Here is a 72,089-nt window from a genome sequence, read left to right as displayed (position 1 = left end):
TCTGGTTAAGATCAGTACAACCCAGTATGTGTATATGACCTGGGACGTAATAACCAGGTACCTAGTTATCCAGAATTATCCATTTCGTTGTAAGATATCAACATTGTTTAGAGCATGTGTTATTTGTGGACGCCTTGGTTAACATCAAGTATATTCGCAAATAAACAGTAAGCCAACTGGTGATGGCTGTAAACCAACTAATATTGTGAAGTTATGTGTGCAATTGTGCATTAGTCCACAGTCGAAAATAATGTAACAAAAAAAGGAAACATTATTTTTTTTAAATAATGTGTTTATAATAAGATTATGTATCAGTGAAATGCTTTTTTATAAATGTAATCATTGATAATGCAATACGACTACGTCCAATCTGTGATCAAGTTCGAAATACAATACAATATTTTGTTTGAATATTCGACAACATTTAATTCAAATGCTTATAGGTTATACTTTGTATGTTCGATGAATACCATCGAAATTGTTTCATTTAGAACAACGTTATGTGAGTCTTTAGCAAGCTGGGTCAGCTGATACACTAGACATTGACTCAAGTAGAATCCAATATATATATTATATTATGCGTTATACTGAGAAATTATCAAAGCAATATGTTTTAACTAGTGTGTACATAATTTCAAGGTAGATTTAATACCACTTTGTAAATAATAAGTTTAGAAATGTTTCGTTCAATATTGCAATTATAATGAGTCAAAATAATTTATTGATACTTGTTCTTTTCAATTATTTGGTTGTGTTTGTCTAATGCCAATGACGCTGACCTAAGATCCATTTGCTGTATATTGTTACCTGCATAACAAAAAACATCAGTCGTCGGATGCGAAAGCAGAAACCTGTGCTCCATGACCAATTATTTCATTTTACAAAGCCATAATGAATTCACGTGTTATATTTAATATAATAGGAAATGTACAATTCACACACAAACAAGAGACTGTTAAATTATGCTATATTTGTATGGAACTAACCTCCTTGATAAATGATGGTAATAGCCCTTTTATTGACGTTATTGCAGGCGAAACCATGGATTTACGTTTTTATGTCGTAATCGTCAATACAATAGAGTGAGTGTGATTGTATACACACACGTAGACAAGAGACTTGTAATAAATTATGCGCTATTTGTATGTAACATATACACAGAAGATTGTGCACAGCATGACAATTGAACGTCAATATTCCAAGTACATGGATGATTTACAACATCCATTGTACTGTGAAATGATGTTAAAAGTTCAATCTATTGTAGGGTCTATGGTTCATTCAGATTAGTATTGTATGTGCTTTGTGATGGATATTACACTCGTCAATAACCCGTATACTATATATGGCAGGGGTGATTATAATCCGTCAATAATCGATGTATTTGTGACAGTGATAACTGACACATCCAATTGGAATTCCTGCCGTGAAAGAACAACTGTCGTAAGTCACAGTTATAAGTAACGCATTTCATTTCTTCATCTTTTGATAGATGTGCGATGAAAGCGGGATGCAGAGGTCATGACCAAAATGTATACATCCATCAGCCTCCTCTTTTTGTGACGTTCGTATATTGATTTAATTTTGACTCGTATTTAGAAGAATATATCCTTGATTACTACACGTCGATGTAATAAAATTAGCGAAATTCTGGACGCTGATAAAATTACTGGTCAGCAATTGACTCACCGCAACGATTGTGCCCTACCATATCGAGTAAAGATATAGAAGAAAAACGTTACCTTTCTATCAAAGATCGCAATGAACGGCTGATTTGGTAAGGAAGTTATATGTAATCTATAGAATGTTATATGTAGTATAACACACAGGAAAACTTCTATGTTCTCTGTCTAGCGTCGTGTCTATATTGTTCCGCGTGTACAAGTTATATAAAAAAATGTATATGTGCCCTAAAAATTAGATGACCCTCGTTGTGTATGCAGCCAAGAGCATTAAAAAAATTGCTTCGTTGTTTATTGGGTAGAATTCGCTCATAATGAACCTAGTACATAATATTCTCCATACAGCCTACTTAATGGAACTAAATGGCGTCGTATATAATTCAGTTTGTTCTCTTCAGTCTCATATTGCAGTGAACTGCATCCTCATCAATGCAAACCCCACTCTCGCAACTCCCGCTTGATATCTCTTAATCATTTGATGCATTAAAAGCCTCTATCCTTTAACTCATCAATGGGAAGGCACGTCTGCTAACGCAATCTTACTCGCTGCTGTACGCTTTCATCCAACACAATTATAAACCCTCGTCTTGTTAATGGACAACGCAGCTGCATTTGGGTATCCAATGTAGTAATCCATACTTCGGTGCATGGAATGGACTAATTCACGCCCATAGCACTGTATTTTATTCGTCTTTAATCCTTTTGCAGGATTGAATTTCACCTTGCCTGATTTCTGCACACACGGCTTGTCTGCGCAGTAGATACTGGAGAGACAAAGTGATCAATGTTAGCAATGACATCGCCATGGGAATATCATATTATAGAGTGAAGACATATGGGAATGAGTTGAGACTCATGTGTTTGCGGTAATCACAGAGAATGATACACACTCTTGCAGATACTTCGATTCTCAAATCATGTGGATTATGTGAACACATCGACTTTACGTCTATCACATTATCACGTTCTATATTTCGACGTGTTTTCGAGTGATAGCTATTTCATTTAGTGCGGTGCTGAATAATCGTGTTATTTTTATAATATCAACGTCAACATTGCACTGTGCAGTCATGTTAGCTTTGAGATCTCGCATGGCGAGGCGCAATCAAGAACGACGTCGGAGTTCAGTTTGTGGCAATGACACGGCAGGTACTGGAGAAAGACGTCGGTCGTCTGTAACACCGTATAATCAGGACGGGACTACCACGCTGCTTCCAAGCCCGCTGTCATCGTCTCAGTACACCGAACATTGTTTGCGGAGGCATTCTTCGACGAGCAGTACACCAGATAGCTGTCCTAGCGAACATACATTATTCCAATTTCCATCCAGTAACCTGAAATGTAATAGAAAGGGACGGAATCACTCGAGGGCATTGAGTGATGATGATATCGCCATGGCATCCAGCCTATCTACCATATTGTTTGTCGTCATGTTGATTATCGCGATTGTGTTCTCCGTTCTTGCAGTTTCCTACCTATTAAAATCCTAGTGCCGAGAGAACATCTTTTGTAATTTTAATTCGCATTTCTCTTTCTCCTCCAAGACAAGATTTAATTGATTGGTTGGACAACAAATTTATGTTCAGAAAATTCCAACACGTGTTACACAATAACTAGCATCGTTACTATTTACGCAATCTAACAATATGTCGTCACCTCGATGTCACAATTGACGATGGAGTCTACACGCCAACGTGGCGAGTAATAAATACATTAATTCAAGGCTTTTCCCAGCACGAATGTTGAGTTATTTATATTGTCGGATTAATTATAAATATCGGGTTTGGACAAAATGTATGAGAAATAAGCAAGCTTCATTTGGAGCAGTTCCACTACTACGTGCGATTTAATGATGTAATATGTACTCATGCATACATGGACACTATGTATCAAATCAGATATTGCACTCCAGTTTATATATTAAAAAAATTGTGCAATCTATGTAAACTACTTATTCACCTCGTGGCGTAATTTGTATAAATGAATATTATGATTGAATTTGTTTCAAAATTAGTATATAATTCATAATTTGGGTACAGGTCACCAAGGTTTGTATTTTCGAGCATGAAGTGTGTTTTTTGGAGAAAAGATGTTTGAAAATATTTGAAAATAAAAAGTTTTCTCATGAATCAAGGTTAATTTCATATATATATATTATTCAGAATTTTCTAGTAATGTATGACTATAAGTAACCATCTTACAAACGCATAACATTTTACCATGATATATTTCTAAAGAATATTGTTAGATATGATTTATATTATGTGAACTTTGACTTGAAAAATAAATTAAAACCGCGCTGTAAAAGGTAAAGTCATACGATGATCCGTGTTGATGATATCCAACTACTATAAATAACATATTATATACATTTTGTATTTTCCCGATTAATGAATTCATTGTTTTTCCACGCTTCGCATTAAATCTCTTAAAGGCTTTATAATAATAAGCCTAGTTATTCTGAAATTAAAATTGCGTTTGCTTTATTGACGACACGTCCTTCTAAGAATGTCACCAGCGAAACTGCGATTTGAGTGTGTTTCCGTTGTTTTCGGGCGTAAATGTACTATACTTGTATGCGCTAACAGTGTCACACCAACGTGGCACCATGTTCATGTTTATATAAAAAGTCTAATTACAAACTATCATATAAAAATAAAATATCATTATTATTTATTTGTTAATACACGCCATTAGGCCGGCAGCAACACACAAGATTAGTTGCCATGGTATTATTTTGACCTATTGCTAAAGACAGTCACGCGTAAACAGCGGTTTATAAGTTATTGCTTGCGTTCGTTCGTTCACTACTTGGGGCCAAACAATGACGCAAAGCGGATATTTCTTGCGTCAATGTCGTATGCGTGGAGGCATGTTGTTAATGTAATATGTCAATGTGTTTTTGTATACGTCTTTCTCATGTCTTTGATTGTATTCAAAAATGTTCACGTCTTGGACTTGAAATAAACGACAACCACAGACAATGAAATAAACAAAATATTTACCACTTTGAAGTGGAAGCAACATACCAACCGTAGAGTTTAGCAACATATTCACATAGGAAATGAAAGAACACAAAACAAATCACTGACAAGAATCGACAAATGTGTCGCCCGTTATATATAATTCTAAGTCATATTCCAATAGTTCCTGAATAAAATCTGATTGTCTAAATGTCTACATAATGTAGTACAGGTCCTGGCATAGCGAATAAGCTGAAAAATGTATACCTCATAAGTAGGTGAGAATGAAATATCTGTGTTGTATACATTCTGTGAATACTGATTAGTTGGTTACTATTGTATCACAAATTAAATGTCCACTTCAATATGTTGAGTATATGTTATTTATCCATGTCCCTCTATCATCAGTTTGGAAAAGATGTCATTCTATTGTACAATATACAGTATATAAATGGTATTGGTGGGCGTTGTGATGAAATTGACTCTCGATACCTTTCTATAATAATAGTCGTGCACATAATTCAAGTTTTACGCACGCGCATGCGTGTGAGTTGTCAGACACAAGTACAGTTTGTTTTTGGCCAAGTTGATAAAGAAGTTTTCGTTTCATATATTGATGGGTAATTTGTTGAAATGTGAAATTCCGCCACAACCAAAATAAACACAAATATTTATATAATTACATGTTCTAGTTGCTTTCTTAAACCTTTCCTGTATTGGTCATGTGATTATTTACTGGTTTAATTTCGGAAGCGCACAGTTGTCTATAATTTCCAGTGAATCGGTATGTTGAAGTCTGTTTCGGCCCGTTTCATTTGTTTTCAAATAATGTTCCGATTTGCGGAAATTTAGACATTCGCCTCTTTTCCGAATTATTGTAAAATACTTTACCTTTGCTTGCAATAAATTTTCGCTATTTTCGCTGACGGAATGATTCAGTGAAAATAAAATCCAGCGAACATACCTTTCTTCTTATATTTTACATTCAACTTGTCAAAAATCAAAAAATGCCCAAAATGTCTTTTAGCGAAAATTAACTCCAGCTAAAATAAACTATTCTACAGTATTTGATATTTCTAATCCGCAAATTCACACATATTCAAATCATAAATTAGTGCAGAACACGTCATCATACATAATACGATTTCCCCATCGCAATGTACAACCCTACAAAACAGTATGAGACTGAGAGAAACTATATATGCTGCATCTAACAAAGAAAACACAGTGGTGGCTGTAGCGGTGGGATTGTACTGCAGACAATTCTCACTATGGGAAGGCCAGTGAAGACATGCAATGCCAAGAATCATTGTGTATGATCCATTCACGTGTAAATATGGTGGAGAAAGGGTACAACAACCGTTTCTTAGAATACTATCACAGCACCTAATATATCTAAGAGTGAATTTCAACATGAGACTGAATCATCAATATCACTTACAAAATGTACGTAAACTGTGCAATTATTTAAACATAAATATGTCACTGGCATTTGAGAGAAATATATTCCTACTGTAAAATGCAAAACTTTGTTTAGATAAGCTGGATGCACATATTAACAGATTAGGCAAGGTATGAATTCATATGATTAAATATGGATAGTTGTATATTGCATCGTTATACCGTTAATACATCGCCAAAACAACCTCCCTTTGGATATAAGGAATTAGTCCAAACAGTTATTTGGAACGTCTTTCCTGTGTGAAAAACGTGCAATTTGGGCTCATTAATGATTTCCCATACGTAAATGTTATGTAAATTATATGTAACTGATATGTAAATAGCGGAGAATAAATAGTAAATATGATTAATAAGAGGAATATAATTTGTCTTATTTTATCGTTGTATTATATACATATTTACAAATTGTTGGGTGTCTTACCATGATATATATTGAATATAGATGATATGTGTGTGTTCAAATCTGTCATGTCGGTAAGGTAGGAAACAACTCTTAATGCAAATGATATTTTAGTTTTGCATATGAAGTTGTTATCGATTTTTGAAAAAAGTTTCAAAATATGTTACTGTAACACACAAAAGAATGCTATTTCATGATGCCATGGGACAATAGCTCAATGATTTTACATAATAAACCAATGAAGATGTTCATATATTATGAGTAGGCATTTAGTCGTGATACATTCATAAAACGGGCATTATCTCCGTCCCTACGAACAAAGGGACATCTGGGCTTATTTTTAAAGCTTTGCATTCTCGGACAATGACATCCGAAAGGTGAAATACTAAACGGGATTGAATATACGGCAATAATAATATGAATAATATGAAAATAAAACATGCTATATACACGCTTGGACGCAATTTTGTTAATAAACAATTGACAAACATAGTGCGAACGTTTCACTTGAAATACATTTGAATGTCCCGGGCAAACGGAAAAAGACGAGTGGAGATAATGGATAATTTGCATATTCACATTTTTGCTAATGTTTGTAAAACCATTTGTTAATTCTGCTCATAAATTATTGATGTTATCATTGTGACTGATAAACATGAAATGTAGTTTAGTGTTAAGAAGAATTTGAGTTTCAATATTTTATTATTTTGATAAATTACTCACAACTATTGTATAGTGAATGAGCTATGTCAAATGGTGTTTTTTTACTTATTATCTCCGCCGAAGCAGTGTTTTACCGTCGTGTGTTTATTCATTTATCAGTCTCTTAGTGAGCACAATAACTCAGATGGGTTCTCAAGAAAATATCAAAGGTTGCCTCCGGATGACGAACCAACTTACATATTGGTACATAGGGGTCTAGTTGTCATTAAACAGCAATTTCAGGAACGATTTTTTGAATGAATTAAACGGTTTTTGAATGGTTCTCGTGAAATTTGCAGGAAGGGGTTGCCCTTGAGAGACCCATGCATGATTAGACATTGAATGGGATGTGCCTAAGGTTGCCATGGAGAAAGGCAATAAAATAATAATTGGCGAATTGCGATGACAGGGACGTTGTCCATAAAAATAACCATTGGCGTTCAGTTGAGATGTGCATCAAGAATGATCTGGAAGCAAGAATGTTTTTTGGAGCGGTTGTCCTTCAGACATAAATCAAGCGATTAGATTTAGGGAAAGATATAGTCTGAGTTTCTATAAAGATTGCAATTTTTCTTTGAAGGATTCTTTACTATTACTTAGATAAGATTACGTAGTTATTTTTGTATACGTTGAGTTAGCAAACTATTCATTCAAGACTCAATTATAAGCTTATCTCAATATGATAAATATTATGGTAGGATTATTAGTGTGGATAATTAATTTGTATATGCGGTTCAGATGGTAAAAAATATAAAAGTAATTAAAATATGTGACATTTTATACAGCAACAATGGATAAGTTAAATGCACGAGTCGTTAAATATAAACGCAGTGTTAACAGGCAGCTACGAATCAAATTACAAACTTTTCTATAATGGCAATACAAAATATTATGTTAAAATATAACTGGCGAAATGCTTCACTGATAGTATATTACCACGTTATTATTAGTCCCCGTTCGGACGAAGTCCGAAAACGGGGACTTATAATTCGGTCTCCGTCCGTCCGTGCGTCTGTGCGTCCGTGCGTCCGTGCGTCTGTGCGTCCGTGTGTCCGTCCGGAGTCATATCTCAGAATCCCTTGAACCGATTCCGTTCATTCTTTGCATGTGCCTAGTACTTTATGTGAGACATATGCACTTGCAGTGGTTTAGCGATTCGATTCAAAATGGCCGACTGGCAGCCATCTTGTTTTTTGAAAATGTTGTATTTTGGACATGCTTTGTCAGTTTTCATTCAAACTTGGTACATAGATTATACATGTTAGGATACAGGTCCATGATGATTTATTTCACAATTGGATCAAAGATGGCCGACTGGCAGCCATCTTGTTTTTTTGAAAATGTCGTATTTTGGACATGCTTTGTCAGTTTTTATTCAAATTTAGTACATAGATCATACATGTTACGATACATATCCCCGACCGTCCGTGAGTTACCGAGTCTGTCCGTCCGACCGTCCGTGTGTCCGTCTGTCCGTGCGTCAGTCTGTCCAATGTCATAATTCAGAATTCTGTGGACCGATTCCGTTCATTATTTGCATGTGCCTAGTACCTTATGTGGGACATATGCATATGCAGTGGTTTAGCGATTCGATTCAAAATGGCCGACTGGCAGCCATCTTTTTTTTTGAAAATGTTGTATTTTGGACTTGCTTTGTCAGTTTTCATTCAAACTTGGTACATAGATTATACATGTTAGGATACATGTCCATGATGATTTATTTCACAATTGGATCAAAGATGGTCGACTGGCAGGCATCTTGTTTTTTGTTTTTTGTATGCGGTATCTTGGACGTGCTCTGTCAGTTTTCATTCAAATTTGGTACATACATGTACTTTATACATTTTAGGATGCATGTCCATGACAATTTGTTTCAAACTCTGGTCAAGGATAGCCGATTGACAGCCATCTGACTTTTTGGCCTTACTACTATATTTCCACAATTTATGTACCATTTTCATTCGTATTTGGCACATACATCATACATATCAGTGTGTTTCATAATCAGATCAAACATGGCCGAATAATGGCTGTTTTTATTTTGGCCATATTACTATGACACGAAACACGTGTTTTGATGTAAATAAACAATCTGTTGTGTACGCCACTTTTAAGGACACTCTCGCGACAACCCCTCCGCTTTAATATGACGAGCACAAAGAGAACTTAACGGGGACTGTGTCATTTTACTTGGCCGGGAGCAGTAGAGCTTTTCTCCTAAATTTTTTAATTTGACTTGACTTGTTATATTTAAATTGCACACTGTTAAATCAATTCCCTTCACTGTTCTAGTCTAGAATATATTTTGTCGCCCGTCTTTGAACACTTTCAAGGCGAAACAAACAGACTGTGAATAGAGCAGAACTGACCACACGTTCTATGAATAAGAACCAACAATGCGATTGGAACTATATTATTTGCATATACATATACTTGGTTATTAGTGAGATGTGTAATGTGTGAGATGTAATGAGATTAAGGCAAACAAATCTCTGAAAACCCGTTGAAAGTTTGTTCTATTAAAACATCTTCTAATTTGTGTCTTATAGTTTCCGACTATTGCTCACTAGATGCGAAACTAGTTATAATAAAATGTTACTCAAGAAACAGTCTGGTTAAGACCCTCAAATTATTTTTCTTAATACTATAAACATATATGACTTGTCTGTCAGACATTGGTATGGGAGACAGCATTCCTAATTACGACTCTAACAGATCACTTATGCCTTGCCATGATTATATCTTTGTTTCTTGGCATTTATTACAATATACGACCAATCAAGATGGGCGTGGTTAGTCAGCTGTGACGTCAGTTGATGGTAGACATTTCTCAACTTTGTTAACAGTGTTCTATGTCTCGCGGTGCTAACTACTTTACTTTGCTTTGTATGGCGTCGATCACTCTCCCTGTTATAGTATTCATATTCATATGTTTTACTGTATATGCCTTAATTATCCAATAGGTTTTATTTTCGCTTATTTCGCTTACAGATAAGTCCGCCAAATTAAAACTCAGTGAATCTTCAAATTTAACAATTGAATATATTCTTCCGTCACAGACCAATGAATTTAAAACCCGGTGATGTCACGGCTACATCAAATCTGCTAAAATTAAACCCTGTGAATATTTTGCTTTCTACAGACATAATAATACTTATATCACGTTCGTGCCAATCATCAGCTACTCCGCCTCGATTTACTAATTGACTCTTTCGAGCATTGTATGTGATAACCAGAGCGAACAATATAATAAATAGCTTGTAGCAGGTGCAGAGAGCAACACTAATGTCACAGAATGTGCCTGATAAGCATGCGGTATTGTATATCAAAATGCTAATTGGTGTATGACAGTCGTAGGTTGCACAGGAGTAAAACTGTGGGGTTATTAACTGTATTTAAATCTACTCTATATCATATTCAGCAATATAGATCGTCTATAGTTCGTGTAATCGTGTACCACTGAAGAAATTTTCCTAAAATCAAATTTTTCAAAATGACCCATGACTACTAAATCGCGCCCTCTAGCAGGGAACCGACATTATGGCGGAGTAGAGTCGTTTTTTGCAAGGAATGTCGCTGACGTTCACAGTGTTCGGCTATGTAGTAAGTTTAGGGCTCATACTACTAATTGAAACTCCATAGACGACAATGTTAACATATGACGATATTGCTATATGAAAATTATAAAAAAGTTGAAAAAACTGCTATAAAATGGGAAATCAACTGACAGTAATCAACCACATGAAAAAAAATAACATGTTGGCCAGCTCAAACTCTTGCAAATCTCAGGTAAACAAGACACACCTACTGTATTTGGATTGCACCAAGAGAAATCACTGGAAAACACCAAGATTAGAATATCCATTAACACACAGAATAAACCCACAGGTACACAGCCGCTAAGTAGTAAACAAAAGATCACATGTTAGTCTCACCTTTGACCCAGGTGATCCGCCCTCAAACATGGTGCACCTGAGAAAAAACATATTTAAAAAATGTCTTTCGTTCTTGCAGGGCATTTTAAATTGGCTACGAACGGTCATTGGTTGATTAGTGGCATGAGATCTTTAGAATACATCAACGCAGTATGTCGCGGCAACAGATCAAAACAAACGCGATATGCTGGGCAAATATTTTGAAAGGAAATCGCTTCCGGTATATATGGAATCGATAAAAAAAATGCCCCACATGTATTATCAAAATATAATTTCACTAAATTCGTCAAACATTGCATCAAACGAAGACTTGATGAAAATCTTCCTAAAATTGTTAATGAAACTCAGTCAGCCTTTATTAAGGGTAGATCAATTGGGGACTGTGTACGCCTGCCCTTGTCGAATCAATTATGCATTACACCAAAGATACTAATCAACCAGGAATACTTATAGCCATTGATTTTCAAAAGGCGTTTGATAGCTTGGAATGGGATTTTATTTTCCACTCCCTTAACAGTTATAATTTTGGCCCTTTCCTTATTAACTGGATCAAATTATTTTACAATAACCCCTCCAGCTGTGTGATGAACCGAGGTCTAAGCACTGGTTATTTTGATATAAGAAGGGGAGTTAGACAGGGTGACCCGGTTTCGCCCGCCCTCTTTATTTTGTCACTTGAATTAGCTTTGAATTCACTGCGATGTGATGACTCTATTCATGGAATTCATATCCAGGGCAAGGGGGTTAAGTATTCTGCATTTGCTGACGATCTAACCTGCTTTCTCTCGGACAAACTTTCCTGCATTAATTTGTTCTCCCTTCTTAACAAGTTTAAGACATATTCAGGGTTACACGTAAATTATGACAAAACAGAGGCAATGTGGCTTGGGTGCTGGAGGTCTCGTACGGATAAACCATTTGGGGTTCTCTGGCCATCAACTCCAATCAAAATTGTTGGTATATATTTTTCTTACAGGTACGAGAGTGCCTATCTACTAAATATGGAAGCTCCAATTGACTCTCTTAATAAATGTTTGTATATTTGGTCCTCGCGTAGTCTGAATCTTATTGGCAAAATTCAAATTATTAAATCACTGGTTATTCCAAAATTTCTCTATATATTTAATCTCATAATTGTCAAAATGGCGGATATTAAAAAAATAAATAATAAACTTCATAAATTTATTTGGAAAGGCCCAGACAGAATTGCACGTAACACTTTGATTGGGGATGTTGGCCGGGTAGGTCTAAATATGCTGGACATTTTTGCTCTTTATCACGCTTTCAGAGATAAATGGGTTCAGCGCTTTCTAAATCCAAAAATTAATCATCCCTGGAAACTTCTTTTATCACACTATCTGCTTCCCCTTGGTGGTTCCTTAATTTGTAGATGTAATTATAAAATTGAGCTATTACCTGTTACTCTACCCCCTTTCTATCACAGTCTATTGTGCAGTTGGTGGAAATTACATTGCCAGCAACCAGTTCAAACAGTTGCTAACAATATAATTTGGAATAACGCCAACATTCTCATTGATAACAAGAGTGTGTGTTATCTAGATTTCATTTTAAAGGGCATTGTCTATATCTCGGACCTTTATATTTCAAATGGAAAAATAAAAAAAATGGACACAACTACAAGAAATTGGGTTTACTCCTAGACAATATCTCCTTTGGCACGGCATAATTTCCGCTATACCACCAGAATGGAGAGGCTGTACTTCCTTTTTTGTTAGACCAGAATTGCCCATTGGTTTGTACATTAACAACATATTTTGTCCATTGAATATGGTAATATGTAAAGTAATACGGAATGCTCTTTCATCTCTTTATTTTATTCCACCAAAATGTAAAACTTATTTTCAGCAGTTGTTTCAATTAAATGAAATTAATTGGGAAATTATTTTCAAGTTACCATTTAGAGTTACCATTGAAACAAAACTCCAAGAATTCCAGTGGAAACTAAATCATAATGTTTTATTTACGAATACTATGCTTCACCGTATGAGACCTCCTCTCGTCACCTCTAGCCTTTGTTCTTTTTGTCATAATAGCGATGAAACTCTAACACATTTATTCGTTACATGCAAGTATGTTACTTCCCTTTGGACATCAATATGTAATAGATGGGGTGAATTTTTAAATACCCCAGACACCTTCACAGATATTCAAATTTTACTGGGCGATGATCAGTTCTCAAGTTTATTGAACCATATCATTATTATAACTAAACAAATTATTTATTCCTGTAAATTAAATGGCACTTCACCTTCATTTCGTCTGGTAGAAAAAAAAGTAATGGAAACAAAAGAAATGGAATATTGTATATGTAGTAAAAATAGCACTATCGAATTGTTTCAGGTGAAGTGGGGTAATTTTACCTAATGTTGGTTTGTGCATCTTTCAATTTTCCACAATTTTTTTCAATACAATTGGAGTTACATGGTAATCTGTCTTCATTATTTGTTGGTTTTGTTTTGTTTTCCTATTTGTTTTGTTTATTACTGTATTTACTGTATTTATTAAAGTCCTGTAATTTTTTTTTGTTATGGGTAATGAAAAATATTTATCAAAAAAAAAAAAAAAAAAAAAAAACATTGCAGTTTGATTCGAATTAAATCGTCTTCTTCTAGTATACGGTTTGCGGTACACGACGTCGGAATAATTTGTATCGTGTTCTCCAACATATATAGGCTTATGTGTATAAGAGCTTCGTCAAATCATGACGTGTGAAACTATACCCTCTATGTACTCAGGTGATCGCTACAGACTCATCCACGCTCTTCTTGATTCTAAAATAAGTACAATAATTATAGGAGGCAAAGATATATGTTCCAATCAATCATTCATGTATTGACAAGGATATATCTAACGGATTATGTACACAATCTGTGAAACATCAATTTTCAATTATCCTCACAATAATTATTGTATTATGTTTATAATATACTACAAAAGTATCAATATTGGTTCACATAATTAAGTATATAAATTGTTATTTCTGTCATACCACAGTGATGTCGCTGTTCACTAGCTGTGTAATGATTTGTTGCGTGTAGAGGATCTGGTCGCGTTTAATGTAATTGGGAACCCTCCGTTCATAACAGTGGTGCCCACTAGAAACGTTTATGACGTATATATTTATAAGAACCGTTCACAATGTCGACATTGACCGGTGGTAATTAAAACATTCAGAAATGAGCTATATTCTGAATGGCGAACGACTTCACGATCAAACTGTTTACGCAAACCTACGTCACGAAATCACGTTGTCGCTAGAGGGCGCATTTTTTTAGAAAAGTGTATTGGAGATGACGCTATCTCCAACAACGTTCAGATATCCTTTCCTTCTCTTGACTCGAACGTTAATAACTAATGGGCGACTATGTTACTGCTGTACCAAAAACATGTGCGTGGGCGACTATGTATAATTACATTATGGATGAATTCGAAAATGTCACCTAAAGTACGTCACAGAAACACATAGCTCAACGTCAAGTTCAAGCTATCTAATATTTCCCACGTCACAGTGTTAAATAAAAAAAAAATTTATAACTCACAAAATAAAAACAATAATAACAATAATAATCTCTGAGTTATTTTATTAGTAGACCAATTAAACGCAACACGTAATGTTGAGAAAATGAGCGTAATTTCACTTATTACTGTAGAAGAATATTCTAGATGCAAAAGAAAAGTCACCGTCACAAATCAATCCTATTAAAGTCTCATCGTGTAAACAGGCCTTCAGGTATGCTCGAAATAGAAATTAAATCTCATCTATCCGCTTATTGCGGTATATTCAAATTCAGTACCCAGTGCATTGAAAATGTTAAGAATACCCCCACAACATATAGTCGAATTTATGCATCTTTCAATATGTATCAGCTATTGCAGTATTCAGTCAAATTGGATTGATGCACACCGTTGACAAGTGTGCTACAGATGCCGTGAATATATAAAAATGTTTTAATTACTAATCAATGTATTTACTATGTCAATAATTTGAGGCATGCTGTATACTACTCTAAATATGTAATTATAACAATGTATATATTATATGTATTTCAAAAAGACGGCTGTTAAAAACAAGACTTTACACATTTAGTATCTCTGTTTATTTGAAGTGTAGGTCAAGGTGACTTTTAAACATGTCCTGAATTGGCCCTTGGAGGCCGTTCATGGAGATAAGAAACAACGAACAATAGCTACGAATTAACGTTCTCGTACTAACATACTGCATCCGGGCATTTTCTGTGACGTTTCAGGCTAGGTTCATTTGAGGGTCAGTTCATTGAGTACTACAGTGTGTATATTTTCAATTGGCGTTGTTGTTTCTCGCGTTTTTTTTTAGTTCATTTTGGGCATCCATAGTACAGTACTCATTTCGCCTAACCTCCCACTCAGGCTCGCTTCCGCTTTCCAATAGCCTTTTTTTCCGCTCGCTTTGCGAGGTTCACATTGTCTTATAATTGTCTTTCTGGTTTTTATAGATGTTGAACAGCTGACAAAAGTTCAAATACTTTTTGTTTTAACTATATATAATTATATGCACGCAACCTGACCCTTTGACCTCGATTTGGCTTGGACTGAATATTTTATTTTGAACAATATTCTGACGTGAAATACAAAATGTATTTCAACACAAGTACGACATGTTTGTCTGGGGTATCTTCCCTGATTGTTGAGTCTTCGCAATGTGTTTACGATTTGTAAAATTATTGTTGTTTTCCCCAAAGGCGAAACCAAGTTGAAGGACCACGAAGCTAAATGCAGTTCCATGCATGGACTGAGTGAAAGAAAATATTTCTAAGCCTAGAATAAAACCTAATATTACACCTCTTTGGATATTTGTTAATTTTACATGTTTGTCATGACAGTATGTTTGTGAAAATCTCGTCTTTCGTTAATAATTTCGATTGTTTGGAATGTCTGTCGACCGTGTCCCAATAATTTGTTTGGAATATCGATTCCCGTTAGTTTCTCCATACTGAGTTAAGGACGGGCGTCGGTCCGAAACAGGACAAACATTGACCGTAATTCGTGGGAATCATGTCCCGTAATTTGTGGGCTTAGACCCCGAATAATTAAACAAGTATAATTATTATTATATATATATATATTATTTTACATCGCAAAACTACAACAGTGAAACCGCCACCTTGAAGTCGATGCAACTTCAACTAGCCATTTCTTACCTTGAAATCAGAAGAATAAAAATTCGAAGAGCATCGGGGAATATATTAATAACTATTCTTAGCAATCGCTAGATTTATTTTATTCTATTCCATAAAATTCATGAGTTTTTCGACATTTGCTGGCAACTTCCGCTCTAAAAATGGTTGAAAATATGGGTAGGGTTTTCTCGCAAACACCTATTGATAATACGGACAACTATGGTTCTGTGACCCAGGTCGTGCTCTGATCAGGTGACTTTCAGTCAATCAGTGATGTTGTAACAAAGCATGTTTGTTATGCTAATTGAAGGACCGTCATACCATTCAATGCCCGGCGCTGATTCACATACTTTTTTGTGCAGGCTTCAAAATTATTCACTGAAAAACATCGGTATATTTTGACAAACGGGTGGGATTTGACCTCAGTTCAAAAAAAAAAACTAGGCTGAGATACATTAAAGTGCACGGCGAATCAGTTTTCTTTGCATGTTGTGAAATAGGGTAAACCAGAGTAGGGTCGATGATTTTCAGTACCGAAGGACTTCCGTGTGAATCCTGATTTTCGAATTCTTCATCAACTGGTCACCAAATATTTATGACTATAACTAAATTTTACACGTTTTTTTCTGAAGCTCAATAAATTATTCATACATGTCAAGCTCTGTTCGATTTTTTCAGGGCATGTGGCCGTTTTTATTCGAAAATATTTTTTGTGGGAATAATTTACGGTATGTATAGATCGAGCTCATTCACTGATCGTGACTTAATTTTGAAAATTTTACCAGACTGGACCGACGTGGTTTTGGTATCGTTATTTTTGGAATTAATCATTAATATTCTCCTCATTTCCCCGCTCTGTCAAAATGAGTTAGCTATGTTTTTTTTCACGTAACTGTCTCATTAAAATAAAATGAAATATTACATTAAGAACAAGCACCCAAATCACATAACAGGAGGTTACAATTTAGTTGCTTTCTCAAACGATACAAGTGTCATACAACTATAGATTTGAAGTGTCGTTCGGAATTTAATAATAGTTAATACTAGTTGTATTTTCACACTTTGCTATCAAAACCACCATTTCGACCACTCAGGCACCAGTGTTTGGGCGATCGGATGGTGTTTTCAATGAGCGAGCGAGCAAACGAGCGAAAAAAGGGCGATTGAAATGCGGTCGGATTCCGGTCAGACAAGACCGCGCGGTCGGTTAAAAAAGCGGTAAAAGCGGAAGGTTTGGCGAAATGAGAACTGTATTTGCAGACGGCCATCACTCTCTTGAAGGTAGCGCAATGAATTATGACTTTCCAAGTGACTACTTTTCTTTCTCGTTATACATTGTGTAACCCCCCTAGCCTTTGACTTCACAGTGCACAAAAACAATCCTGCTCGCGTCTGACCCAATAGAGGGCGCTTGAAAATACTACTGATATATGGGATCATAACTCTATTATTATTTTTATTTCTTTTGTTCATTATTTAAACAAGTGGCCAACAATATTGACAGGATTGACCTTTCCTTTATTTGAATTTAGGAAGAAGAATAATCGATTTATTATGTCTAATCATTGCGCCATAGTAATATGAAACATCATTTGTTGCTGTGTGATACAGTATTTTTGTTTTGAGAAAATTTGAAAAATATTATTAAGAAATTGTTAAATTTAGAACAGTTCCATGGAACATAATACTAAAGTAAAAATACCATTTTTGTCACTTTCTAAACTCAAGCGTTCGCGAATCATTCATGGTAACAAAATATTATATATACACCATGGCGATATATGGTTGTTTCCCACTATGTCACTTATTCTATGTTTGAGATATCACATAATAATTTCGGCATAGAAACCAATGGTAAAAGTGTTCGAATACAAAATAACTTCCGTCAGCTAATACACAGCAGGTGAAGTGCCGGAAGTACAATTAACTATAAATGGGTAAATTCTGGTACTTTACGACACAACTGAACATACAAAGTGTATTTCACAATTTGAGGCGTTTTCACATTCACATTGCAATTAACATGGCAACAGAGCAATATTTTGTTATTTCTATTATGGCGTCGTTAATATCACAAACAATGTCGAGGAAATTACACACTCCGATTCATTGACCTATGACAATACTATTTCCCTGTTGTTATCAACCTCTTGAAAAACAACGACTCGAAATATGCCTAGTTCTATTTCCCCTGTTGTAACTTTTCCGAACATGCATACGTTGCTGTGGTTGCAAGTTCTGTTAGTTATGGAGAAAGTCTTGGTAAATATGTATATACATCGTTATATATATATATATATATTATTATTGTGGAAGTTATAGCGCCACCAACGATAATAGTGTCAATATCGTTCGTTCAACATCTTTATTTTCTTTCATTTGTTAATTTGTCGGTTCTATTACGATGTCAGTCATTGTTCGAAAATATATTACAATATAACATTGAGGTAACCTATTATATTAAATGATGACATCTCTAGGAAATGCATTAATTGCGGGATAACTAACATGCATATATGGGAATGAAATGCGTAAGAAGTGACGTCATTATAAGATAACCAATTGTCAGGACCTACAGTGAAAATGGAATGAAAATAATTCAATTCATTACTATATTCTAACATCCGTAAACACGCACACTGCATATACGTCGTGAATGGTACATCTTGGATAATTAGAGAGAGAGTGAATGAAATTATTATACATCTGTCACCGTAACGCCACAAGTTACAGCGTGCCGTAATTTTGCGGTATTGCACCATATTAGGGAATGCGAATTCCAAATATAGAACGATTACGCGCGTAACCGTCCTATAACAATAAAAACAAACATGACCTGCAGCCGCCAGAGTTTGACCGGACTCTATGCAAAGAAGTTCGCTCAATCTGTTCTAAACTTTTTTGTATTTCGGCATTCCCATGATGTATCCTTGGGAGGAAAAGATGTATAATAATAAGGTTATTACTAGGTACACGATTGGATCGTGCATACTTTTCGGTATCCTGGTAATAACCTCATATTATTTTAATCACAAAATATAAACAAAGTCATGCGTTAGATGTCACAGAAACAAAATACGTCAAACATTTTAGCGACTAGCACGAAGTTTTTGAAAGTACAGTTGAATTCCAATACGCATAATTACGCATGATAAAACACACATTTGCATAGTATAACATCGTGGCATTTAGCGTATTGTATATTATTTGGCAGATATAGAGGAATTTTCGTCAGTAACCCCGCAATATCAGACTTAGTAAACGAGTGTGGTTAACGAATGAAACTTTCTAAACAAGTTTAATAAACATGAGACTGTAGGTTCATCTGCACGTACGCCATATTATGATTAAGAAGTATATCTTGGAGCAATTACTATATTTGAGGAATCGATTGGTAACAAAATTACTAATTTTGAAGTCATTTCAAACAGTGTCCGATCCACAATTCTTAACGAATCGCCACTAGACATGGATAAAAAGAATTTACGTGCGCGGAAAATAAATTTGATATATCACCTACGTGTTTTAGACGACGCCGGAAACTACAATGTAATACTGTTAGCATGGAGATACATTCATTCTGTAAGTACTGTACAGTTCACAGTTCCTCTATCTATACAGTGGTATTGTCCTGAAAATCAAATACTTGGAGTTGGCAATACAATATCGAAATCACACACTGTGTAATAATAAAAATCTTTATTGCGTTTGTAACCCTATTAGGATTTTGACTAAAATGTAATATAGATGTGAATAAAGACAAACAAACAAATAAAGTGAGAATAAAAATACACACAGGAAAATAAAAAAAAATAAAAAAAAAATAATTAAATAAGTAAAAAAAAAAAAACTAGCAAATAAAAGTAGAATTAAATTAAAGTAAATTGGATTGTTTTCCACATTTGTGTTGGTGAATGTTTAGATTACTATTGCATGTACATGACCTTATCTTGAGATAGTTGACTATAATCATGTTTTCAGTTTTTCCTCTCTTGTTTTGAAGCCGTTCTCTATGTATTTTGCTATTTGTAATATTATTTTCTCATCTTCATTATTTAAAATATATTTTAATTTTTGTTGGGGTGATAACAGCTGATAAAGTTTTTTTCTTCCTCCCGCGTAGAGATCACATGTTAAAAGAAAATGTTCTTCGTCCTCTATGGCGTTATTTTCACAACATAGACATTTTCTGTCAGATATATCTGTGTTGTTATATCTCCCAGTCTCTGTTTGTAGTGTGTGAGCAGTAATCCTCAATTTTGTCATTGATGACCTGTGATGAGTATTTTTGACTACGTGTAAGTAGTTTTCAAAGTTTGTTTTCAGTTCTCTGTAAGTGCGCAATTTATTTTTGTGATTTTTCCCTTTGTTATCATTGTCTAAAATCTGTTGACAATTTTTTTCAAACTTTGTTTTTAGTTTTTCTGATATTATTTTATCTATATTTACATTGTTCGCATTTTGTATATACACGTGTATTGTTCTGACTCGTATTCGATGTTCGTGCACTGTCCCTGAACAGAGGCCGATTAAAACAATCGATGCTACAATGGTGTCAAAGGTAACGGGCATGTGTGTACATGTGTTTGCACATTATGTTATGACCGTGTAAATTATGGTAAAAATAAATCGTTTTTTAAACTGTATTTCCCAGAGTACACCTTTCCTTTTTTGGCCAATGTCCAAATTGATGTGGCGACAATACCAGCAGCAGAAGCAAGATTACGTAATCGCCACAATCCTTTACTAAATATGCAAATTAGTTGCTCTGTCGTAAACCCTTTTCACGCCGATTGCTATGCCGAGGAAAAGCTAGATCATCCATATGAGGAAGACCAAATCAAAAAGTTCAAAACAGTACTTCCAAAGACAGCATTACATATATAACGTTCTAGTATAATATGCAGATAAATCTCGCCACTGGCAGAGTTTTCGTTGAAATCAAATTGAACCGTTGAACTGACCGCCAAGCTGGACACTATATTCAAAAGAAAAAAAGGACGTTTATGACAGACCACAGTCCCTCCACAGGGACTGTCGACAGACGTAAATAATAACGTTTTGACTGTATGAAAACGAAAAACAAACTAACAACTTGGGTTGGTCCTAGTGTCTTAGACACTATAAAATGTGAAACAGGATATACAATGCTTGACAGCAGACTTAAATATGTTTTTGTTGTCAACTTACTGTTGTCCGGCCGCATCAACTTTCATTGCTGATTACAGTACACAGTCTGGCACAGTTAATGGCACAGTCTGGGCGATTAATTTCTTTTTTAACTTAAAATTAAATAAAAAAATATTATTATTATTATTATTATTATTATTATTATTATTATTATTATTATTATTATTATTATTATTATTATTATTATTATTATTATTATCATTTAACTTAAAAAATCATCACAGCTGGGCCAGTCTATTCCATGGTTAGACTAAACCCTGATTTGTTTGACCACATTAAGACTAAACATAAACAAACTGAAGATCTAACACCTCTCAAACAGACTTTCTATTTATTCATTATACACCACCCTGATATACACAAGCCGCAAATTATACAAGCCCGTACTGAGGAGCACGGAGCTCCATTCTCATACCATGGAACTATAAACCCCAGGAAGAACAACGAAACTATTAAAGAGGATTAAAAAAACCTTTGTCTTAGCATGGAACTATAAACCCATAGTTCCATGGTCTTAGTTTATCTTACAGTGCTTTCGCTTTTGTTTCCACAACATTAGTCATACTCCATGTTAGTTGCCGCCGATACGCCCTTATCAACCGCTTTGCTGGAAACGGAAAACTTGAAAAAAAAATTTCATATCTGCGCAGTAAAATATTTCGTTCACTACGCATGCGCAAACATGTCGGTCTGCAGGGTGACCCTCAGTGTACCGGAAATCATGCAACGGGTCGGAGTTTTAGCGAGTTTTCATAATTTTCAATGTCGTTTTCAGATTACTTCTTGTTTTATTCAACCCTCGAAAAACTAAGGTTGCGAAAGTTTGCGAAACATGGGGTTTCGTATGCTGTTTGTTGTCGAGATATCCCGACTTATTCCGTGTTTCCCTTCGATCGCCAGAAGTGGCAATGTGTTTTTTTTTCCCGTTGAATGTCGCTCATTTATCAGTATTTTTGTCTTGGCACCATTGTTTTTTATGCTATAACCGAAACAACTCGATCACGTGATCTCCCGAAGTCGCCCGATTGACTCCGAAAATGACCGATAGTCGGAGATAAACGTTCGTTTGCGTAAATCGGCTTATTTTTTAATGCGACGAAATAGACAGTCAAAATAAACATTTGACATCGCGGCAACTATCATAGTTCAAACGAAAACGAAGTGGTTGTTCTTCCTGGGGTTTATAGTTCCATGCTCGTACTAATGCTGGACCGGGTTATGTACTTTGCATATACCAGAGCCTGGCATATACTTAGCGGTCTATGTACGGGCTATGTACTTTGCATATACCAGAGCCTGGCATATACTTAGCGGTCTATGTACGGGCTCAGCTGTACGGGCTATGTACTTAGCTAAGGCATGGAGCTAAAAAAAGGAGACTGGACTGGTTTTAATCCTACTTGAGTCTTTTGTTTTAAGCTGATTATTCTTTTGTGTTTACGCGCCTTTCATGTCGCTGACTTCTGCCGGCTGCCGTCACACTGATTATTCAGCCGTCACCGCCTTCCTGAGGAGTGACGATCATTTTTGTTCTGCGCAGTTGACGTCAAAGGTCGGTGAACATGCGCGTAGCGGTAATTACGGAAGAATGTCGTCAGTTCTACAGGTCTGCGTTTGAGTCATGGAAATCGGACGGGTTTTCAGCAAGTTATTACAATGTATGTGGTTCTCGTAATGTCAAAAACATTGCTCACAAGAAATTGATTTTAAAATAAAATACTTGGCCGCAGACGATAAAATTACTACCGATATATAGTGTTTTCCATGTACTTTCCAACAAGCTTGAATTGAAGTTCGAGCTCCCATAGCCAAATTCACAATCACGTTTTTCATTTCTGTTCATCTGTCCTACTTCCTGTGTGGGCCCTCATAGACAACACGTGCCTTGGATAAACGACGCGTTAAATTTGAGCTCCGGTAAATTCTATTTTTTTGTAAAATCTTTTCCCGCGGACGCCGAAATTTAGTTAAATAGTAAGCTGACCTATTCTATGCCATGTTAGGGTAGGTGCCAATAGCGGCACATCACGGCCAAACCGGCAATCGCCGATTGAATTTGACATGCGTTGCGTTGCTTTGATTTGTGTTGATAGCTCATATTAAGGGATAGGGGATAGTTATATTGTGGCGGGTTGGAAGTTAACGATACTTTGTTCCCCACTACATTCCATCACAATTACTTGTGTATTACACATCACCAATTTAGAAGTTACATAAACCCGTCAAGTGTTATCTGTTGACCAAATAGTCGGCAGAAGTCATGGTAACAATAGCATCAAAGGGAGTTCACTCTCCTTTTTTTTTTTAGCTCCATGGCTAAGGAGAAAGCTGTGTGTGAACGCTACTAATATTGTTACGTTTTTAACCATAATTTATAATATTTTATAATGGCATCCTAACATATATTTTACAGTTTTTTTTTCTGGTAAAACAAATACGTTTACGTATTTTTCTACTGAGTGCTCATAAATATAAACCCTACATAATACAGATATTGGTGTATACGTAGGTTGTACAAGTAAGGAATTTCAGGGGTTGTTTCAGTGGCTGCTGGCACAGAGGGGAGTAATTAGTAAACGATGGCTACAGTGTTTACCAGTATAACCGTTAACTAACCGTTACTAACCGTGTTTCCAACTAATCTACTGTAAAATGACTAATTTTCACTGGGTTTAAATTTCACTGATTTACCATTTCAGGCATATTCAGTGGGTTTTAAATTCACGGTTTCGTCATTTAGATAATGTGTTCTATGCTAAATTTTACATATTCACTGTGTTTTAATTTAGCGCATTTTTCCAGTCAGCGAAATAAGCTAAATTAAAACCCAGTGAATAATTACCCCCTTTACAGTATATGAAAAGCATTTTAGATTTGGTTCTTGTGAGAATTGAATAGTTTCTTACGTGAGTACCCAAATTCGGGCACTTACGGGTACTGAAGCAATAGTTGTATGCATACAAATATTGACAATGTAACTACTATATTAAAATGTTTTAGCAAAACTTGTTCTATTGCACGTGTTCTATTGAGAGGAAACTGAGATTATCTGTAGCACTGTGCACTAGCACACTGAAGGTCAACTCTGTTGTCATTCTGAATTATTCCATGGAAGGTAATGATTATTCAAATTCCAGTCTTGTTTTCTTTACATAATTCCTACAATAAACAATAGTAGCATCTTTGTTGATTTTAGACTTACAGAAGCCCCCTCCTACACCACGGTTACTGAAAAAGAGTAACCGTGCCTACACCAAAACACTAAACAGTGGTCCACAATGCGCAAATAAACGACATACGACGTTAGATTCTTGCGCTGTTTTGCTAACAAAATAAAAATATCGATATCTGCTCACCATTACAAACTGTTACATATGGACTATTAATTAATATTTCCGACAAAGACACCATAAGTCTCAATAGTGTGTACTAGTATGATAAGTTCGTGTTTGTAGTTCAGAATCTGCGCCCTCAACGGTGTACTTGCACAACCCTGCCAGGATTCAATTGTTTATTTATTAGGCTATTCAGCAAGTAAGTCAAATACTTTAGTTATCTCCTTGTTCGAGCCCGCTGTCATCGTTGTCGCCCTGCATATATTACCTCTATGGCTCGTTGCCAATTAAAATTGATTGATTTGCCAGGAAGGTATGCACGCAAGGGTGTATGGGAAATTAGCTATTGACCGCAAGCAGCCGAGTACATAGGCCGCGTTTCCGATTTCACTACGCATGCGCCGGATCACATGGTTGGTGTTTTGCCGGTTTATGTTACTGCTGTTTCCAGTGAACTTGGCAATTTCAAGGTAAGTTTTCCAACATCTGGGCATTGGGTAATGTTATGTCTCTGATCAAGTTTCTTATATTTCGTATATAGCAAATAAATTGCGAAAACAATGGCATGTTTTCCTCTCCCTGCGACCTTTTTTGTGCATAGTTTCGAATGTTTCCAAACATGATCTATCGTGTACGGGTTACATACGAACTTTCTGGATTTTTAGGTCATGTCGTTTCAGCGTTCCAACATGACAGTGTCACAAAGGGCTGTCACTCTATACCATTCATGTTTTTCGGAGCAGTGGCACTGCGTTGCTAAGCCGCGAGATATGTTCTGAAAGATGAGATGACGATTGAACCGGTCAGTGTTTACGCATGTGACGTACATGAATTATAACCAGTCTGGCTCGTAGTAGGTTAACATTTCATTTGCTAGCACGTCTTTCTTAAATTAATTTCAGTCCTCGATTGGTTCGTGTTTTGTAGTTCTTGTGTTGACATTTTCCCCGGTCGATAGTAATACTGCTGATATAAACGTGACTGTTGACCGAAGTTTGCATCTTAAAATTTCCGTGTGTGTGTTTCGCTTGTGGAAGTTTATTCTGTCAGAGTTCCTGTACCAGGCATGACTGTGATCCAGCGAATGAGCCGATTGTCTATTAATTGTTTATTTGTGACACACACCAACATTCCAATAATTGTTTTAATACCGATGACGAGTTCACGGCAAAGGTCACGTGCCCTTTCGTCTTGTGATGTTGCACGACTTGATGACCCTTCACAATCTGTGGGTGTGTCGGTAGGCAGGTTGACATGGGCAAAGTACATGTTATTGTTAATTTGAATATAAAAATAAGACTAATAAATACACTAACAAGATGATACATAACCTTAATTTTATTATTCAATATTTTTATTTTCAATTTTAAGACTAATTAGCTAACAGTAACATTTTCCAAAAAGAATGATTTGATTTTTTACTTTAGACCAAATAAAACAATTACCTGTTTCCGGCAACAGGTAGGTCAGTACATGTAGGCAGGGTTTTTTGTTTTGTTTATTTTCTCAAATTTAGCTGTATTGTTTTATTTATTTTATATTCAGCCTTATTTTAATATGATCTCATGTTTATAAATATACTGTATTACTGTCTCTTTTTAACTGTCTGGTTGACATGTTGTTAGCACATCACAGCTGTTGAATCTGTACCAGCGAATGTGCTGATATCTAAAGTGTGAAGCTGATGATGTTAGATTCATACCCCAACATACACAAACAATGGTAGTCAAGATGCTTGCCTTGACCTGCACTGCCATGCAATTGTGTCCCTTCTAATTTTCAAGCCTTTTCAGAAGATGCCCCTATGGCACAGTGTGAGACTGTTTATCAGTTTAAAGAGGTAGTTACATATTAGATGATCTATTTGAATATTATGTCACACCTGGCCGAGGTGCTGCTTGGTTACTGGAGTTCAGTCTAGACCAGTGAATCACACTTGCCTAGGTGCTGCTTGGTTACTGGAGTTCAGTGGAGACCAGTGAAGTTAGCCATGTGAGTTGATTCCAATTGAAGCGATAAATTGTCATTGAATTATTAGGATGATCGATACATCATCTGCAGTGTTTTGATCAGGCATGTTATATCTGTACCAGAATTTATATTATTGTTTTTTACTCTACTGCGACAAATTTTAACAAAGTACGAAAATGAAAATTCAATGAGGTCATTGTTTACTAATTAAATGTGAGGTTATACGTGTATGCAGAGGTCGATATGACCTTGTAACCATTGCCAGAACTGAGCAAAATAGTGACAATTATTGGAAATTTTCGCTGTGATAACAACTGACTTCTTCAACATACCGGTACTTCTTAATCGGTTCATGTTTGAATACCCCAAGATACGCCATGCCGATACCCCATGTAATATTTCTAATACTTTTACATGTACAGCATGTTGTAACTTATGGTGATATCAGATAATGTGACAGATGTATAATAATACGACAGTCACATTTCACGTACTGTCACTCACTGGTTTTGTTTAAATTATGTGTATAGGCAGTCATTTTGATTTACATTCCAATTTTTTTGGGGATTACAATGAAGTTTAACTAATGGGTATCTGGTTAATGTCAAGTTAATCAAACGTTTTTCTGACATGTGAGTTGTTGCTGATGTTCATTTCATTTTTGGTTTGAATAAAACTAGACTTCAGCAAAGTTTAATTGCCAAATACAAAATCTATGATGTCATTGACAATAACCTTTTTTGAAAAATGTGACAATTTTGAGTTTATGAAATCACAACATTATGGCATTGTGTTCATTAGGTCTAGAATAGAATGCGTCAATATGTTATGTTTACTGTAAAATACTTTATTTTAGCTGGAATTTATTTTTGCTGAAAATAGCTTTTGGGTGTTTTGTATGGAATTTATTTTCATTGATTTTTGATGCATTGAATATAACATATAGGAAAAAAATATATATTCACTAGATTTTATTTGCATTGAATCATCCCTTTAGCAAAAATTTTTTCCAAGCAGAAATAAAGTATTTTACGGTAGTATAAGGACAACCTGCCTGTAGTGACCACCATTGCGCTGTCCCAATGCAGGCTACCAGTACATTTTTTTTGTATACTCTGGTTTATCACTATGATGTGGTCACTATATTTAGGTTTGACTGCAGTGTGTTGTTTTACGCAAGTTTTACAAGTTTGACTGCAGTTTCCTGAGTAGTTGCTATCCACAAGTTTGACCGGGTCAGTTCCTACAATTTGACTGGTCAGTGGACCTTCTAATTATATGTGAACCATCTACTAGTAATTTACACATGTTGCACACATCGCATGGATTTTTTACCAAACTTCATGCACAGCTTTAGTGCTTTATTTATTTTTTAATCTGACATTGATGTTTTGGCATCTCGTTTTATATTGTTGGATTTATCAATTATAGTTATTCTTTGTAATACACATTGTAACATGTTGGTGTACATGTGTCAGTAAGATGCATGTGAATAAATCTGCATAGTTTATTGAGACAATTATGTCAATGTCACACATATGCTGACAAGGTCGCGCAAGTTACACCTTTTCGTAGTGATCCAAACCCAACACACACGTGACAAAACGATGTATTTTTTCACTTCCCTGACAATCTTTTGTCGATACCAATCAAATTGCAGGAACATCAGATAGTGACAGCCATCAAAGAATAACCATTCACAGCAGAGTTTATTTGTTGACATAATGTGTGATAAGGTGCTGGCTAATTTCTGCCCAATGATTGACGATATTACCATGACCACTAAAATGAGTATTCATTGCAACTCATTGCAAGTAGCGTGAACTTTGCGAATTTGCAGTTTTGGTTTTGCCAACGAGTCATACACTATTCTGTCAGGTCTTAGTGGGGTCTGATGCCATTCGGCCGGCGAGGGGGCCAGTCACTCCCACATGTCAGGCCATGTCACTACAGTGATGGTTTATCAAAATAAACATTTACTGTCTATTTTGTGATCTGATAATTTGATTCCATTTGTGTGGATGAAAATCGCTGAGAAGCACAAATCTTGGCTCTCACAAAATTAACTTCAGTTTACTGTGAGTATTCAAGAAATATTCAGTAAATTCATTAGATTTGATGGTACAGAGATATTCACTAGGTTTCAAATGCTCTGGTTCGCAAATTAAAACAGTACATTATTTTTTCAAATTTGCATATATTTAATTAACCTAGTGCAATTTACATATCAGCAAAAAATAAAAGTGATTTTATTTTGAGGCACAATGATAAAATTGTAGTTTCACTTTCTCTGTGGTAAACTGGCTTTATTGAATAATAAGAGTAGTAAAAAATACATCCACGTCTCCATCCCATTAATTTTTGTGACATTTGATTTATGTAAAAAAAAAAAAAAACCTCTCTTTTCCACTTTTGTGTTTCTGCTGATGAGTGTACAATGTATGTTGTGAGATATTCATTTCAACAGTAGGAATTTTACCTGAAATTCTGTAAAACGCGTCTTTTTCGCGAGCTTGTCTTTTTAGCAAGAGAACTGAATCGCTAATTCAAGATGTCGCTAATGACTTTATTATAAATTCAAAATGGACTAGGCTTAGGGATTTGTATACAGTAACCGGAACATAAAAATCTGGGGCGCTTCCTAATTACACTTGACAGTTTTCAGTTTTTATGGAGGGATAACTGTGCATTTGTTTTGGCATGTGACAGACAAGTATTGTGAAAACAGGAAATCAACAATGACAAGAGAGATTCGCTAAATCAACATTTCTCTATTACTTCATTTTACCACAATTTGCTAAAACTGAATGTCGCTTTTTCAACATGTTTTACAGTAATTATCTGAAGGTACCTTCGAAGCTAACCCCTATATTCCCGAGTGTATTTTTGTCTTGACAGTGGATCTAGACTGTAACTTGTCAGTCATAGATGTCCTTACTCTTTAATGATCAGCTTGTGAAATGCATATTCTGCCATGAAAATGTTAAATGATGTACATAAAGGGTTATTAAGATTCAGACAGGCAGTACTGTCTCGGTTTAATACCATGCTGCATCAAGGACATGCAAGATGAGGATATGCAACTGAGATATCTACATGTACATATGCATCTATGTGATATGTGATAAAAATCTCATTCCCTTGTGCACATCAATCGCTGCATAGCATCACTGAACACAAGGGATGTTTGGAGAATTTGTGTAAGCTGAAATGAGGTTATTGTATTCAAAAACACGTGAAATTTGTCTCACAGCCTCCCTCATGCTCACCATTTCCTTCACAGCCTCACTCATGCTCACCAGTTCTTTCAAAGCCTCACTAATGCTCACCAGTAAGTTCTATCACAGCCTCACTCATGCTCATCAGTTCTTTTACAGCCTCACTCATTGGCATTGATCTTTCTTAAAAAAAGTACAATATACACTTAAATCCACTGATTTTGTGATCATTTCACTCACAGGATTTCAAATCATGATCTTCATTGCATATCAGACAGGTTATTTTATACATCCTTGGCTGCTAATGTTCTATACAAACAACCTTTGACAGGAGCATAATATTTTGTCCTAGTCATTTGACTTTGTAATGAACTATGCTGCTTGTGTTTTGAGCCATGTAAAATTGAATCCTGTTATCAGAAATAACCTTGTCCATGTATAACCTTGAGAACACATGGGGTATTGTGTGAGAGCAAAGTTCTCTGTTTTGTTATGATAAATGGAACATAAACAGTCCAAAGTTCCAGTCCTTGAGAGATAGACTAAAAGTTCATCAATGAATGTACCAGTAAATCTAATGGATTGATTATGAGATACTGTAAAATGACTAATATTCTCTGGGTTTAAATTTCACTGATTTACAATTTCAGGCATATTCAGTGGGTTTTAAATTCACGGTTTCGTCATTTAGATAATGTGTTCTATGCTAAATTTCACATATTCACTGTGTTTTAATTTAGCGCATTTTTCCAGTCAGCGAAATAAGCTAAATTAAAACCTAGTGAATAATTACCCCCTTTACAGTACATCTATCACTATGTACATGTAATTTAGTATCCAAAGTTCATCTGTCTGCCAATCAAAAAAACCAAATGTTCCTTATAATTTCTTACCTATGCAGACCAATAAATTTTTGTTGAATTAATTGCCTGAATGGCCTGATACCCTTCAAATACATTCTTCACAATTTCAGTCAGTCCAATACATTCTTTTTAATTTTGGCCTTGGAGTTTGGTACTTTCAACGGCTAAAGTTCAACCCCTCTTGCACAATGTAAAATACTTTATTTTTACTTGGAATTATTTTCGCTGAAGAAATGATTCAGTAAAAAAATTCAGCAAATATACCCTTTTTTTTCCCATTCAACTCGCCAAAAATCCATATAAATTCCATATATAAAACACCCAACATCTATTAAAATGGGACAATGCAACAGAGGGGGTGTGGGTTCTATAAGAGCATCTACGCTTATGAGAAATAGTTTTCGGTTCTCAGTTGTTCGAAAAGAATTGGTGCAACTTCTATTAGGGATGCGGCTTCTAATACAGATTTTACAATACTGGTAAATATACATGTAAAATATACAGACAATAGTGGTAAAGGTAAACGCAGCTGATACTATTCTTTTTATAGATTTACTGACAGTAATAGATCACCTTTAGAATACTGGTAGTTGAGTTCATTATATGTATCTGTCTATGATAGTATCTGTTCTGTAAGAAGTGCATCGTTAGTCACTATAGCCAGGCTGCTGTTACACATGTACATTATTGTTTCCTTTTTATGTTATCCACAAATTTAATCTTCAATAAAGATTCAAAGTTGTTTGGAAAAAAACGTATATGTACCAGACAAATTGAGATTGACAGCACCACAATATATAAGTATCCAGTACTTGATTTGTTTATAATTGCCAGATCACATAGCTACATTGTACACTTATTGGATATACTTTGTAGTGATTCAAGCCTGCTAGCCACCTGTTTGCTGTTAAATTATAAACTAGATTACTGCTCAATTGGGGGTTAAGTTAGGCGTCTGTCATACTGTGTAGTTTCTGTGTCCATGGCTGCTCGCTTAGCAGTAATTTCAGGTTGGATCATATCGATAGTCTCCAAAAGTGCTTTATGGGAATGGCTTTGCAATGGATTACCCTATTTAAATGATATAGGGCTGATTAAATCTGTCAGCCAGCCAGACTGTCAATCAAATGAGGTTGAAGTTTCCAATGAGTCTGATGCAACATGTGGAAAAGGAGCGAACATGCGGATAAAAAAAAAAAACATTGATTCCATACAAGTACAAAGCGACATTCGTAAAAGGTACACGTTTGCCCAAGCTAAAATGGTAAACAAGTGTCTCCATGGTGATGAGTATGAGGAATGAAAAAAAAGAAAAAAAAATGAAGACGCGCATTCATCACATGGTACTGTAATTATAGTTACCGTAAAATCTGTATTAGAAGCCGCATCCCTAATAGAAGTCGCACCCATTCTTTTTAAACAATTGGGAACCAAAAAATCATCATTTCTCATATGTGTAGATGCTCTAATAGAAGCCGCACCCCCTCTATTGGATTGTACCATTTTAATAGAAGCCGCGGTTTCTAATACAGATTTTACAGTATGTGCAGGTTAAGCATAGTCTGGGGGTGAGGTTCACCAAGTATAACTATCCAGTACTATTTACTTAGGGAATAAATGACGTCAACTCATTGCTCATAGTTGTCTGTTGTACATCACCACTATCAGAATTAGATGTCATGGTTTTACTTATACATGTATCACACAATTATGTTAAGCTTCAAATTTACAAAATTAATTTGGTGGTGATTTGGAACAACAATAATACATGTAAACCCCACACAATGTCATATTAACTTCAAGGAAGGGTCCAGATGGAATGATGTGTTCAGCTTTTCCTTGCACGTTATCTTGCCATAGACCATTTTCCTCATCCAATGTGGGGGATTTTTTATTATTTAAATAACAGGGCTCAGACAGGGATGTGCAATAATGGGAGAGACACAGATTAGACCATTATTAGAGAGAAAATTCCTGTCTGAGCTTTGTTATCACGTAATACTGGGCAGTGTGATGTTTGTGTTGACAAACTATGATTTACCCAGAACCCATTGCACTCATCCTGTGTCACGCATGAATGAAATTATTGATCTGATTGTGATATTGATATGCACTACTGGTAATTACCAACTTTGATTCCTTAAAGTCCTTAGTTGCATTATTATCATCACAAAAATTGCCAACTTAAAATTTGGTAATGCCTTTTGTTTACTAATAATAGGCATTGATTTGTACAAGAGTTAATATGGTACCCTTATTTTTCCCCATGTGTGATATGATGACCACCACACTTTGTTGTCTTGATAATACCATATTCGTTTTATTAAAAGTGTGAATAACATATCACTTATTTCAATCATAGAAACACCTTTGTAATTTACATCACCATATGCGCTACTACATGTAGCAATAGATAAAATATCTTTGTACAATGGCAGCCAGCCATGTTTGAAATTTACTTATTAATGTCGTTATTGTGTAAAGTCATAATATTTGTCACAGCTATGAAAGCAATTGTATTATTATGTACAATATTATTTTGCATGTTCATGTACCTTGGTGATGTTCTTGATTACTTCAATTGTTCATTAGTGTAAATGTACGTGTTGCTAACGCTTTTTAGTCCCCGTTCGGACGCAGTCCGAAAACGGGGACTTATGTTTTGCCCTGTGTGCGTCCGTGCGTCCGTGCGTCCGTGCGTCCGTGATCACCTGTATCTTGAACATGCATGGACCGATTAAGTTCAAACTTCACTCATACATCACACCTTATATGGGACATATGCACATGCATTTTTTTCATGATCCGATTAACGATAGCCGAATAGCGACCATTTTAAGGCCGAAAATGCATCAAAATCGCACATTTTCACCATTCCGGACCCGGATCTCAGTTATGCATGGACGGATTTTGTTCAAATTTGGTACATACATTAAACATAATAGGACCTTGATGCACGTCATTTTTTTTTTTGGATCGGGTTCGAAATGGCCGACTGGCGGCCATTTTGTTTTAAAGAATTCAGTTCTGGATCCGTATCCGAGACATGTCTGGATTGATCAAGTTCAAACTTCACACACACAAGGTACATCATATCACAAATATGTATGTGCATTTGTTTCATGATCTCATTAACGATAGCCAAATAGCGGCCATTTTAAGGCCGAAAATGCATCAAAATCGCACATTTTCACCATTCTGGACCCGGATCTCAGTTATGCATGGACGGATTTTGTTCAAATTTGGTACATACATTAAACATAATAGGACCTTGATGCACGTCATTTTTTTTTTTGGATCGGGTTCGAAATGGCCGACTGGCGGCCATTTTGTTTTAAAGAATTCAGTTCTGGATCCGTATCTGAGACATGCTTGGATTGATCGAGTTCAAACTTCACACACACAAGGTACATCATGTCACAAATATGTATGTGCATTTGTTTCATGATCTCATTAACGATAGCCAAATGGCGGTCGCTTTAAGGCCGAAAATGCATTGAAATCGCACATTTTCACCATTCCGGACCCGGATCTCAGTTATGCATGGACGGATTTCATTCAAATTTGGTACATACATTAAACATAATAGGACCTTGATGCACGTCATTTTTTTTTCGGATCAAGTTCGAAATAGCCGACTGGCGGCCATTTTGTTTTAAAGAATTCAGTTCTGGATCCGTATCCGAGACATGTCTGGATTGATCAAGTTCAAACTTCACACACACAAGGTACATCATGTCACAAATATGTATGTGCATTTGTTTCATGATCTCATTAACGATAGCCAAATGGGGGCCGCTTTAAGGCCGAAAATGCATTGAAATCGCACATTTTCACCATTCCGGACCCGTATCTCAGTTATGCATGGATGGATTTTGTTCAAATTTGGTACATACATTAAACATAATAGGACCTTGATGCACGTCTTTTTTTTTTTTCGGATCAAATTCGAAATGGCCGACTGGCGGCCATTTTGTTAAAGAATTCAGTTCTGGATTGATCAAGTTCAAACTTCACACACACATGGTACATCATGTCACAAATAGATATGTGCATTTGTTTCATGATCTGCTTAACAATAGCGGAATGATGGCCATTTTAAGGCCGAAAATGCATCAAAATCACATATTTTCACAATTCCAGAACCGGATCTCAGTCATGCATGGATGGATTTTGTTCAGATTTAGCACAATGTGTTGTACATATGCAGGTGCATTTCGGTCATGATCTGCTTTGAATGTATATGTCACTCAAATATGAACGGAACGGGGACGTGTCATTGACAATGACTTGTCATTGCATGTTGTTCTGAAGCAAACCAACTGGTACGTGCGTCCATTGCAAAGAGCTCGTTCAGAGTCCATGCGTCTCTTTAACCTTTTACACCACTAAGACTGACCCTGACCTAAATTTAATTTGAATTAAATATTCATTATTGATTTTCATGGTAGTTACATTTTATCCATGTCTGAATATAAATAATTCAGTTTGAAGTGGGACATGAATACATTCATCTTTGTCAAAAAGGAAGAAATGATAGCATATAAATGCACAGAAATTATTTCACAGTAACCACAGTAAAAATTTGAAAACAAAATTAAAAACTGCACGAGAAAAAAGTCTAGCTTCATAATTGTGAGTATCGTAGAAACCAAATATTTGCTTACCCTAAGATCTTCTGATGGAGCCCTTACCATTTTAGAAAGCAACCTAATGTTGTTGTTTTTTAGGGTACAGTCACCCTGCATTTAGATCTTTGGACTTTGTAACCATACCATATTTGACCAATTTAAAGCGAGCAGTGACCTCGCTGCGAAAAAGCATGATTTTTAAGGGGTCAGGTATTCCTCTCAAATAGTTGACATTTTTTGTTCTCCATGTGCTAGGGTTGGAGGAACGATACATATTTCAAGAAACATGAATTTCCACAGCACACATTAACCACTTTTACAATGTATACATGTAACAAACACAACAATATGCAAATTTAATTATAATACATGTATAATTACATTGTGTATATATGTACCATCAGAATTTTGATGTAAATATGATTAGGGTTCAAGGAAGAAGATTTCTACAGTCATATCTTTCCACCACCCCCACCCACTCCTCATATATTAGGAATGTGCCTGTAGCCTTTAAAGGGGAGCCTTCCAAGCCCAGGGATTGCACCAAAGAATCATGGGACACTCTAGTGTATGTTGTTTACAATGTTAATCTATCTTTTGTTATCCATTGTAATTTTAATCTAGAAAGTAAATTTGTTGTGAGATTAGGCTTAACTGGAGGTGCCCTTTTATCAAACTTGCATGCATACATTTTGTAATTAATAAGCTTAAAAACTTTTTCTGTTCTCAAAAAAATTGGTAGGTAAGGTTACCATGGTTACATAAACATGAAGGAGTATACATGCTGCATAATGTTTACCTTTGATGAAAAGAACAGTTTCACATAATCCATGTCATACAGATGACCCCAAAATTTCTATGCAAATCAACTGGTCATTCCACCAAAGTTGCATTTTCTTATTTTCATGTACTTTGTTCCATGTAGTGAATGACTAGCACTTAGTTATATTAAGGATATATATTCTGAAAATAATTTTTGCACATGATTATATTCTCACAGTAATACACAAATCATTATTAGTTTATTAATTATGAATTTAAATATTAAAAAAAATCCCTGCTTACCAATCCAATATTTTATTTTGACTATTACTGGAAATTTGTTTTATTTGACTAGAACCAGGTGAATATTGATTACATCAATTTATCATCTCTATTTCATTTCAGTTGATTGTCTCACAACAGTGAGTTTTACACTGTCTTCCTTGTCGCTGGACTTTGACTGCCTGCTACCAAGATGGCAGAAGCACATGCTGCTGTTGCTTTTCAGTTTACTGTCACCCACGAAGGGATTGATGTCAATGTTAACCATGAAGCTTTGAAAGCTGTCTTTGAAAGTAGTAAAAGATCATGGAAGAAGAGGTGGGCTCGATTCAGGGTAAGTCTTTGCTGTTATGTCTTCCCTTTGGTGTTTCTTTTTTGGTGGTTTCACAGTAAGACCTCTATTATTACAACTCAACATCTCTCTGAACTAATATCTTGGTTCCTTTGGTGTTTCTTTTTTGGTGGTTTCACAGTAAGACCTCTTATTATTAAATCGCAACACCTCTCTGAACTAATATTTTGGTTCCTTTGGTGTTTCTTTTTTGGTCGTTTCACAGTAAGACCTCTATTATTAATTAAAACTCAACATCTCTCTGAACTAGTATCTCAATCCCTTTGGTGTTTCTTTTTTGGTGGTTACACAGTAAGACCTCTATTATTAAAACTCAACACCTCTCTGAACTAATATCTTGGTTCCTTTGGTGTTTCTTTTTTAATGGTTTCACTGTAAAATTTCTATTTTTAAAACTGAACACCTCTCTGAACTAATATCTCAATCCCTTTGGTGTTCTTTTTTCGGTGGTTTCACAGTATGAGCTCCATAAATGTACACATCTCATGGAAGCCATAGCAAACACGGAGCTGAACAATGACTGACTCATTAAAGTGAAAATATTTATTGTTTTGCATTATTTGCCAGCATAAATACAATGTACTTACATATATATGTCTATTTTTGTTTAAGAATCACTTTGTGACAACTACATATCCAGCCAGCCCAGCAAGTTGGCTAGCTGTTGTTACTGTTATTATTGCATGTTTGTTAGCCAAAATTGATCCATCTCTCGGCATAGTTGACGTCATAAAGTACCATTTACCTGAGTAAGTAATACCACTTTTATTTGGGACCCTAAGAACCTTAAAGTGCCTGTGAAATGGCTGTTATTTTCACGCCTAAAATTATTAATTGATACATAAATATTATTAATTTTATGTTTCTAAGCATGAATTATTTTTTTTAAGTGAAAAAATGTGTTTTAAACTCAGTCTACGGCAACTTTATTTTTGTGTATTTTAAAACGAGGCTCCTCATTAGCTTTTCATTTGCATACAGAAATTCCCCTTGTGACGTCAGAAGGGGAAGTTGCATGGCAGCTTGCATTGCCGATACGTGTAAATAAGGCAAATTTCTTGTGCAGTTTTCTCGTCTTTGACTATATTGTCACTTATGTACTTGTTCGTCGAGGAAGAATGGACCATAATGAACACATAGTATCAATTTTTGTTGCATGGGGTTGAGTTAGATGCGAAATATGTCCGTTCTGGTGTAGCTGGTCACCGGGATCGTCACCGACACCGGCGCACGTTTGTATACTGTTGCTGGACAAAATAGAATTTGACGTCGGAATTATCTCGTTATTTAGCAGGTTACTAGGCATGTCACTACACTGTTTTATTTCATTGATCGTCTGAGTAAAACTTTCAAAATCAAAATAAAAGAGAACATATTTTGACATTCTAAACATTAGACTATAGTGATCACTATAAAATAATTAAAAAAACGACAAATCACAGTTACTAAATAAATGACAGCCGCGTGGAAATAAATTGACATTTTGTTGAAATAGGTGAACGCGTCGGGTCACGGCGAGGGCAAGTGCGTTAAAAGCGGCGTTTAATTGGATAACAAAAATAATCGAGATCGACACACATACAGATAAATTCAGAGTGGATTCGGGTTAGCTTGATCCATGGCGTGATTGTCATAATTATAACATCGTATTAAAACTTTATTTGGTGGAAACGCATTGACCAAGCCCGGATTCTTATTTCATAAATTATTACGCAGATCAAGCTGCAAGCATGGAGGTAAAAAAGAACAGAGGTGTGAATTTGACATTCAACACCAATCACCAAACAATTCAGAAACTTTTAGCCTTCGAAAATGAAAACAGTTAGCAGTGTGTAAGGGCTGTGTAATTTCCTGTTTGTCCGACGCTTCGTTTTCGTGTCACTGTCAAAATTATTGCTACCTTTTACTTAACAGGGACTAAATGGTCTCTATAAAACGATAATCAGGATTGCAAAAAATTCAACTGATTTGAAACACTTGTCGGACGTCTCTCTCTCTTCTGAAATCCACCTCGGTGATCATGGGCTGGTCCGGAATCTATTTCTTTCACAAGTGTTGCGCCAGGTTCACGTTGTTGGCGTTTATCTTTAAACCTAGTCGTTTTTTTTTTTTATGGACGAGGAAAGTTGAATGAATCTAAGGTTAAGTGATGTCGCACCTTCGGATCGATTAGAAACGTGTGAATACATACACTATGGCTATATGTTTCACAACTGCCCACAACACAACATCTAAAAACTCTCTCTCAAATAAAAATAAAATAGACAAAAAAAAAGAAAGAAAAAACGCCGACCGAAAAATGTATATCATTTAAAAGTATACTGAACGACCAGTGTTATTATGGCTCAGGGTGATGACTTCCTCTCACATTTTGTCATTTGGTGGCGCACTTTCGGCGAGAGTCGGAAATTCCAGAAACAGTCGATGATAGGTGGGCGTGGCTACAACAGGAGAAATATCCCAAATTTACTTGGATACGAGTAATCATTTTCAGCAAAAAATCAATAACTACCCTTTTCAGTGGGACACAGATCTAAAATGGGAAACGTGAGGGTGGGCATAGCACAGGCACTTTAATTAGTATCTTTTATGACTTGGAAATAACAGGAGTATTTTTTTTTTTTTTTGAGAAGTAAAATTTCAACTAGTTGGTCATGTTTTTGCAATCAAATGACAGCCTTTCACTCTTTACATGCGATATGAACTAAATATTTTGTTCATGGATGTGGATTCCGTGAGCTGTTAATCAGTGGGAAAAATCATTAACATTCACAATAGAGTTCAAACGTAACTTAACATTTAGCTGGCTTAAAGCTAGATTAGCTTAATTTCAAAGATCACCGTATACACATTAGTGAGGTATATAAATGTACCAAAATGAGCCAAGTACGGGTGAAAAGTACGGGTTGTACTTTTCAGAATATAGCGAGTACGGGTGATATTTGTAGCAAGTACGGGTGATATTTGTAGCAAGTACGGGTGATATTTGTAGCGAGTGCGGATGATATTTATAGCGAGTGCGGTTGGTATTTGCAGTGAGTACGGGTGGTATTTGTAGCGAGTGCGGGTGATACTTATAGCGAGTGCGGGTGATACTTATAGCGAGTGCGGGTGGTATTTGCAGTGAGTACGGGTGGTATTTGTAGCGAGTACATGAAGGTAATTTAGTGAGTACGAATGATAAAATATAGAGAGTACAGGTGGGGGTATTGCAGGGTAACATGTACGGGATTTATACAACAATTACGGGTGCAGCAAAACACTTCACTGAGAAAGAAAATATATGGTACAAACTGAAACTAGGTCAAATTATTTAATGTAAGTAAATACTACAAGGAATGAGTTGTTCATTAATTAAAATTGCTAGTGTTATTAAAAGACAAAGCCAGTGTTAGAGTTACTCTACTGTTAAGTACCGTAAAATCTGTATTAGAAGCTGCATTCCTAATAGAAGTCGCACCAATTCTTTTTGAATAATTGAGAACCAAAAATTCATCATTTCTCATATGTTTAGGTGCTCTAATAGAAGCCGCATCCTGTCCATTGCATTGTACCATTTTAATAGAAGCCGCGGTTTCTAATACAGATTTCACAGTACTTTAGTTTTATTTGGAATTCATTTTTGTGGTATGAGTTCCTTAAGGCCTCCTTACCTATAACTCTAAACCTAACTGCTCCCCCAGTGCTCTTTCCGTGATTTAATTGGTGCTAGGGTTTGGGGTGCTTAAGGAACTCTTTCCAATTTTTTTCTGTCAAAATTTAAGTAGTTCACAATATATTATATGTAATGGTGTTTGTTCTCCTTTTGCAGTGGTTATTTTGATCAGCCAGCAGATACCTATGTTGCTGCAGTTATCTTTTCAACCATTGCATGGTTGTCTGTGATATTCTTTTTGAGATGTTCTCTCAAAATGTTACTCTATTACCATGCTTGGATCCATGAACCCAGAGGCAAGATGACTCTGAAAACCAAACTATGGAATGTATGTATCAGACAAAATCTCTCTTAACTTAATATTAGTAGTCAGACAAAATCGCCCCCCCAACCTGGTATTAGTAGTCAGACAAAATCCACAACTCAAATGGAATGATTAGCCACAAGATTCTTCATCTTGATACAAGTCATGTCACTTGTGCACCATGTACATCGCCAATACAGTCAAAGTAGCATTGAAAACATATTTGATCATGAAGGCATTTAACATATGTTTATGTGATAATGTAAATAGTTAAATTATATTAAATTTGGTTCCTTGCTAGTGATTTGAAGTTTTGTCGTGATGTGCTCTTGATCAATTTGTGTTCTAAAATGTGCACACAAATAAATTATTATTGTATTATTCAATGAAAGCTGACATGATGCATGTATATTTCCACAGGGTGTGTTGATGCTGCTATGTTCCAAAGCCCCAATGTTGTACAGCTATCAAAGTGCTTTGCCAAATTTAAGACTACCTAAGCTGGAAGACACCATGACTCGAGTGAGTATACTGTCTCAATTCCTTATTTATATTAGAAACCACCATATGATGTTGTCATGGTAACCAAACATGGCTGCTGATTGTACATGGTCATTGATTGGCTGATTGTACATGGTCATTGATTGGCTGATTGTACATGGTCATTGATTGGCTGATTGTACATGGTCATTGATTGGCTGATTGTACATGGTCATTGATTGGCTGATTGTATTATGACAGCAGATTGGCTGTTTCTAATGACAGTTGCATTCTCACTTTGTAGAAAATCTCACTAACCACTTTAAGCAGCATAATGGCATTGGATTTTGTACAGTTCATGAGAAATCATATTCAACAGAATACTGGGGATGTTTGAATGGCTGAATAGGCAACACAACCTTATTTGCAGGCTAAACTAGCTAATTTTATCATTTTTAATCAGAACAATCAGTAGTAGGTGTTCTGCCTATGATATAAACTAAGAATGCAACTTTAATTGCATCGAATACATCGATTAGTCGACCCACTCAAAAAATTCCATGAGGAATTTGTTGTCATCTTTGAATGTACTCATTTAGTTGGGCATCTGTCACAGGCTATTGTTTGGATTCATTTAATCCAACCACGTGAATCATTTCTGATACCTATCAATACAAAGATGTTTCTTTTTTTATATGTCTGTACAATGTTTATTATTCTCCATATAACTGTTCCTTTTAGTTGCCCTGTACCTGGTTTGAGTCCTTGTTCAATGCCAACATGCACATTGAAGTCACGGTTTGGCTATCAATGACTTAGTGACATTTGTTTTCTTTTGTCAGTATCTGCGTTCCATTCGTGGTTTAACTACTGATGAACAGTATAACAGAATGAGTGGTTTAGTAAGCGAATTTCAGAATGGTATTGGAAAGAAGTTACAGCGCTACTTACTGCTGAAGTGGCTGTTTTCCTCTAACTACGTCAGTGATTGGTGGGAAGAGTATGTCTACCTGCGAGGGCGCTCTCCAATTATGGTCAATAGTAATTTCTATGGATTGGTAAGTTGAATTTTGTCATTATATTTAGAGTGAAGGAAAAAAAAAGCATATGGTGGTAATATTTATGTTAAGTTTCCAATTTTGTACATCTACCATCGAAAACAATAAAATTTACTGCTTCTTAAAAGGTTGTATTTATACTAAAGTGTGTCTACACTCATTTGATGAACCATTTTTGATAGTAATTTGGGACTGTTGTCTTTCATTAAAGTTTTACTACAAGCAGGAAAAAAAAAGTGTAATGATAAGACTATCATGAGAATACTTCAAAGTATGCACTCGGCAGTACAGGGTCACATTCACTTGTATTTTGCAGTATTCTTGTGATACATTGCAATAATATTGCTTTATTGAAGAACTATTCTCTAATAGGTACAAAAATACCTAAAATAAATTGTTTGTAGAAATTTAAGTACAAAAAATGTGTGAACTATTCTCAAAAGTAACAGGCATTTTACGTGTCAGTGTATATATTTCTTGATAGAGCAAACATGATTTGATTTCTTTTATATTTATTTGTTTTTTGAGGGCTTAGATTAGTCTCCTATTTAATGATGCATTGTGGGTATTAATGGTAATGCACTATTACCTGTAGTAGGGTAGTATCTAGTAACGCATTTATTTATTACCGTATTTGGCCAGTATGGCGATGTGTACCAATAATTGGTTCGACATCGTTATCCAACCTCTTATTCAGTGTATGCAAGCATGACTGAAGCAACACATGTGGCTGCAAATTTCTCTACTGTACTCGACCGCGTTAGCGCCCATGCCCGGGCAAGCGCCCACCCCCCACTATTTGGGGTCACATTCGGCAAAGTGTCCACCGCTTCAAAATGCATACAGCGTGGATAACGACCGCTGTGAACATGTTGTGAATGCGTAGAACGTGGTAACCGTGCGTTTCGACAATGACCTGTTAATACAAGTAAAATGCGGTGAATATTTAATGCCATAATCAGTTTACCTCTCAAAAATGGCTAGTTACTAGTTTTTTTGGAAAAACTATGTCGTTTATTCGCTGAAATCAATTCCTACAGATCGTACTTCGACATCGATAATTCACTTCCGCATTGCGTTACTGGAAAGTCTTCAGGAGTTTCCGAAGAATTGCGTCAGCACAACACAGTATTCTGATTGGTTAATAACCAACTTGACCCATTAGGTCAAAGGACGCTGCTGCAGGTCAAATCTGCAAATGCATTATGGCGGAAAGTGATTTTCATCGAGAGTTTGCGTACGATCCTACACCTTCGTCAGTAGAGATAATATGACAATTTTGACTTTGACTGTGTTCCAACAGACTCAAACGTTTTTAATTTCGTAAATTCTGGTAGTATGTAATTAATATTGTAATAAAATGTGTATATTTTTGTGATCATTTCTGTTTCTTCATTGTGAAAATCAATGATGACTCAACTAATTCCGAAATTTGATTTTCCCTCAAAGAGGTGATCTGTCACCTGATGAATAAAATTTTTCATTTGCACTCTTTTTCGAGGGGGATGCTAGAGTAAACGCCCACCCCTAATAAATCGTGATTTTCTGAGTTGAGGCCCCTGGGCGCTAACGAGGTCAAGTACGGTAGTTTCTCTTTTTAGCTCCGCTGTCGACTTTGTCGAGCGGAGCTTATCATATGAGTGATTGTCCGTCGTCCGTGTCAATGTTTTACTTTTTCGACTTCTTCTTGAAAACTACAAGCCTGAATGCTTTGATACTTGGTGTATATGTACCTTGGGTAGACCTCTCTTAGGTTTGTTCATTTCATGTTGATATCTTCAATTCTCTAATTTTGGTGAATATTTTTGTAATTTTTGGTAAAAAGTGATATTTTCGACTTCTTGTTAAAAACCGCAAGTGCAATTGCTTTGATATTACATATATAGGTACTACATGTGGACCTCTCTCAGATTTGTTCATTTTGTAATGATATCTTTAATTCTCTTATTTTGGTGAATATTTTTGTCATTTTTGGTAAAAAGTGATATTTTCGACTTCTTGTTAAAAACCGCAAGTGCAATTGCTTTGATATTACATATATAGGTGTACTACATGTGGACCTCTCTCAGAATTGTTCATTTTGTAATGATATCTTTAATTCTCTAATTTTGGTGAATATTTTTATCATTTTTGGTAAAAAGTGATATTTTCGACTTCTTGTTAAAAACCGCAAGTGCAATTGCTTTGATATTACATATATAGGTGTACTACATGTGGACCTCTCTCAGAATTGTTCATTTTGTAATGATATCTTTAATTCTCTAATTTTGGTGAATATTTTTATCATTTTTGGTAAAAAGTGATATTTTCGACTTCTTGTTAAAAACCGCAAGTCCAATTGCTTTGATACTACATATATAGGTACTACATGTGGACCTCTCTCAGATTTGTTCATTTTGTGATGATATCTTAAATTCTCTAATTTTGGTGAATATTTTTGTAATTTTTGGTAAAAAGTGATATTTTCGACTTCTTGTTAAAAATCACAAGTCAGATTGCTTTGATATTACATATATAGGTACTACATGTGGACCTCTCTCAGATTTGTTCATTTTGTGATGATGTCTTCAATTCTCTAATTTTTGTGAATATTTTTGTGATTTTTGGTAAAAAGTGATATTTTCGACTTCTTGTTAAAAACCAATAGTTCAATTGCTTTGATATTACATATTTAGATACTACATGTAGACCTTTCTCAGATTTGTTCATTTCGTGATGATATCTTCAATTCTCTAATTTTGGTGAATATTTTGGTCATTTTTGGTAGAAAGTGATATTTTCGACTTCTTATTAAAAACTGTAAGTCCGATTGCTTTGATACTGTACATATTGTTCATTTTCTGATGATGTCTTCAGTTCTTTAATTGAAATGTGCATTTCTAACAGCGGAGCTATCTCAGCCGATAGGCTGCTTGTTAGCAAATCTAATCATATTCTGCCATGATTTCTGTGTTTTTTTTTCTTAGCCTTATACTATAGAACATCTATAATAAATCCATTGATATAATATTGTCGTGTCATTTTCCCGTATGAATTCATTTCGCTTATATAGAGTTGTCATATGGTGATAGATATAGACTACATATTGTTGTATAAATGTATTGTTATGAATACAGACCATGCATACATTTATCCTTTTCATCACCAGACTTTCTCACCCAAATTGTTTTGCTGTTTTTTCCTATATTCTTCAATACATATATTTCTGAAAATGAATCCCAATTTTGGAGCTAGCAGACACATCTTCAGTTTTTACTTTTTTTTATTTTTGTCCCATTCTTTGGAAGGAACGTGCAGATTATAAAGGGGACTTTTTTTGTGATTTTGTGATGAATAGAGGCAGCTGGTAGTGAAAAGGTTAACAATAAGATGAAGCTTTATTATCTCCTGGCATATTGTTTGTTTTTTGTATGTAGCATTCATACATGCATACATCTATACGGTGTCATATCAGAAGTGCTATTGCATTATATTGAAGACATACATGTAACACACTAGATTTCATATTTAAAGTGCCTGTGAAATGGCTGCTATTTTCACGCCAAGATTTTCATAATTATGACATCATATTAAAAAAATACTTGTTGGAAACACATTGACAGCCCAAGCCCAGATTCTTATTCCATAAATTATTACGCAAAATGAAAACCTAAGGGCTGCGTAATTTCCTGTCTATCTGACGCTTCGTTTTCGTGTCACTATCAAAATTACTACCTTTTACATAACACGGGTGGTCTCTATAAAGCGATAATCAGGATCAACTCAACTCATTTGAAACACTTACCAAACATCTCTCTCCCTTCTGAAATCCGCCTCAGTGATCATGGGCTGGTCTGGAATCTATTTTTAAAAACGTTTTGTATTGCGCCAGGTTTAAGTTGTCGGCGTTTCTCGTTAAAATTGTTTTGTCATGGACAGGGACAGTTTTTTGAAAAAAATGAATCTGAGGTAAAGTGGACACTACATATGACGCTGTAAGGAGGAAGTCCACCCCAACCTTTTCTCGTTACTTTCACGGCTTTTGTCCACCGATTTTGCACCTTCGGATCGATTGGAAACGTGTAAATACTTACACTATGACTATACGCAACCGCCACAACACAACGTTTAACCATCATAATATATTACCCCGGACACGTGCCCAGGGGTCTGAACATACAAATCGGGAAAAAATGGGGTGGGCGCTTACCCGAGGACCACCCCAAAAAAGATTTTAAAAAGTTGTTTTTGTGATCGTATTATTAGGTCAAATAAAGGAATGCTTTCGTACACTTTGTACACGTACTTATTTCTTGATTTATGTGAGGTTTCAATAAACGTGAGCACTCGGTCAAGAACTGTGGGAACACTAAGACACAGGGTCAAATTTCAAGAATAAAATTTGTTTTATGTCAGCGAATGAAGTTGTATTACTCACTGAAATTGGCTACAAAGTATGATAAGTATTGTAATCAATGCACGGTTACTTTATGTAACCACGATCAGTGCAAGTCGAAACGGCCGAAAAAAACTACCGCTTGTAATCCAAGAAGGCGTTGACCTCATTAGCATAATTTTGTTCACGCACGTATTGATACATTGCATCGTAATTACTGAAGAATAGCAGACAGGGTTATGAAACAAATAAACCTTTTATTACTGATGTGAAATGTTTACAAACTATTGTGAATACATAAACATATCCAAATGACGATACATGAAAAACAGACTGAAAATAAACTTTGGTCGACCTCATTAACATGATTTATTCACGCACCCACAAACATGACAACATTATGCTGCAACAAGTTCCCATCGTCGGCATGCCTCATTATGGTTATCGTAATAGACTTGAGGTTTTTTCTTCAACGACAGAAAAATAATCCACATGACCGTATTATGCCATAGCTGTGGTGAAGGATGGAAAGAAAGTAGCAAGTTTACAATGTGATGTCTCAAAAGTGCTAGCTCCCGTTCACAGTCAGTAGAACATTCTGGAGGGGGTGAAACGGAAGAGCATCACCAGGCGATGGACGCAGGGCTTTTTGGCAACGACCGCAAACGTATCCGTGTCCAGCCATTGGTTGGCCACGTAGAGGTCAAAAACCGCGTTAGGTTTGGCTCCTCCGTTTCACCCCCTCCGGAATGTTCTACTTTCGCAGCCTAATCGCAGGTTTTTCAAAAAGCGTCGAAAAAACACAAGAATTAGTAGGAATGTTCCTGTTTTGGGCGGATTATTGATAGAGAATAATTTCTTTATTACAAAAATGCTGAAATACCATGAGTTTTTGCCTTAGTTATTTTTTTATTGGCGAAAAACTGCGAACTCGGCAAATTTGGTTGCACAACTTCCCTTTATCATATACACCCAGCATAAATATAATATATCAGGAGCACTATTGCAAATAGACATTCAAACAATGGTTTACTGAAGACATAGGTCACATGATCTGATCAACCTATTCATAATAAACATATACATGTATGGTCAATTGTTCTCATTAAAAATGCATAAATCCCATGTCTGAAGCAATATTGCAGATAGAAATAGAAATTCAAACTGCTTTATTGAAAACATAGATCATGGGATCTGATCAACGTATTTATAATGACCATATATATGTATACTATACTTCCCCAAGCATAAGCCCCTCCTTGAGTATAAACCCACCCCTCTGTATATTTCATTGCATAATAATTGTGATAGGTATGGTAGTTCGGTTCCTGCATTTACGAGAAAACTCGCATTAATTTCAGATTGCATGGCAGGCAATGGTTCGCACCTTTTCCATTCTATTTACTCAGGATGAATCCCGATTTTGCAATACTGAAGTAATCCATATTTCTTTTGAGTAGTAGTAGAAATGCCAAAAATGTTATCTTCAAGTCGTGAAACCTCGTCATTGAACATCGTTTTACTTTTCCGAATAATTGTGTCTTAAATGGGGTGTGAACGAGCAAACTATTCTTCGACATGACTTGTTGGCGACCGTGAAAGGTTTAAATACTTCCTCCATCCTTGCAAAAATTGCGAAATCAACAGCTTTTAGAGAAAATCAGTGTTAACAGATCGCATTTTAACATCACGATAATTTATTTTCGCATTGCGTTAAAAAAATTACTTCGTCAATAATCGGAAACTTAATCAACACAGCATTTTGATTGGTTAACAAACTACGTGACCTGTTAGATCAAAGGAAGTTGTTCAGGTCAAATCATGATGAAAAACACCATGGCTTTGTAACAAGATCGTGCGATTGAAAACATTCCACAACAAAGATAATGATGAAGAACTTGCCTTCGACTGTTTTCCCACATACCCTATCAATTTTGCACAGTAAATTCAGGCAGTATGTAAACTGTATTGTAATAAAATGTGTGTATTTTTATGAACATGTTTGTTTCTTCATTGTAAAAAGTGTTGTTGAAATCAATGACTACTCGTTTCGCATTTTTTTCTTCATAAAGACGTATTTCTCCGAGACCAGCGATGTAAACGAAAAATGTAATTTGGATAATTATTTGTGGGTGGGAAGATGATTACTATTTTAACCCCCCCCCCCCCAAAAAAAATATTTTTTCTGAGGTCGTCCTCGAGTATAAGCCCACCCCCTAATTTTTAGGTCCCTGGACTTATGATTGGGGAAATACGGTATATATATATGTGATAATATCTGGATCGCTAATGCAGACAATTTGCCATCTCTGATGGATTTTTTATTATGCCAATAACCTGCAGTAATAACCTGCTATAGATATGTCACTGACCTGCTTATACATTGTATGCTATATATGTCGATGACCTGCCTAAGGTTGATGAATAGTTTCAATGGATATTGGTGGGTTCTATGTACAGAATCTTATCAGGAGCATTCTTCTGAATAGAGACATTCACATTGTATTATCTTGAAGACATTGCGTGCTAAATATGTTAATGAGGCTGAAATAAAAATGCATTAATCCCATATCTTGAGCATTACAGGTATTACAGATAGACATTCAACTAGTACTTTATTAAACATTAGGCTCACGATCTGATCAACATATTTAATAACCATACATGGTCATGTGACCTTGATGAAAATGTGTAAATCCCATATCTGGAGCACTATTGCAGATAGAGACATTCAACCAGTGCTTTATTGAACATTAGGCTCACGATCTGATCAACATATTTAATAACCATACGTGGTCATGTGACCTTGATAAAAATGCTTAAATCCCATATCTGGAGCACTATTGCAGATAGAGACATTCAACCAGTGCTTTATTAAACATCAGGCTCACGATCTGATCAACATATTTAATAACCATATGTGGTCATGTGACCTCATTAAAAATGCATAAATATAATACCTGGAGCACAAATGCAGATGCGTGTAAGATGCTGGGGTTTTCTTGTTATGCCAGTAACAGTAGATGTCAAAGGTCTACTCAAGGTGGATCAATATATAGTTTTACAAACTTGGATGGGTTTGAAATACAGAGTCTTATCAGGGGCATTTTGCAGATAGAAACATTCTCAGTGTTGATTGAAGACATTGCATATTGCCATATATATTTGTCATACATGTACCCTCAATAGTGCCAGGATGTGTGACCTTTTAGAGGTCATGCATAAGACATACGACATTGCTGTGTTGATGTGCTCTTAAAAATCCTACAAAAAACTCATTCATAATCATTTTCATTGTTATACAAACAAATGTTTTTTATCTGTTTCATATAATTGTATTTTCTCAGGATGCTATTCACTCTAAGCCAACTTGTATACAAGCTGCCCGGGCCGCTAATATGATAATTGGTCTTCTGAAATTCAGGAGGACAATAGAGAGACAGCAGTTGAAACCGGTGAGTAGACAGTGGGTCTGTGTTTTATCTTAAAAATTTTCCTCTCAATATTTAGGTCCAATTTATCTCCAGCCTTGCTGCAGGTTGTGTGTTACGTACTAGAGCCTTGTTTGTGTATCGAAGGACAATGGCAAATGACCCGTAAAAACTGCACGTATCAAACATGTAGTAAACTACACGTTTTCCCAAATACCAGCATATATCATTAATTAAAGTTACCATGCATCTATACGCAGTATACCAATCTGAAAATCAATGGTTTCTAATCCAGGGTGTCTAAAAAATAGTAGTGTCACCTACAAGAGGTAGAAGCTTGTTCTGAAAAAGTTCTTTCCAGTAAATGTCAAGAATGAAGAAACTAGTAAATAAGTACTGTTTGAAACAAAAACAGTTCTTTTCCAGTTCTGAACGAACTGAACAAGTGGGATAAATCGAAATGTAGTATTACTATAGTTAATAGTAGTCATAGTCATTATTTAACTATCAGTAAACAGGATTAACTGATGTTTTCATAAAACAATAAAACAAAGTACTTGTACGAATGTAGTTGTTATGATTACTTTATCACCAATGTTTACCATATATTTGTAGATCTTGAAAACGTTGCAGATAATGTCATATTTTTTTTTGTCTTTTCTTATTTGGCAGTTAACTTTAAACAAGTACGTTCCTCTGTGTTCCTGGCAATATGAAAGACTGTTCAACACTACACGTATACCCGGCCCAGAAACAGACAAGCTTGTCCATTTTAAAACGAGCAAACACATTGTTGTATATAGTGGTGGTTGTTATTACAAAGTTATAATTCAACACTTGGACAGCAACAAAATATTGAAACCATGCGAACTAGAAAAGTAAGTTATATTTATGTGCATTTATATTTCACACAGAAAATATTGTTCTCTTTAGCAATGCCCTCTACATTGTATGTTATGACAAACTCATAATTCAACGCTTGGACAGCAATGTGTTCCTGAAACCATGTCTACTAGAAATGTGATATTCATATTTGGTTTTTAGTCCCCATTCGGACGAAGTCTGAAAACGAGGACTTATAATTCGGTCTCTGTCCATTTGTGCGTCTGTGTCTCCGTCCGGAGTCATATGTCAGAATCCCTTGGACCGATTCCGTTCATTCTTTGCATGTGCCTAGTACTTTATGTGGGACATATGCACATGCAGTGGCTTAGCGATTCGATTCAGAATGGCCGACTGGTAGCCATCTTGTTTTTTGAAAATGTTGTATTTTGGATATGCTTTGTAAATTTTCATTCAAACTTGGTACATAGATTATACATGTTAAGATACATGTCCATGACGATTTATTTCATAATTGGATCAAAGATGGCCGACTGGCAGCCATCCTGTTTTTTGAAAATGTTGTATTTTGGACATGCTTTGTCAGTTTTCATTCAACTTTAGTACATAGATCATACATGTTATGATACATGTCTATGACGATTTATTTTGCAATTGGATCAAAGATGGTCGACTGGCTGGCATCTTTTCTTATTTTTTGTATGCGGTATCTTGGACGTGCTTTGTCAGTTTTCATTCAAATTTGGCACATACATGTACATGTACTTTATACATGTTAGGATGCATGTCCATGACAATTTGTTTCAAAATCTGGTCAAGGATGGCCGATTGACAGCCATCTAACTTTTTGGCCTTACTATTATATTTCCACAATTTATGTACCATTTTCATTCGTATTTGGCACATACATTGTACATCATACATATCAGTGTGTTTCATAATCAGATCAAAGATGGCCGAATAATGGCTGTTTTTTTTTTGGCCATATTACTACTACACAGAACACGTGTTTTGATGTAAATAAACAATCTGTTGTATACGCCACTTGGAATTCAAGTTTCAAGGACACACTCGCGACAACCCCTCCGCTTTAATATGACGAGCACAAAGAGAACTTTCAAAAATTTAACGGGGACTGTGTCATTTTCAGTGACTTGTTAACTAAAAAATAGCGCCCTCTTTAGATGTACACTGCCCTCTATGTTGTAACAAACTAATAATTCAACGCTTGAAAAGCAACATGTTCCTGAAACCATGTCAACTAGGAATGCGATATTCACGTTTTGTATTGAACTACAAAATAGCGCTCTCTTTAGATGTACACTGCCCTCTATGTTGAGACAAACTTGTAATTCAACGCTTGGACAGCAACATGTTTTTGAAACCAAGGCAACTGAAAATGTGATATTAATGTTTTGATTGATAACCTTTGATAAGCTTAATTGTGAACAGAATACATTTTCACTCATTAATTTTTTTTTAAATCAGAAAATTGTCATCATTATCATAGATATGTTTACTTTGTTTGTAAATGCCACATCAGACACTGATGTACTAATCTTTAGTTTTGTGCAGACAGACTTAAAATAATTTGTCATGATTTCATCTACAGACAATTACAGGGCATACTGGATAGTGATGCCCAACCTGCCCCTGGGGAAGAATGCCTTGCTGCTCTTACTGCTGGTGACAGGTAGGTAAACTCATTTCTAGACAAGCACAATACGTGGTGATCATCCATTTTCTGTGAAAGAACACTGCTCCAGAATCTTATCTCTGAGATGCTTTCACCAATCATGTCCAAACGTGATCTATACATCATGTTGTTACACATTAATTTGTTTGATGATCTATTTCAAGATGTCCAACTGGTTGCCATTTTAATGTTAAAAATGCATCTAAGTCGAGCATTTCTATTATAACAGACCCAGATCTTGGGTATACATGGACAGGTTTTGTTCATCTTGGTACATACATTGAACATATAATATAGCAGGACTATGTTTGTCAGATCCGATTCAAAATAGCGCAATACAAAGGTTATTCTGAAGCCATGTATCTGATATACAATGACTGATCAATCTTTATAACTACATTATACATCATGTCGTTTGTTTCAAGTTTCAGTTTTGTTTACTATTGAACTAACAAGGACTATGTCATGACATAACTTGGGTTTATTTTATTCTGTCCTACTGTAAAATACTTTACCGGTATTTCAGCTGGAATTAATTTTTGCTGAGAATACTTTTTGTGTGTTTTGTATGGAGTTTATTTTCACTGATTCTTGATGAGTTGAACATAAAATGTAGAATATGGATTTTAATGCTACTGATTCATTTCTTCAGTGAAAATAATGTAATTTACAGTATACATGTATGCTTTGGTTATTTAATTTTTTCAATTTTACATCGTGCTTTAGAACTACAGAAATGAAAATGGCATCCAACATGTGGCGATAATTGTGATATTAGCAAGCTGTGAAGTCATATGTTTCATATGGAACCCATGCAATTTGTTTAAGTTTTATTCAATACTAAAATTAGTAACTTTGTCCTCTTCAGTTCAGTTTTGCAATGTCTATAGTTCCCTTTTTAGTCCCCGTTCGGACGGAGTCCGAAAACGGGGACTTATGTTTTGCCCTGTGTGCGTGCGTCCGTGCGTCCGTGATCACCTGTATCTCGAACATGCATGGACCGATTATGTTCAAACTTCACTCATACATCACACATTATATGGGACATATGCACATGCATTTTTTTCATGATCTGATTAACGATAGCCGAATAGCGGCCATTTTAAGGCCGAAAATGCATCAAAATGGCACATTTTCACCATTCCGGACCCGGATCTCAGTTATGCATGGACGGATTTTGTTCAAATTTGGTACATACATTAAACATAATAGGACCTTGATGCACGTCATTTTTTTTTTCGGATCAAGTTCGAAATGGCCGACTGGCTGCCATTTTGTTTTAAAGATTTCAGTTCTGGATCCGTATCAGAGACATGTCTGGATTGATCAAGTTCAAACTTCACACACACAAGGTACATCATGTCACAAATATGTATGTGCATTTGTTTCATGATCCCATTAACGATAGCCAAATGGCGGCCGCTTTAAGGCCGAAAATGCATTGAAATCGCACATTTTCATCATTCCGGACCCAGATCTCAGTTATGCATGGACGGATTTCATTCAAATTTGGTACATACATTAAACATAATAGGACCTTGATGCACGTCATTTTTTTTTTCAGATCAAGTTCGAAATGGCCGACTGGCGGCCATTTTGTTTTAAAGAATTCAGTTCTGGATCCGTATCCGAGACATGTCTGGATTGATCAAGTTCAAACTTCACACACACAAGATACATCATGTCACAAATATGTATGTGCATTTGTTTCATGATCCCATTAACGATAGCTAAATGGCGGCCGCTTTAAGGCCGAAAATGCATTGAAATCGCACATTTTCACCATTCCGAACCCGGATCTCAGTTATGCATGGACGGATTTTGTTCAAATTCGGTACTTACATTAAACATAATAGGACCTTGATGCACGTCATTTTTTTTTTCGGATCAAGTTCGAAATGGCCGACTGGCGGCCATTTTCTTAAAGAATTCAGTTCTGGATCCGTATCCAAGACATGTCTGGATTGATCAAGTTCAAACTTCACACACACATGGTGCATCATGTCACAAATAGATATGTGCATTTGTTTCATGATCCGCTTAGCAATAGCTGAATGATGGCCATTTTAAGGCCGAAAATGCATTAAAATCACGTATTTTCACAATTCCAGAACCGGATCTCAGTCATGCATGCATGGATTTTGTTCAGATTTAGTACAATGTGTTGTACATATGCAGGTGCATTTCGGTCATGATCTGCTTTGAATGTATATGTCACTCAAATATGAACGGAACGGGGACGTGTCATTGACAATGACTTGTTTTTTTTATTTCTGACAGGACACCATGGGCCTTTGCTCGTGAGAAGCATTTCCGTTCTGGCGTAAACCGAACATCATTGGATGCTATTGATAAGGCAGCATTCTTTGTAACTTTCGATGATGCGAAACCGGAATATGATAAAGTAAGATTTGAGCCTTTCATTCTTATGAATTTGGTACTGTGAAGTCTTTTTCACTTTTGGCTTCGGAGTGTGCAGATGGTTGTACAGATCTCTGTCTGTCTGCGGGATGTGCCAAGTCTTGTTCTACTAATATATCTCAAACAACTGTCTGGATTAGGATGCAGTTTGATTACATAGATACATTATGATTAACTCAAGACCTGATTGAATTTTAGTTCTTCTTAATTGGGCACTTTGTATATTATTTCATTACTCTCAGCATGTTTTCTGATATCTGAATCTGGTAGATGCAAACTGTACAAGTTGAATGTTTAACACTAATTTGTAATTAATCTACAAAAGCTAATTGCCTAATTTGCATACTAATTAACAGCTTGATTTTAATAGGTTTTAACCCCGATAGGTTAAAACTTACAAAGTAGCACAAGAATGCATAAGGCAGAAATCGTGATATGTTTGCTTATTCATAACAAATTGTAAAATCATCTGCTTTCATTCAAATAATGATTGGCTTTAAAGCTAAACATTATCTATGCTAATAATGCATCCACTTGACATAGCACCTTGTCTGCCAACTTATTCAAAATGATTAGATTGATTAGATAATGTTGAACTAACTCATTAATATGAGTTAATTAACTAACGATGATGTCACAGTATCATTTCTGGTTTGGTAAACTTGAATTTTTTAATTATAACACTTTGATTTATAAAATAGTAGATTTATTTTATTTATTTATCATGGTTTTATTTTAGACATAGTCCATATATAAAAAAAACAAAAACAGATATGTAATAAAATAAAATTACAGACCGTACATACATATTTATATAAAGTTTATATTGACTCTAGATAATTACTTGATTTTTGCAGGAAGACCACAATAAACTCAACTCCTATGCTCGTTCCTGTTTACATGGTAATGGCTACAATAGATGGTTTGATAAGTCTGTAACATTTATTGTCTTCAAGAATGGACGAGTGGCAATAAATATCGAACATTCGCTGTAAGTATATGTACAAAATTTAGAATATTTTTACAAGGTTATTGAGAACATGTGTAACTTCATCCTAAAAAGCCAATATTAACACTAATCAAGTAACTATGGCAATATATATGTTTTCAGTAAGCTGAGATATAGGAAGATTTGATCCTTCAAACTTGTTATGTTATCTTTTGCAAGTGATACAAGTTTTTACAATCCTCAAACACGAATAGCTCTTTTACTGGATGAAGTGTTTCAAAGATTATTTCGAAAAATTTATTTATATTTCTCCTCCTTGATTCAAGAGTGCTACTGATCACCAGCACCAACTTGTTGCTGCATCAGTCTGGTGGTTGATACTGTGAAATACTTTATTTTCGCTGGAATTAATTTTTGCTGAAAAAGCTTTTTGGTTGTTTTGTATGGAATTTATTTTTACTGATTTTTGATGAGTTTAATGTGAAATATAGGAGAAAATGTATATTCACTGGATTTTATTTTCACAGAATCATCCCTTCAGCGAAAATAGCAAAAATAAAGTATTCTACAGTTCAAATCCAACCTAATTAACGACTTGAACACATCGTTATGCTTTGTGTAAAATATCAGAAGTTGATATGGTATGGTGAATGTAGTGATGTTCGCAATACTACACATCATTGTTTTTTGTATGTTGAAAGAATATGCAGAGAAAAACATTGTATAATTATCTCACTGATATAATTTCAGACTATCGATAGATAATGATGATAATTCATAATAGAGTCAACTGAAAGTTTATGATGCTCACAAGAAAATACTTCCACTAAAATAGATGTAACTGCATGTCTTAAATATCCTAGTAATGCATCTACTGCTACAGAATTTGGCAAATTTCCCAGACTCGCAAAGTTCGTAAATCTTGTTAAACTAGTGGTTTACAGTGTATCAGTTTTCACTGAACCTGCCATAGAGGGCAGTGTTCTTGACAATTTATGCTTGTTTTGCATGACAAAATCACATACATGTTCACATTGACCATTAAACAGCAACCTTGAAGGTTCTTGCATTTGAACCTGAAAAAAAATAAGTATTGCATAAAAACATTTGAATGTAAATATTTACATTTAGCATCTACATATATCGCTGGTGAAAACAAAGGCCAAAAACTCACAGAAAACGGTACTTTAGGGTGGTTGTTGAGACTCCCCTGAACAGTGTATCAAGAATAGTTTTGCGTGTGTAACATATATAAATTTGGTTGTTCAGGATTACTTGAGTTCAGGATTACTTGAGTTGAGTTTGTGTTGTTTTCTCGAATTTTCACCGACTCGTCCGGCGTTCCACAGCAGCGCGCACAGAGCCCATAGAAATGCATGGTACAGTGGTGCACGTCTTAGCAACGTGGAACGTCTTGTGACGTAGCTCCGCCCCGAGATACAAATTTATTTCTCTGTAGGCCCTGGTACTCATTACAGTGCAAACATTATTGAGATATCTATCCTATATATTCTCAGTATTTTCAACTAATTGAATTGATACAGCCCTTGCTAATACAGTGATTCCATTAAGAATTCTTATGCCACTATGAATATAAATAACATGATTTCAACTACAGAGGGCAATATACCACAAATACTGGCAAAAGTATAGTTGCTTGCAAAAAAAAAGGGTAACACTGTCCTACATGCTGCTTCACACAGACCAGAGAATAACATGCACAAGTAAAAACCTGGAGACATATTTGAAACATTTTGAGTTCATGTTAGATCTATAAAAAAAGCTGTATGTGAAATCATTTAACTTAAAATTCATTAAAGGAATTATAACATAATAAATGCTGATAATTGGCAGATTGTTTTTTTTATTATAAATTTTTGGACGTGAAAATTTTTACTAGTGTAATTATTGTAAGATCACTCGTCTATAGTTCATAATGTTTTTTTTTTTCGTTTATTTTACACATAAAATTATCTTGCTCCTGAAACTTAATTTATGTTTAGTAGCATTTTGCTCCCATCGAACAAAACTATTTAAAAAAAAAAAATTCGTCTTGCAAACAAACAACAATTTGAGCTCTTCTGAGCAGTCTGATTGTGAAATAGAATGAACTATTCATAAACAATTTCACAATCTGTTTTGTCTTGTTAGTGCCGATGCTCCAATCAGTGCTCATATGTGGGAGTTCACAATGGCAGAAGATTTGTTGAATCTAGGTTATCGTGAAGATGGTCACTGTAAAGGAGAAAGCAATAAACAACTCGTAGCACCAGTCAGATTACAATGGCAGATAGGAGAAGAGGCGAGTCTAAATTTTCCAATGATTTTGCAAAATAGAATATCAGCATGGATGGAGGTTGTATGTTGTCATGGCACATGCAATATACACAATACATGTGAATCGCAATATTTATTTACTCATGACTATTGTTCCTCTTTTAATTTGCAATATTGGTTACTGTAAATGGCTTGATTTTCACTTAGAGGATTTTTTGCATTTTGATGATTTTTATGGTAAAAGATTTGCTGACATTTCATGTTATGTGACCCGAGAGAAATTTTCACTTCAACAAAATTTCACAGACTCGCAAAATTCATGATAAATTCGTCTCTCGAAAAATTAAAGCGCTTCATCATAATCATACACTACTCGTATAGATGATTTATTTCACAGACGTCACTGTGACTGGTGTCTACTGGAAGTGAAATTAGCACTGCTATTTGCCTACACTGAACAACTAAACAACAGAATGCTAGTAATGATATTCTCACCAAACATTCCGAAGCTCTGTACACAAATGTCTGTTTACATGCTGGAAAAAATAAATATAGATTAGCCATAGTTTTACCATGCCATCTTTTATAACAATAACTCATTGAATATCTCAACAATTTTCACAACAAAGTTGATGCATGTGGCATTAGTCCATACATCGAGAATTTGTGTAACTAGTCCCAATGAGAAGTTCAAAGGAATTTATTTTGTGTATCTTACTGAAAAGGACGCTTTATGAAACAGAATTAGTACCGGAGGTAGTTAATCATTGTCGCTGTTTAAACATGTATACATGTATATGTCAGATGCTTTATTAGCTCCGCTGTCAACAAAGTCAACACAGCGGAGCTGTTCATATTACTGATTGTCAGTCGCCATCCATCGTCGTCAACTTTACAATTTCAACTTCTACTTCGATAGCACAAGTCAGACTTTTTTTAAATTTGATATGCATATACCTGGAATAGTTCTTTCTCAAATTTGTTCATTTCATGTCAAAATCTTAAATTCTCTATTTTTGGTGAATATTTTTGTCATTTTTGGTAAAAAGTAATATTTTCGACTACTTGTTAAAAACCGCAAGTTCAACTGCTTTGATATTACATATATAGATACTACATGTGGACCTTTCTCAGATTTGTTCATTTTGTGATGATATCTTCAATTCTCTAATTTTTGTGAAGATTTTTGTCATTTTTGGTAAAAAGTGATATTTCTTGTCGAAAACAGCAAGTCTGATTGCTTTGATACTATACATATTGTTCATTTTTTAATGATATCTTCAGTTCTTTAATTGAAATGTGCATTACTAACAGTGGAGCTATCTCAGCTACCAGGCTGCTTGTATTAAGTGACTTTTCAGTTTGTGAACAGATAGCTTGAGGTTTCACTGTGAGTCTAGTCCAATATTCATCTTTAATATTTTCAGTGTGAGGAAGCTATCCAGTCCAGTTTACATACTGCCACCAAGTTATTGAACGACGTTGATCTTCATCTAGAAATGCATGGTGCATTTGGGAAAGGGTTTATCAAGAAGTGTAACGTCAGTCCAGATGCTTTTATTCAGATGGCCATGCAGCTGGCTTATTTCAGAGTAAGAGTTCTTAAGTCACTTGCCTTAGTATTCGTCCATGTCATTATTGTCGTATTTGGTGTCGATAATTTGTTTATTTCATTCACCATTATCTACCATCTGAGGAATTTGAATCTAGTTTATAAAAAAAAATTCCCAATTTCATCATCTGACTATACTACTATTTGATTTCCATCCATTTTCGTACATTTTGTGGCCAAACATTAATTTTTTACTACTAGTAAGTTGAACAGTGTTACAATTATCAAGAGGGAAATGTATTAGATTTATTATCAACCATCATCAAAATCTTGATACTGTTGTAAACACTACTATAACAGAATGATTGTTTTCCTCAAATGACTGTCTTCTATTTTGATAGGACGCCGGTAAATTCAACCTGACATATGAGGCGTCCATGACAAGGATGTACCGAGAAGGACGTACTGAAACTGTCAGACCATGTACTGTTGAGTCATGTGACTTTGTGTATGCTATGGATGATCCTACTAAAACGGTAAGTTTCTAACACCGTACTTTATTGCTGTTTGGTATCTACTGGAAGATGCAAGGCATGGGAGTGTCACCCAACGAGGAAGTCACTAACTATTCCACAGTCCCTATTTGCTTACATGAGTCAGTCAACAGGAAAACATGTTTTCAATAAACATTATTCTGTGTTACGGTTGCTCTGAATTATGCAATAGTGTTAGCAATGATTTGACAGTCATATGTCAAATTAAATTTAAATTTCTTTTCCCAATAACCTTTTGAACATCTTGATTGTGGTTGTAACATTCTGTGTATTGTTTTTAGCTCCGCTGTCGACTGTTGAGCAGAGCCTATCATAAGATTGATTATCCGGCGTCCTTGTCAACTTTTTCTTGAAAACTACAATTCTTCTTGCTTTGATACTTTGTGTATTTGTACCTTGGGTAGAACCCTTTTAGATTTGTTCATTTCGTGATGATATCTTCACAATTCTCTAATTTTGATGAATATTTTTGGTAAAAAGTGACATTTATGATTTTTTGTTAAAAACAGCTGATTGCTTTGATATTATACATATAGGTACCTTGACTAAACCTCTTTCAGATTTGTTCATTTTCCAATGATATCTTCTGTTCTTTAATTGAAATGTGCATTGCTAACAGCAGAGCTATCTCAGCCGAGAGGTTACTTGTTATTAATTTTTGACTAAATGGACATCATTTCTCACTGACTACAAGTTTTTATCAATATTGAATAAATAAGGAAAGAATTATGTACTTATATCGACTAATCTTACATTATTTTGCAATCCTTCATGACTTATTATGAACTATGGTGTGGTATTGAATTTAATGAAAATAGCAATGTTCTCTCAAACCACTGCATACCGATTTGCATGATTATTTTCAAACTGAAACTACAGTGATTGACATGTTTATTAAAACATGCCTACCATAAACAGAAATAAACTATTTTGGCAGTCAGGATAATGGCCGTGATTTTGTCGGATCATTGTGACGGTGAAACAAAGCAATGTGGCAGTAACACCATGCACTTAGTGCATCATCATCTAATTTTCTCATGAAATGATCCACGTCGCATACACCCTCACCAACAAGCCCATACTTTTATCTACCCTTGATATAAATACAGTAAATGTACAATGTTTTTTGCATTCAGGATGCTGAGCGTGTGGATCTACTTCATAAGGCATGTGAAGTGCATGTGAAATCCTACAGAGACGCCATGACAGGTCATGGTATTGACAGGCATTTATTCTGTCTATATGTTGTATCCAAGTACTTGGAAGTGGACTCGCCATTCTTGAAGGAGGTAGGTCAGTTAGTTTCATGGAATATTCCATTTTGAGATGGTTGTCATTATCCAGTTTACATTTGTGCAAGTTTATTGCGAAATAAAAATGATTCCAAAATATTTTAAGTACCAGTTTTTTGAGTCAAATTTGTCAAAACGTTATTTTTGTCATGTTTTTTTTTAGACCTGAAATGAACTTCAATTACTTTCTGTGTATTTGGAATCTTAGAAAATGTATATTATGTGCCTTCTAGAGGCCAAATAAAAATTACAATCCTGTTATCACTGAGGGCAGTGTTCGAGTTTTCTGTAGCAAATACGTGTGTTGTACTTGCTAATATAGAAAATTAATGAACAATTTTTTTCTGAGAACAGATAAAGGTAAACTGTTTCTAAGTATTCATTTGATTCATTCTGCAAAACAGTGTATCATTGAGTTAAAATTAACAGATTTAAAATTTAGGGTTTTAGTTACAGAAATAATGCATTCTAATATTAACTTTGTGTATTCACTGTTTTAATTGAATGCTTTCAGATTTGGGGCATAACAGTTTCTTCTCATGATTCTAGGTGTTGAGTGAGCCTTGGAAGTTATCCACAAGTCAGACACCATACCAGCAAACCACTTTGTGGGATCTTTCCAAGCATATTGATTTTGTGTCTGCAGGCGGTGGTTTTGGACCTGTAAGTACTTTATTATGTCTTTACATTAATTGAACCTCTGGATTATTGGTCAATCTTTGCCATGTGATCATGTAGGTGGAGGCCATAAAGGAGTAATTCCAATGGTAAACTGAATGCCTTATGTTGTCATGCAAGGCTTGTTGTTAAGTTTTGAACTCATTTGTCTGGAATTTATGTCCCATATGTGTTTACTATACTCTGTTAGGCCAAATAAAACAACAACTTATGTTGCCATCAAGTCAGAAAATTAAAAAATTACGATCGGTCAGATTTTTTTTTTTTTTTTTTTATAAACTCATGAAAACTAAGGGTATCGTAAATAGCCGAGGTATAACGGGAAAAAAAAACGCAACCTGATATTTCATATTTTTCGGTCGGCCGCTGAGGGCAACAAAACAATTTTTTTTTTTTTAGCCTTATGGCAAGTTTACTGTCACATGTTCGAATTGGCTATTTTACTTGTACTTGGCTATAGGACTATTCTTAGTGTCTTGTCCTGGGCCATGAAAGTGATAGCTCATATAGTGCCCGAATGTGTTAATTGCTTCGCCATAGACAAACATGGCTTTGCAGAGAAATGGGGGTAACTCGAATGAGAGCATTATGGGTACATACATGTACATGTTAGTATGAGGTAGATTTTTTTTCTGCAATTCAATGTAATTGCATAGGTATGTAAATATGTCGCATGCAAATGTCATTTTGTTCCATTCATATCAGCTATCTATGGAAGCATTCAGCAGGTGTTATCTTAAAGTGGGGGATTCGTCGCCTGCGCATGCGTCAGATAGCCATAACGTGTCATTGTTTACAAACAAGCGTCTACCCATGAGCCTTTGCATTATTAGTGTGTATTGTTATCATCACTTGGGACTCAATTCTCGCACGTGCACAGGTGACGATCCTCCCGCTTTGACATGGTGTTCTGTATGATAACATTAACTTACCTGTATACATAACAGCAAACTAAATTACATATACAGTCAAACCTGTGTTAACGGCCACCTGGGTACATCGGCCACCTGCCTGTAGCGGTCACAACCGAACAGTCCCTACGAATTTTACATGTAAAGTACCCTGTTTATAGCGGCCACCTGCCTAACGCGGCCAATGGCCACGCTTCAGCGGCCGCAGTAATCAATGGAACTACATATAACGGACATAGTTCCCTGATGTCTTGCAGACTACTGCCTTCCACCTCAGACAACTAATAAGCTCACAGAGGACAAAGTTAGCACGTTTTCACACCTTTCATTCAACCGATGGCTTCGGCAATTGTGTTTTATTCTTGTATATAATTCTGTTTACCATGGCAAGCACAATGTACAGATGTATGGAACGCCAAAAACATAATTACGAACTCGAGTGTCTTGATAAAAAAAACATGCTGTCATTAATGTTTTGTTGAAATATGTATACCATGGGAATAACTTACAATTTTGTTCAATGAATCAATCGAGCAACCACAACGATGACCACCCGCAAAAGTTGTGTGAGTCGCCGGGACAGTCACGGTCCCTATGCATGTGGCTGGAGTAAATCAGAATGCCGACGGTAAATCCCCGATCGAAATGATTACCAACAAAAAAACATAACGGCTCACTTGTTATTTAGTATCGGTATTTATTCACTTTGAACTCCTATAAATATCGATAAATACACATGTAACTGGAACTGATAGCAAAAAGGAAAAAAATCAACGCAACGGCCATGCCTGTTTATCCATCCAAATAAATTATGCTAATTAGCCTTGCGCATGTGCGTTCTTGTTCTTCCGGGGTTATGATAACTCGGGTCAAAAAGTAGAGTCGTATCAGTTAGCCCTGCGTTAGTGTGTATCGACCACTGCGAGGGAATGCGTGTGCAGTGTCGTCTCGCTGTCTAAACTAAATTCGTTCACCAATTTTTGTTTTCGGTCGCTACTGCCTCAGTACATGTTAACAATAGATGCTTTTAACAATGATGTTAAATTGACCTCAGTTCGCCGGCCAAAGTCGCCAGGCATATTTCACATGTTTCTATTGTTGCACCAGTACAATAACATGGAAGTCGCACAGATTTCGATTGCGCAAAGTAATGTTTTGATTAGGGATCAACCATTTCGTAAGTGAGGTAGGTCGAGAAGATTTTTTAAAAAAATGAACAAAGTGTTAAGGGAATTGTGATTTGGGAGGAAACTTTCAAGTTGTCACGTACATGTAACTGGAAGGAGATCCTAACTGTCCTTCTCCCTTCTCCTTGCTATAGCCCAGAGACATTCCGATTTATTAGAACAGTTACCAGACACAATATATATTAAAAGAAACATAGACATTTAGAATAGCTAAGCAAAGCAAGCTGAGTGATTTCTTTAGTAGGAAATGAGACTCAAACTGCTGCTGAACAGGATTTTCATACTATTCATTATTGTGCAATGATCGATTTTTGTGAAATGATTTTAGTTTTAATACATAATACAATTTAAAATCAACATTTTTATTTGTAATAAAGTGTTTGGATGCTGTGTACAGTAGTGTAATAGTGTGTCAAATGGGGTTGCGAGATCTGTTTTAATACATTCAGTGCCTAATTAATATTTGTGAATAAATTAGTGAACCTGTATAGAAAGAACACCTGTCTATAAAGGCCAAAATTTCAAAGTCCCCTGGGTGGCCGCTATAGACAGGTTTGACTGTACACAAACTTGGTCTAACCAGTGCTGTGACTTTTTCAGGTTGCTGATGATGGCTATGGTGTATCGTACATTGTTGCTGGAGAAGACAACATATACTTCCATATTTCGTGCAAGAAGTCATCACCTAAAACTGTGAGTGTGTACTAATTTTTGTATTGTGTTACCTTTGTTAGAAGCACATGTGCTCATGTTAATGCCTTGTCTAAATATAGGAAAAAACAAAACTTGAAAATCACACCTTTTGGAGAGTGAAATAGCTCTTCTAAAAGTACCGAGGTAAGGTATGGGTTGAGTGATTTTAATAGAAAAAATTTGTTTTTTAAACACATATAGGAGAGTGTTTTTGTGCTTATGCTTGGTTGTTTTGTCAAAATATATATTCATATTTTAACATTGTGATAATTCACTTCCACATTGCACTGAAAAAAATGTTATTTTCATTATTTCAGAAATTTTGGAATTTCCGTAAATAAAATCAGTAAAATGCAGCATTCTGATTGGTTAATGACAGAGTTGTTCTGTTAAGTCAAAGAAGGTTGTTTCATGTCAAATCAGGCAGAAAAACAACGGAAACTGCTTTGTATCTTGAGTAATACATGCATGTACAGTTCCCCAATTGATTACATTAAACAAAAGATTTTCTCACAGATTGAATGAGGAAGCCTGTCAATTCTCAATTCAACTGATTTATTATTAGTAAAGGTGCATAAAATAAATTCTGTGTTTTCGGTAACACTACCAAGCAATTGTTTTTTGAGTGAATAAAAAAGGTTTATTTTGTGCAAATATGTTCATTTCAACAATGTTTTATTTTTAGATTTTATGTACTTTGTTAGTCCCCGTTCGGACGCAGTCCGAAAACGGGGACTTATGTTTTGCCCTGTGTGCGTCCGTGCGTCCGTGTGTCCGTGCGTCCGTGCGTCCGTGATCACCTGTATCTTGAACATGCATGGACCGATTAAGTTCAAACTTCACTCATACATCACACCTTATATGGGACATATGCACATGCATTTTTTTCATGATCCGATTAACGATAGCCGAATAGCGACCATTTTAAGGCCGAAAATGCATCAAAATCGCACATTTTCACCATTCCGGACCCGGATCTCAGTTATGCATGGACGGATTTTGTTCAAATTTGGTACATACATTAAACATAATAGGACCTTGATGCACGTCATTTTTTTTTTTGGATCGGGTTCGAAATGGCCGACTGGCGGCCATTTTGTTTTAAAGAATTCAGTTCTGGATCCGTATCCGAGACATGTCTGGATTGATCAAGTTCAAACTTCACACACACAAGGTACATCATGTCACAAATATGTATGTGCATTTGTTTCATGATCTCATTAACGATAGCCGAATAGCGGCCATTTTAAGGCCGAAAATGCATCAAAATCGCACATTTTCACCATTCCGGACCCGTATCTCAGTTATGCATGGATGGATTTTGTTCAAATTTGGTACATACATTAAACATAATAGGACCTTGATGCACGTCTTTTTTTTTTTTTCGGATCAAATTCGAAATGGCCGACTGGCGGCCATTTTGTTAAAGAATTCAGTTCTGGATCCGTATCCAAGACATGTCTGGATTGATCAAGTTCAAACTTCACACACACATGGTACATCATGTCACAAATAGATATGTGCATTTGTTTCATGATCTGCTTAACAATAGCGGAATGATGGCCATTTTAAGGCCGAAAATGCATCAAAATCACATATTTTCACAATTCCAGAACCGGATCTCAGTCATGCATGGATGGATTTTGTTCAGATTTAGCACAATGTGTTGTACATATGCAGGTGCATTTCGGTCATAATCTGCTTTGAATGTATATGTCACTCAAATATGAACGGAACGGGGACGTGTCATTGACAATGACTTGTTCTATTCTATATTGTGAATGACTAGCACTCGATTGTATTAGTTCTAATAACAAATTGTAGTTGATCCAAGGGTCGTAAGAAAAAATACAGTCAGTACAATACTGAAAATGAAAAATAATTAAAAGAAGTATATTTTCGTTCTTGGTTGAAAGAAGTTGACGTGGCCATGTGCTTTTTAAAAACATTTGAATGTGGAATATTTTCAGCCCACTCTTCAAAATAAATAGACAGAGTATGACATGTCTCCAGCTAACCATGGTGTTGGCCATATAGAACATGTGATCAGTAATTTTCCGTCCACTGTTTGAACCATTGTTTACGCATACTATACTCTGCTTTGCATTGTAGTTAAAATTATAAAACAGGGTACACACATTAAAAAACATAATGTCCTGAAATAGAGTGTACTATGTCATACCCAGTCTATTTTATACACCTTTAGCGAAATTTCTCATTTCTAGTGGAACACAGATGCGCATACATTCATGAACGGGGAACACAATCATTATTGCCAGTCACGTCACTGTTAAATATTCTTTATGACTGACATGTACACCACTAATAATAACTTAACGGCTTTGTCCACCCAATACATGTCAACTCATTGAGGAATATAAAGAAAGTATTTTGTTTGTTCATATTTATTATGTATATTATTCTATCAATTATTAGTTTACTAATTAATATCTAGTTACCCATAAAAACATGTTTGTAACCGATACATTTGCATGTACATTAACATTATTCTACAAATCTTTTGAAGCAGATGAAATCTCTGATCAAACACTTTTATTAAGAGCAAAAATAGTACCCCAAATAGAAATATAGAAATTGAGTAACGTGAGATTTATTTATGTTCATACTTCATATGCTTTAAACTTTCTACTAAACCTGATGAACTTTCCAGGAAATTTTATTAATTTCAAGCCCAGAATCTTGTACTACTGTTTGAGATTATGTGTACCTTATGGTAAATTGTTACATATTTCTTTACATACAGGATGCTCTAAAGTTCGGAACACGTATACGTGAAGCACTCTCGGACTTGCGAAGGGTGTTTGAATCTGTGAACAAGTAAATGCCATGTGTATCTTGTCAACAAGTAAATGCCAAATATATCCATCAAGCTTTCATAGAAAACAGATGGTTTGAATTAGAATGATGTATTCCTCTTCCATTCAATGCTGCTTCCTCTATGATGATGATGATGATGATGATGATGACGATGATAAGACGCTCTGATTCTACTGTACACCAGCAAAGTGTACTGTACACCAGCAAGAGGCAGAAATTTTAATCATGTTTTTTTTTTTATTTTATTTTATTGTTGCATTCAGTAAATCTTGCATTTTAAAGGCATTGCAACTGCAGGATTTTTCACAAGCTATGTAAAAAACCCAACCCAACATTCTTATTAGGTCTGCTTTGATAGGCAATATGTATTGCTTGATTATTGTGTATATTATGTTTTTTTATTTGCGCGTGGAATATTTTAGAAAATGTATTATCATTTATTTTTCATTGTGCTTTTTAAAGATGAAACTATTTTAAATGGGTTTGACTTTTAAGATGTATATTGTAGTTGAAAATAGACTGTTTTTTTCGCTGTCACAAAAGTACAAATTTTATGTTTTCAAAAATAACCGCTGAAGGAGAAAAAATTCAACAAGATTGTTGGCATGCTTCTGTTTTCAAAATGGCAGCTTAAATTTGCATTGAAACACAAAATGCAAGATAGTGATATAATTGAAATATATATGAGGGGCACTGTCATAACGGCACATGCTGTTCTCTTTGTGAACAATCTTTTTTTTTTTTTGGACTACGTGTTCATCATGGATACTATTCAATACAACTAACTATGAATGTGCCAGAAATATTTGTTGTCAAATATATGTTGCATGTCAGTTGACACCTGGGGTAGAACAGCCACCCGAAATAGAAACTGCTGTGAGATTCATTCACTAAGCACATGTGTACAATTTAACCTTTTAATTTTTTTATTTTTGTTTTTACGGCTTTCATGATGACATTTCACTACATTCACAGTGACTGCATGTCCCAAGGGCTCCAGTGAAGTGTTCACTGTCTTAAGTTAAGGGCGCCAATAAATGTTTACTGTCTTGTGGGGTCTGGTAAAATGTTTTTTTTTGTTTTTGTTTTTTTTGTTTTAAGGGCTACAATGAAATGTTCACTGTCTTAGGGGCTCCAGTGAAATGTTCACTGTATTGAGGTTTCTGGTGTAATGTTGTTTTTTTTTGTTTTAAGGGCTACAATGGAATGTTCACTGTCTTAGGGGCTCCAGTGAAATGTTCACTGTATTGAGGTTTTTGGTGTAATGTTTGTTTTTTTAGTTTTAAGGGCTACAGTGGAATGTTCACTGTTATGGTTGTACCAACGAGTCATATTTGATATGATCACATAATGCAATATACAGTGCATTTTAAGCATAACATAACTAGACAGATTACTCTGCGTCATTACATGTATGGCGATTCTGAAAACGTGCTAAACATGCAAGAATCAAGCTCTGAGTGAAGATAACAATGCACAAATGCAAAGACTCATGAGTAGGCACTCATTTGTAAACGACATGCTATGATTGTCTGTCGCATACACAGGTCTTGACTCCCCCTACTTTAAGTAACCTGCTATATATCAGCATCATTCATTTACATATTATGTTTGTGTTCTTCCAGTGAATTTTGGTGTTGGTGAATGGATTAGTCAATAAGTACAGTATTTCATGGACACTGCATTCTGATTTCAATTAAAAGTATTACATTGCCAGTGTGTGTATGCTTACTGTGCTTTGTTAAATTCCACTATTTCATCAAAAGCATTTACTGTAAAATACTTCATTTTAGCTGGAATTAATTTTCGCTGAAAAGACATTTTAGCTGTTTTGTATGGAATTTATTTTTACTGATGTTTGATGAGTTGAATGTAAAATACAGGAAAAAAGGTATATTCGCTGGATTTTATTTTCACTGAATCATTCCTCGAGCGAAAATACCGAAAATTAATTGCAAGCGAAAATAATATATTTTACACTACTTTATACTTTTTTTTTTTGCCTATTGTGCTCAGGAAAAGCAACTGACAATGCAAAAAAATGAGTTAACTCCATGTATGTTATAAATGCGGAAAACGTTTGCTTTTTTTTTTTATCCAAATCTAAAGTAAAAATAACAACATGTATTAACCACCTCACCTTCTTGGTCAATTTTTCTGCACATTTTTTCTTGCATTTTTCAATATTTCTGGAAATAAACCCTAATTTTAAAGCCAAGAGACAAAATTTGAGTTGGTTTTTACTCCAAAAATTTGGTTATTTTTGTTCCATTCTTCGGAAAGTACAGACTATGAACACGACTATCTTGTGATGAAAAGAGTGACGCATAGCCTCTGGTTGTTACTGTTAACATTCTCAATATTTGATGATGTATGTATGGATCAGGAGAATGGTACCTCATAGAATTACAACTTTGGAATGCAACGAAATTTTGTACGTCTTTATTTTTAATCCTCTGAATGCCAACGAGAATTTTGTCAAATTTTACAAAATGAACCAGCATATTTTTTTTTCAATATTACTCAAATATGTTGATCAATATTGTCTATTGGAACTTACTGTAAAATACTTTATTTTCGCTTAGAATTAATTTTCGCTGAAGGAATGATTCAGTGAAAATCAAATCAAATATACCTTTTTTCCTATATTTTACATTACTCCACAAATCAGTGAAAATAAATTCCATACAAAACACCAAAAAGTCTAAAATAAAGTATTTTGCAGTATGTCAATTTGATCCAAAATTAACAATGATATTTGATGTGTAAAAAAAAAAAAAAACATGTTCCAAATCAAGTTGTTGAGCAATCTCAAGAAAATATTGAGTATCTTAAATATCAAATTTCTTTGAAACTCACAATTTGATGAAATGGTTAAATTTACATACATACAAGTAAAGTACCACTAATCCTTTTAAGCCGAAAGGGATCAGTAGCTCAGTTGAGAATTATGAAACATAATTATTTCACCCAGTGGTGATGACAAAGTTGGATATGACAAAAATACATTATGCTAATACTAACTAATGAAAAAATTGCGTATTCAAATATTTGGTCATTGTCCGCCGTGAACCGCTTTTATGAAAATGGAACACCAGTACCTATATCAGACATACTACTTGTAACAAGTCCTATACCATGAACTAAAAACTAAATTTGGCTAGCAGTTTTTTCATCACCATAGCTCTAGCTAATTACTGTTTCCTAGCAGTTACTGTTATTCCCGGGATGTTACTGTTATCATTTGGGTGTTACTGTTATCTTCCGGTTGTTACTTTTAGTATCCTGCCCAAATTTTACATCACAGATAATTTAAAAATACAATAAAATGTTGTCTGAAAATGAGTGATGAATTAAAGCATTTATTTTTGCAAAATACCAACATTTAAAATGAATATATATATATTCATTCATTAATAATCACAATGATGTAAACAGCATTTCACTAAAAACTTGACTGCTTCCCTTTTAAATTGTTATCAATTGCCTTAGTGGAATGATGGTTAGTCAATAGCTGACTGTCATTTTGTTTATATAAGGTATATTCGCTAGATTTTATTTTCACTGAATCATTCCATGAGCGAAAATACCGAAAATTAATTCCAAGCGAAAATAATATATTTTACACTACTTTATGCATTAATGGAGTTTTTTGGGTTTTTTTGCCTATTGTGCTCAGGAAAAGCAACTGACAATGCAAGAAAATGAGTGAACACCATAAATTGATGTAAAATGGGATGACGCCCACACCGATTGGTTGAGGGTAGAAAAATGCTATGTGATATGTATGTACGTCGCTGCACGTTGTCAAACTAGCAACTGTGTTATAAATGCGAAAAATGTTTGCTTGTGAAAAAGTGAATCACACCCAATTTTTTTTTAATCCAAATTTAAAGTAAAAATAACAGCATGTATTAACAATCTCACCTTCTTGGCCAAATTTTTCTGCACAATTTTTTCTTACATTTTTC

The 72,089-nt window shown here is 35.3% G+C and overlaps 1 protein-coding gene across 1 annotated transcript; it reads left to right on the top strand.

The window, feature by feature from the left end:
• The first annotated feature begins 25,238 nt into the window (after nt 1-25,238).
• LOC100373220 (carnitine O-palmitoyltransferase 1, liver isoform) lies at nt 25,239-69,837 on the top strand. Its single transcript, XM_085506548.1, has 18 exons — nt 25,239-25,315; nt 36,696-36,906; nt 37,537-37,673; nt 40,736-40,907; nt 41,304-41,405; nt 42,206-42,421; nt 50,144-50,251; nt 50,900-51,105; nt 52,683-52,763; nt 55,047-55,170; nt 56,045-56,178; nt 58,288-58,438; nt 59,841-60,005; nt 60,367-60,501; nt 61,656-61,808; nt 62,361-62,474; nt 65,188-65,280; nt 68,045-69,837. The coding sequence occupies exons 2-18, from the start codon at nt 36,766-36,768 to the stop codon at nt 68,120-68,122; spliced, it is 2,310 nt and encodes a 769-aa protein (XP_085362674.1). The 5' UTR covers nt 25,239-25,315; nt 36,696-36,765; the 3' UTR covers nt 68,123-69,837.
• Nucleotides 69,838-72,089: the final 2,252 nt, after the last annotated feature.

The sequence above is a fragment of the Saccoglossus kowalevskii genome, chromosome 12 (assembly GCF_978046115.1).
Source record: "Saccoglossus kowalevskii chromosome 12, keSacKowa6.1, whole genome shotgun sequence".
NCBI lineage: Eukaryota > Metazoa > Hemichordata > Enteropneusta > Harrimaniidae > Saccoglossus > Saccoglossus kowalevskii.
The sequence above is the reverse complement of the archived record's forward strand: the minus strand, read 5'-3'. Positions and strand labels throughout refer to the sequence as shown.

Coding starts and splice junctions, on each gene's coding strand:
- LOC100373220 (XM_085506548.1), top strand. CDS start 36,766: ATGGCAGAAGCACATGCTGCTGTTGCTTTTCAGTTTACTGTCACCCAC. Junction 51,106..52,682: donor AAACCATGCGAACTAGAAAA/GTAAGTTATATT, acceptor TTTCATCTACAG/ACAATTACAGGGCATACTGG. Junction 55,171..56,044: donor CGAAACCGGAATATGATAAA/GTAAGATTTGAG, acceptor TGATTTTTGCAG/GAAGACCACAATAAACTCAA.